Raw genomic sequence first — 72,089 nt, 5'->3', positions numbered from 1 at the left:
CACACTAGGAAGCCCCTTCCCGGGCGGAGACTGCAGGAGGCGGAGGGGGGAGCTTTGGAACCGTGGAGGAGAGCGCAGCAACAGGGGTGCGGGGGGCAAAGCGGAGAGATTCCCGCACAGAGGATCGGTGTCAACCAGCACTCACCAGCCCGAGGCTTGTCTGCTCACCCACTGGGGCGGGTGGGGGCTGGTAGCTGAGGCTCGGGCTTTGGAGGTCAGATCCCAGGGAGAGGACTGGGTTTGGCTGCGTGAACACAGCCTGAAGGGGCTAGTGCACCACGGCTAGCCGGGAGGGAGTCCGGGGAAAAGTCTGGACCTGCCAAAGAGGAAACAGACCATTGTTTCAGGGTGCGTGAGGAGAGGGGATTCAGAGCACCGCCTAAATCAGCTCCAGAGATGGACGTGAGCCGCGGCTATCAGCACGGACGCCAGAGACAGGCATGAAATGCTAAGGCTGCTACTGCAGCCACCAAGAAGCCTGTGTGTGAGCACAGGTCACTATCCACACCTCCCCTCCCAGGAGCCTGTGCAGCCCGCCAGTGCCAGGGTCCCCTGATCCAGGGACAACTTCCCTGGGAGAACACACAGCGTGCCTCAGGCTAGTGCAATGTCACGCTGGCCTCTGCGGCTGCAGGCTTGCCCTGCATTGCATAACCCTCCCTTCCCCCAGGCCTGAGTGAGCCAGAGCCCCCTAATCAGCTGCTCCTTTAACCCCATCCTGTCTGAGCGAAGAACAGATGCCCTCAGAAGACCTACACACAGACGCGGGGCCAAATCCAAAGGTGAGCCCCTGGGAGCTGTGAGAACAAAGAAGACAAAGGGCAATCTCTCCCAGCAGCCTCAGGAGCAGTGGATTAAAGCTCCACATTCAACTTGATGTACCCTGCATCTGTGGAATACATGAATAGACAATGAATCATCCCAAATTGAGGAGGTGAACTCTGTGAGCAAATGGAGACTTGGGGTTTGCATCTAATTTGTTGTTGGTTTCATGTTTATCTTAGTTTAGTATTTAGAGTTTATTACCATTGGTAGATTTGTTTATTGACTTGGTTGCCTTCTTCATTTTTTTTTAAGAGATATATATTTTTTTTCCTTTTTCTCTTTTTATGAGTATGTATGTGTATGCTTCTTTGTGTGATTTTGTCTCTAGAGCTTTGCTTTTACCATGTGTCCTAGGGTTCTGTCTGTCCGTTTTTCTGTTTTTTTTGTTTTAGTATAGTTTTTAGCACTGGTTATCATTGGTGGATTTGTTTCTTGGTTTTGTTGCTCTCTTCTTTCTTTCTTTCATTTTTTTTATTTTTAATAATTTTTTAAGTAACTTTATTTTATTATTTTTTCCTTCTTTCTTTCTTTCTTTTCTTCTCCCTTTTCTTCTCAGCCATGTGGCTGACAGGGTCTTGGTGCTCTGGCCCGGTGTCAGGCCTGTGCCTCTGAGGTGGGAGAGCTGAGTTCAGGACATAGGTCCACCAGAGACCTCTGCTCCATGTAATATCAAATGGCGAAAGCTCTCCCAGAGATCTCCATCTCAACGCTAAGACCCAGCTCCAGTCAATGACCAGCAAACTACAGTGCTGGACACCCTATGCCAAACAACTAGCAAGACAGGAACACAACCCCACACATTAGCAGAGAGGCTGCCTAAAACCATAATAAGGTCACAGACATCCCAAAACACACCATCAGACGTGGTCCTGCCCACTAGAGAGACAAGATCTAGCCTCATTCACCACAACTGAACCAACTGAACCAACCTTAGCCACAGGGGGCAGACACCAAAAACAACGGGAACTATGAACCTGGAGCCTGTGAAAAGCAGACCCCAAACACAGCGAGTTAAGCAAAATGAGAAGACAGAGAAACACACAGCTGATAAAGAAGCAAAGTAAAAGCCCACCAGACCAAACAAATGAAGAGGAAATAGGCAGTCTACCTGAAAAAGAATTCAGAGTAATGATAGTAAAGATGATCCACAATCTCGGAAATAGAATGGAGGAGATACAAGTAATTAACAAGGACCTAGAAGAACTAAAGAGCAAACAAACAATGATGAACAACACAATAAATGAAATTAAAAATTCTCTAGAAGGAATCAATAGCAGAATAACTGAGGCAGAAGAATGGATGAGTGAACTGGAAGATAAAATAGTGGAAATAACTACCACAGAGCAGAATAAAGAAAAAAGAATGAAAAGAATTGAGGACAGTCTCAGAGGCCTCTAGGACAACATTAAATGCACCAACATTCAAATTATAGGGGTCCCAGAAGAAGAAGAGAAAAAGAAAGGGACTGAGAAAATACTTGAAGAGATTATAGTTGAAAACTTGCCTAATATTGGAAAGGAAATAGTCAAGTCCAAGAAGCACAGAGAGTCCCATACAGGATAAATCCAAGGAGAAACACGCCAAGACCATATTAATCAAGGTATCAAAAATTAAATACAAAGAAAAAGTATCAAAAGCAGCAAGGGAAAAACAACAAAAAACATACAAGGGAATCCCCATAAGGTTAAAAGCTGATCTTTCAGCAGAAACTCTGCAAGCCAGAGGGACTGGCAGGACATATTTAAAGTGATGAAAGGGAAAAACCTACAACCAAGATTACCTGGCAAGGATCTCCTTCAGATTCAGTGGAGAAATTAAAACCTTTACAGACAAGCAAAAGCTAAGAGAATTCAGCACCACCAAACCAGCTTTACAACAAATGTTAAAGGAACTTCTCTAGGCAGGAAACACAAGAGAAGGAAAAGACCTACAATAACAAACCCAAAACAATTAAGAAAATGGTAATAGGAACATACATATCGATAACTACCTTAAATGTAAATGGATTAAGGGCTCCAACCAAAGACATAGACTGGCTGAATGGATACAAAAACAAGACCCATATATATGCTGTCTACAAGACACCCACTTCAGACCTAGGGACACATACAGACTGAAAGTGAGGGGATGGAAAAAGATATTCCATGCAAATGGAAATCAAAAGAAAGCTGGAAGAGCGATTCTCACATCAGAAAAAACAGACTTTAAAGTAAAGAATGTTGGGCTTCCCTGGTGGCGCAGTGGTTGAGAGTCCGCCTGCCGATGCAGGGGACGAGGGTTCGTGCCCCGGTCCGGGAGGATCCCACATGCCGTGGAGCGGCTGGGCCCGTGAGCCATGGCCGCTGAGCCTGCGCGTCCGGAGCCTGTGCTCCGCAACGGGAGAGGCCACAACAGTGAGAGGCCCGCGTACAGCATAAAAAAAAAAAAAAAAAAAAAGGGTAAAGTAAAGAATGTTAAAAGAGACAAAGAAGAACACTACATAATGATCAAGGGATCGATCCGAGAAGAAGGTATAACAATTGTAAATATTTATTCACCCAACACAGGAGCACAACACATAAGGCAAATGCTAACAGCCATAAAAGGGGAAATCGACAGTAACACAATCGTAGTAGGGGACTTTAACACCCCACTTTCACCAATGGACAGATCATCCAAAATGAAAATAAATAAGGAAACACAAGCTTTAAATGATACATTAAACAAGATGGGCTTAATTGATATTTATAAGACACTCCATCCAAAAACAACAGAATACACTTTCTTCTCAAGTGTTCATGGAACATTCTCCAGGATGGATCATATACTGGGTCTTAAATCAAGCCTTGGTAAATTTTAAGAAAACTGAAATCGTATCAAGTATCTTTTCCGACCACAACGCTATGAGACTAGATATCAATTACAGGAAAAAATCTGTAAAAAAACCAAACACATGGAGGCTAAACAGTACACTACTAAATAACCAAGAGATCACCAAAGAAATCAAAGAGGGAATCAGAAAATACCTAGAAACAAATGACAATGAAAACATGATGACCCAAATCCTATGGGATGCAGCAAAATCAGTTCTAAGAGGGAAGTTTATAGCAATACAATCCTACCTCAAGAAACAAGAAACATCTCAAATAAACAACCTAACCTTACACCTAAGGCAATTAGAGAAAGAAGAACAAAAAACCCAAAAGTTAGCAGAAGGAAAGAAATCATAAAGATCAGATCAGAAATAAATGAAAAAGAAATGAAGGAAATGATAGCAAAGATCAATAAAGCTAACAGCTGGTTCTTTGAGAAGATAAACAAAACTGATAAACCATCAGCCAGACTCATCAAGAAAGAAACGGAGAAGACTCAAATCAGTAGAATTAGAAATGACAAAGGAGAAGTAACAACTGACACTGCACAAATACAAAGGATCATGAAAGATTACTACAAGCAACTATATGCCAATAAAATGGACAACCTGGAAGAAATGGACAAATTCTTATAAAAGCACAACCTTCTGAGACTGAACCGGGAAGAAATAGAAAATATAAACAGACCAATCACAAGCACTGAAATTGAGACTGTGATTAAAAATCTTCCAACAAACAAAAACCCAGGACCAGATGGCTTCACAGGCAAATTCTATCAAACATTTAGAGAAAAGCTAACACCTATCCTTCTCAAACTCTTGCAAAATATAGCAGAGGGAGGAACACTCCCAAACTCACTCTGTGAGGCCACCATCACCCTGATATCAAAACCAAACAATGATGTCACAAAGAAAGAAAACTAAAGGTCAATATCACGGATGAACATCGATACAAAAATCCTCAACAAAATACTAGCAAACAGAATCCAACAGCACATTAAAAGGATCATACACCATGATCAAGTGGGGTTTATCCATGGAATGCAAGGATTCTTCAATATACGCTAATCAATGAATGTGATAAACATTATTAACAAATTGAAGAAGAAAAAACATGATCATCTCAATAAATGCAGAAAAAGCTTTGGACAAAATTCAACACCCATTTATGATAAAAAGCCTCCAGAAAGTAGGCACAGAGAGAACCTCAACATAATAAAGGCCATATATGACAAACCAACAGCCAACGTCGTTCTCAATGGTGAAAAACTGAAACCATTTCTTCTAAGACCAGGAACAAGACACGGTTGTCCACTCTCACCAGTATTATTCAACATAGTTTTGGAAGTTTAGACACAGCTATCAGAGAGGAAAAAGAAACAAAAGGAATCTAAATCGGAAAAGAAAAAGTAAAGCTGGCACTGTTTGCAGATGACATGAGACTATAAATAGAGAATCCTAAAGATGCTACCAGAAAACTACAAGAGTTAATCAGTGAATCTGGTAAAGTAGCAGGATACAAAATTAATGCAGAGAAATCTCTTGCATTACTATACACTAATGATGAAAAATCTGAAAGAGAAATTAAGGAAACATTCCCATTTACCACTGCAACAAAAAGAATTAAATACCTAGGAATAAGCCTACCTAAGGAGACAAAAGTTTTCTGTATGCAGAAAACTATGAGACACTGATGAAAGAAATTAAAGATGATACAAACAGATGGAGAGATATACCATGTTCTTGGATTGGAAGAATCAACATTGTGAAAAAGACTCTACTACCCAAAGCAATCTACAGATTCAATGCAATCCCTATCAAACTACCACGGGCATTTTTCACAGAACGAGAACAAAAAATTTCACAATTTGTATGGAAACACAAAAGACCCTGCATAGCCAAAGCAATCTTGAGAAAGAAAAACAGAGCTGGAGGAATCAGTCTCCTGGACTTCAGACTATACTACAATGCTACAGTAATCAAGATAGTATGGTACTGGCACAAAAACAGAAATATAGATCAATGGAACAGGATAGAAAGCCCAGAGATAAACCCACGCACATATGGTCACCTTATTTTTGATAAAGGAGGCAAGAGTATACAATGGAGAAAAGACAGCCTTTTCAATAAGTGGTGCTGGGAAAACTGGACAGCTACATGTAAAAGAATGAAATTAGACCACTCCCTACACCATACACAAAAATAAACTCAAAATGGATTAAAGACCTAAATGTAAGGCCAGACACTATAAAGCTCTTAGAGGAACTCATAGGCAGAACACTCTATGACATAAATCACAGCAAGATCCTTTTTGACCTGCCTCTTAGAGAAATGGAAATAATAACAAAAATAAACAAATGGGACCTAATGAAAGTTAAAAGCTTTTGCACAGCAAAGGAAACCATAAACTAGACGAAAAGACAACCCTCAGAATGGGAGAAAATATTTGCAAGTAAGGCAACTGACAAAGGATTAATCTCCAAAATTTACAAGCAGCTCAATATCAAAAAAAACCAACCCAATCCAAAAATAGGCAGAAGACCTAAATAAACATTTCTGCGAAGAAGATATACAGATTGCCAACAAACACATGAAAGGATGCTCAACATCACTAATCATTAGAGAAATGCAAATTAAAACTAAAATGAGGTATCACCTCACATGGGTCAGAATGGTCATTATCAAAAAATCCACAAACAATAAATGCCAGAGAGGGTGTGGAGAAAAGGGAACCCTCTTACACTGTTGGTGGGAATGTAAATTGATACAGCCACTATGGAGAACAGTGTGGAGATCCCTTAAAAAACTAAAAATAGAACTACTATACAACCCAGCAATCCCACTACTGGGCATATACCCTGAGAAAACCATAATTCAAAGTCATGTACGACAATGTTCATTGCAGCTCTATTTACAATAGCCAGGACATGGAAGCAACCTAAGTTTCCATCAACAGATGAATGGATAAAGAAGATGTGGCACATATATACAACGGAATATTACCCAGCCATAAAAAGAAACGAAATTGAGTTATTTGTAGTGAGGTGGATGGACCTAGAGTCTGTCATACAGAGTGAAGTAAGTCAGAAAGAGAAAAACAAATACCGTATGCTAACCCATATATATGGAATTTAAAACAAATGGTTCTGAAGAACCTAGGGGCAGGACAGGGATAAAGACGCAGACATAGAGAATGGACTTGAGGACACAGGGAGGGATAAGGGTAAGCTGGGACAAAGGGACAGAGTGGCATGGACATATATACACTACCAAATGAAAAATAGATACCTAGTGGGAAGAAGCCACATAGCACAGGGAGATCAGCTCAGTGCTTTGTGACCACCTAGAGGGGTGGGATAAGGAGGGTGGGAGGGAGACGTAAGAGGGAGGAGACATGGGGATATGTAAATGTATAGCTGATTCACTTTGTTATACAGCAGAAACTAACACACCATTGTAAAGCGATTATGTTAAAAAAAAATACAAAGTGGGTATTCAGGAAATGTACCTCCACAAAATATAGGTTACATAGGACAAGCCCACAGCTAACATCATATTCAATGGTGAAAAGCTGAAAGCATTTCCTCTAAGATTAGGAATAAGGCAAAGATACCACTCTTACCACTTTTATTCAACATAATACTGGAAGTCCTAGCCAGAGCAGCTGGGCAAGAAAAAGAAATGAAAGGCATCCAAATCAGAAAGGAAGAAGGAAAACTGTTAGTATTTGCATATAACATGATTTTATACCTACAAAACCCTATGAATTATATCACAAAACTATTAGAATAAACAAATTCAGTAAAGTTTCAAGATACAAAATCAATATACAAAAATAAGTTGTGACTCTGTAACTGATGACAAACTATCAGAAAGAGAAATTAAGAAAACAGTCCCATTTATGACTGCTTCAAAAAGAATAAGACCTACAAATAAATTTAACCAAGGAGGTGAAAGATCTGTACACTGAAAACTATGACATTGATGAAAGAAACTGAAAACACAAATAAATGCAAAGATATCATGTGTTCGTGAATTAGAAGAACTAATATTGTTAAAATTTCCATACTACCCAAAGCAACCTATGTATTCAGTGCAATACCTATAAAAATACCAACTGCATTTTTAGAGAACAAATAATCCTATAATTTGTATAGAACCACAAAGCACCACAAATACCTAATGTAATCTTGAGAAAGAACAGAGCTGGAGGCATCAAGGTCCATGGTTTCAAACTACATTACAAACGTACAGTAATCAAAACACTATGGTGTTGGCACAAATGCAGTCACATAGATCAATGGAACAGAATCAACACCTCAGAAAGAAACCCACATATATATGGTCAATTAATTTATCAGAAAGGAGCCAAGAACATACAGTGGAGTAAAGACAATCTCTTAAATAAATGGTGTTGGAAAAACTGGAAAGCCACATAAAATAGATTGAAACTGGCCTACTGTCTTACACTATATACAAAAACTAACTCCAAATGGATTAAACACTTGAATGTAAGACCTGAAATCATAAACCTCCTAGAAGAAAATATATACAGTAGTATCCTTGACATAGGTCCTGGCGATGAGCATTTGGATCTGACACCAAAAGCAAAGGTAACAAAAGCAAAAACAAACAAGTGGGAAATGCTTCTGCACAGCAAATGAAACCATCAACAAAACAAAAAGGAAAACTACTGAATGGGAGAAAATATTTGCAAATTTATATCTAATAAGGGATTAATATCCTAAATATATAAAGAACTCAAACAACTCAATAGCAAAAAAACAAAACAAACAAACAAAAAACCAAGGCAGAGTATCTGAATAGACCTTTTTCCACAGAAGATATTCAGAGAGCCACCAGGTACATGAAAAGGTGCTCCACGTCATTAATCATCATGGAAATGCAAATCAGAACTGCAATGATATATCACCCCACACCTCTTAGAATGGTTATTATTTAAAGACTAGAAAAAATAAGTGTTGGCAAAAGTGTGGAGAAAAGGGAACTCTTGTGCCCTGTTGGTATGAATGTAAATTGGTGCAGCCACCATGAAAAACAGTATGGAGACTCCTCAAAAAAATAAACACAGAACTACCATATGATCCAAAAGTTCCACTTCTGGGTATTTATTCAAAGAAAATGAAAACACTAACTCAAAAAGATATCCTCACCCCAAAGATATTCCATGCTCTTGGACTGAAAGAATTAATATTGTTATAATGGCCATACTGCCCAAAGCAATCTACAGACTTAATGTGATCGCTATCAAATTACCCATGACATTTTTCACAGAACTAAAATAATCCAAAAACTTATATGGAACTATAAAAGACCCAGAATTGTCAAAGTAATAGTTAGACAAAAACAAAGCAGGAGGCAAAACCCTCCCATACTTCAGACAATACTGCAAAGCTACAGTAATCAAAACAGCATGGTGTTGGCACAAAAACAGACATATGGATCAATGGAAAAGAATAGAGAGCCCAGAAATAAACCCACATGTCTACAGTCTATTAATCTTCAACAAAGGAAGCAAGAATATACAACAGGGAAAAGACAGTCGCTTCAGCAACTGGTGTTGGGAAAGCTGGACAACTGCATGTAAATCAATGAAGTTAAAACACTCCCTCACATCATGCAAAAAATAAACTCAAAATGACTCAAAGACAAATATAAAACGTGACACCATAAAACTCCCAAAAGAGATAATAGGCAAAACATTCTCTGACATAAATCGTACCAAGGTTTTCTTAGGTCTCCCAAGGCAAGAGAAATAAAAACAAAAATAAACAAATGGGACCTCATCAAACGTACAAGCTTTTCCACAGCAAAGAAAACCATAAACAAAATGAAAAGACAACCTATGGACTGGGAGAAAATATTTGCAAATGATGGAACTGGGACAGGGATTAATCTCCAAAATATACAAACAGCTCATGCAGGTCAATATAAAAAAAATAAACAACCCACTTGTAAAAAGGGCAGAAGACCTTAACAGACATTTCTCCAAAGAAGACATACAGATGGCCAAGAGGTACATGAAAAGATGCTCAACATCACTAATTATTAGAGAAATGCAGATCAAAACTACAATGAGGTACCACCTCACACCGGTCAGAATGCCCATCATCAAAAAGTCTACAAATAATAAATGCTGGAGAGGGTGTGGAGGAAAGGGAACCCTCCTACACTGTTGGTGGGAGGGTAAGTTAGTGCAGCCACACAGAAAACAGTATGGAAGTTCCTCAGAAAACTAAAAATAGAATTACCATATGATCTAGCAATCCCACTCCTGGGCATATATCCGGACAAAACTATAATTCAAAAAGATACATGCACCCCTATGTTCATAGCAGCACTATTTACAATGGCCAAGACATGGAACCAACCTAAATGCCCATGAACAGATGAATGGATAAAGAAGATGTGGTACATATATACAATGGAATACTACCAGCCATAAAAAAGAATGAAATAATACCATTTGCAGCAACATGGATGTAACTAGAGATTACCATACTAATTGAAGTAAGTCAGAAAGAGAAAGACAAGTACTATAAGATATCACTTATATGTGGAATCTAAAATATGGCACAAATGAACTTATCTATGAAACAGAAACAGACTCACAGCCATAGAGAACAGACTTGTGGTTGCCGAGTGGCAGGGGGGTTGGGGGAGGGACGGACTGGGAGTTTGGGATTAGCAGATGCAAAGTAGTATATATAGGATGGACAACAAGGTCCTACTGTATAGCACAGGGAACTATATCCAATCTCCTGTGATAACCCAAAATGGAGAAGAATATTAAAAAGAATGTATATAGGTGTATAACTGAATCACTTTGCTGGACAGCAGAAATTAACACAATATTGTAAATCAAGTATACTTCAATAAATAAATATATATCTATATATCTCCTCACCCCATGTTTATTGAGGCATTATTTCAATATTCCATGATATGGAAGCAACCTAAGTGTCCATTGATGAATACATGGATAAAGTGTGGTGTGTGTGTGTGTGTGTATATATATGTATAAACACACACACACACACACACACAAAATGGAATATTATTCAGCCATAAAAAGGAGGAAATGCTGCCATTTGTGACAACATGGATGGACATTGAGGGCATTATGCTGGTTGAAATATGTCAGACAGAGAGATGCAAATACCATATGATGTCACTTATATGTGAACTCTAAAATAAATAAATAAACATGCGAACCACGCTCAGAGAACAGGCTGGTGCTTGGCAGAGGTGAGGGGCGTGGGGCGGGCAAAATGGGTGACAGGGCAAAAAACACAAACTTGTGGTTACAAAATAAATAAGCCCTGGGATGTAGTGTGCAGCATGGTGACTATAGTTCACAATACTGTACTGCATATTTCAAAGTTGCTAAGCGAGTAGATCTTAGAAATTCTCTTCAAAAGAAAAGAAAAATTGTAACTATGTGAGGTGATGGCTGTGAGCTAGACGGATTTTGGTACGCAACATGTACCCATATCAAATCACATTTTACATGTGAAACTAACATAATGATATGTCAATTATATCTCAATAAAAAAGGAGAAAGAAATTAAATGTACACAACCATAAACATTATTATAAATCTTGCAGTAAAGAAATTGTTTAATCCAGTGTGTACCAAAGTTTTTGCCACAGGATGTATTTTTCGAGAAGCATCTCATAAAAGCCTTCTTTTAATTCAGTTCCCGTAAGACAAGTAGCATCCCGGCCGCACACTGGAGGAAGTGCCGCCATGCAGGACAGTTCTCCTCATAGCCCTTCTGATTCTCAGGCGAGGAGGGATCATTTCTTAGACTTCTTCATTCCGCTGCAAGTACCATCCACTGACGCTTCGCCAAGAAAGAGTGTTTCTATCACTGCAGGAAAGTCATTGCGGACGTGACAAGTAAAGAATAACAAAGCTGCCATGCTGTGTGGGCACCAGGTGGATACCTGGCGGGTTGCTGGCATCACTGTTGCGTGAGCGGACACCACAGCAGCCTTGAACGTTGGAGGATTCAAATTGGCACTTTGCCGGAAACGCAAATCACTACACGTCACGGACCTTGCAGGTGCCTTTTGAATAGTCTTTGGAAGGTAAATGCTGTAGAATTTTGGAATCACAGGCTAAAGGTGACAATTCAAGCAGCCCAATGAAAGCCTGCGTAGAACAGAGATTTTGCCACACAACTTTGAGAAAAATAGGAAACTTGGGAGAGGCAGTTTTTTTTGTTTTTTTGGCTGCACTGGGTCTTCACTGCGGTGTGTGGGTTTCTCTAGTTGTGGCGCAGGGACTTAAGTTTCCCTGCTACATGTGGGGTCTTAGTTCCCGGACCAGGAATCGAAACTGCATCCCCTGCATTGGAAGGTGAATTCTTAACCACTGGACCGCCAGGGAAGTCCCAGGAGAGGCAGACTGAAACCTCGGAACCACAGGAGGGAAGAAGGCAGAAAGTGGATGCTGGCCAGGTGTCAGGACCCTGCTCCGTCTGCTGGGCTCCTATACCCAGGATCTGAGAGAGAGAGAGAGACAGAGAGAGACAGAGAGAGAGAGAGAGAGAGAGAGAGAGAGGCAAACTGTACTTAATCTTGTTCTCTGGAAGGGACCTGGTGAAGCACAGCTTAAGTGCAGCAGGTCTCAAAAGGTCCCTCATAACCTTTTGATCCTAAGAATCAAGGTACGCTTGGAGGCAACAAGCCGCCCTAGCACTGGAGAGAAGCCAGACGTGCTGATGGGGACTGACAGCCAGACAGGTCTCGGGGAACGGAACGCTCCATGCCATTCCATGTTCCCACTTGAAAACCACTCTTTAATTTTTCAGGAAATAGAAGAATAGTTATAGGACCCTCACAGGCTCACTCTCAATCTTAGTCTCTCAACCTTCTTTTTTTCCCAAAAGATTGGAATTTCTTCAACCACAAGAGACAGTTTAATGATGAATTGGGACTCTATGTATGTTTTCATAAATTGTAATTATTCAAAAGAAAAAGACACTGAAGAATTTAATAGGACAAAAGTGTCAGGTGGAGATGATTCTTTTGGTGTTTATAAAATAAAGAACCAGACACGTTAGTGTTTAATGCCCCCGGGCCTCTCAAGCGCCGTCGGACATATGTGCATCCACGTGGACTCCTGTGTGGGGTCTGCTTATGACTCATACATGGAGGCTGTCAAACACGAAACCAGAAAAACCCATTATTAACCCATGCTGTTCAGAGCGTCTGACACATCCCGTTTCACCCACGGCATGTGACATTCTGCTTTATTCATACTCAGTGCTCTCTCCTCTATGTTAAAACTGTATCTAGTCAGGGAGTTTCCCTATGTCACGAGAAACAACTCCTTCTTAGACACGAACCCTGCTTCCACTGAATTCCTCCTTCCACTGAATTCCACCTTTCAATGGCCTGTTCACCCCTTAGAGCATCAGTTCTCCCAGTGAGACCCCCAGACCGTCAGACACTTGAGCTGCGAATCCCTGCACCCGACACCCGCCAAGGAATCAGGCTCTGGGCTTTGACAAGCCGTACATATGATTCCGATACACGAAACCTGGAGAATCCGTGTCTTTGGAGGATCAGGAGTCCTAGTTCCCTCCCTGCTGCGCTGGTTCTAAGGGCTGTATGTGTCTGCTGTGTTCTCACAGAGTCTCTGTAAAGTTAGTAAAGAAACCATCTTCCTGGAGACAGCGGTATTGCACAGGTTCTTTGCAGCATCTTGATGAGAACAGCAAACTGCAAGACAGTCTGTTCTCTGCCAGTGAGGCCGTCTTCCAGGGGCCCCGGAACCGGGTCTTCATTTGCTGACTCAGTGGAGGCAACCTCCCAGGATGTGTGCAGGCTCCCCGGGATGCTGGATCTTGTCCCGAGAATCCCTCCCAACGTCATCAGCGGTGTCAATCCTCTCCAAGAACGTGCATTCAGGTCATGAAAACAATGTTCCATCACAAAATGACATAAGTGGTAAGGAAACACGCACAGAAACAGCACGGGTGGATTTCCAACTGAAGACGGGGCCTGGGACACACGCACTTTTAGCCCCGCTATGTCCCCAGACAGCAGGGCATCGAGGTAGAGGGAAAGGAGAGGAGACACATGTAAGAGCGCTTTGACAGCTACACAGCAGTGGAAGTTGCTAACAAAGCTGGATTTTGGCGGAATGGGGAAAACTGAAATACAACCCAATTTCCATGACAGGCCCCCAGAACGACCCTAGAATTTAGAGTGTTTGGTACTTTGGGAAGTCGAGGTTGACGGCAGAGCTTAAAACAGCAGGACTGGTTGAAAATACGTTTTGGAAGGAATCGGATTCTCTGACCCCCTCAGACAGGTGGTACAGGAGACTGAGTGGGGAACAAGGGTCACGAAAGATGTGAGGACAGCATCTAACATGAGAAGGACCGAAAATAAGGCAGCCTGGAGAAACAGAGTACACGGAAAAAGAGCTTCTACTATCAATGAGCTCAGAGAAATAGATGAAAACACTGTACCCAGGAAACAAGCACAGGATGCTATGAAGACTCTTCACAAAATGAAAAGGAACGCTTGGAAATTAAAAATAAGTAGCTAAAATTAAAAACTCAAGTGTAGTTTGAAGATACAATCGGGGAACTCTCCCAGAAAGTAGTCAGGAAAAAAAAAAAAAAGAGAGAGAGATTGCAAGTGTCCACCAATGGATGAAAAAAGACTCACACCACAGAAAGCACGCCAGAATAAACTGTTGTAACACCAGGGGCACAGAGGAGGGCCTGAGGACTTCCAGAGGGAAATACGCACACCAAAAAAAGAAAAAAAAAAAAGAGGTTTTATTTAAAACTTCCAAATAGCAACACGGGAAGACTTAAGACAGTGGAGCAATTCCTCCAAAATTCTGAGGGAAAATGATTTCTAACCTAGCATTCTGTATGCAGCCAATTTAGTAAAGAGGAGGAATGGAAGACATTTTCAAACAATGAAGGTCTCAAAAATGTTATCCCCCACGTACTTTTTCTCAGGAAGTTGCTAAAAGAAGTGCTCTACCAGATGAGGTCACAAATCAAGAAAAGGGAGACATGAGGTCCATGGAACAGGGGACCCAATGGACAGGAGAGGCCAAGGGAAGCTACAAGGTGATCTTGAGGGCAGATCCCAGGATGACAGCTCTGTGGCGGATCTAGAGAACCAGTCAAGGTTGAAACAGATCAGATCTGGAGAGAGTTATGAAGTTGATGAATTTACGCAACGTTTCTGCAGACAGCAAGAGGACATTTACACAACTGGGAAGGCTTTGGGGTTAGTGAGTGCTGAGGACGCAGAGACTAAAAAAATGAACAAACAATATCATCAATTCCAGGGAAAACAAAGTGTTCCACAGGAAAGGAGAAGTAGTCATCATAGAGTATGGAGCTCAGCTGAGAATCGTGTTTATATAATGATCATGATGGAGTTGCTGATCGTGACCTCACTCTAGGGGGGGATGGGGAGTGTGCTCACAGGCCACAGTGTGGGGTGTAGGTCGGGAAGGGGGTAAATCCTCTTCTTCCTCAGTGGGGAGCCGATACAGAATGCCTAGTTCTGAAAATACAATAGATATGCTCACTAGAAATAAGGAGGCGAGGGCCACATGGATCAGAGACTAAAGTGTTTCCCTCTGAGGGACACGAAATGACTCCAAATGATGTATAAGCGATACAGATAAAGATGTGATTTACATACTGAACTATACAGGTGCTATTTCTGAAGCTTTGGACAGTAGATGCTCTTTCCACAAGAGCAGGATGTATTTACAGTGTTAGGGTCTCTCTCTGCTTGCTCTCAGGTTGTGTCTCTCACTCACGAGATGGATACACCGTGTTCCCAGGTGTGGAAACTGGAACGCAGAGCGTGGCCACTGTGGACGCCAGCGCTCGGAGGACCCGCGGGGATGTGCCCCAGCCCCACCGTCACTACGGGTCAAAGGTCAGAAGCAGGCTTGGAACTGACATCGCGTGTGTGTGTGTGTGGCTGCTTGAGGCACACCATGAACCAGAGCCAAGGCACAAAAGCTGCGGAACAGCAATGGCCACAGAATTAACCTAGGCTCAGCGCAACAGAGCCACAGGGAAAGGGACGAGTAAACCGAGTCAGACTCCGGGGAACTGTGGGGAAGTTGCCGGCTGGCGTGCCCGTCCCCTACTGGCCTAAAGGGACAAATATTTACTTCTCAATGACCCCTTAAGCAAGGGCAGTAGAGTGATGGAAAGAATGGAACCCACACAGCAGCACTGATTTCAGAACCAGCTCTCACACTCAGAGATGCAGATCAGGGTTAATATCTCGTGAGTAAACCAGAAACCATGCTGCTCATAACCCGTATGTTTCAGATCTACATGAACAGAGAAAGCTGAAAACAGGACCTGAAAAGGAAGGCTCAGAAAGTACCTCAATAAAAGTGAAAACACTGGAGCACAAAATATAAAGCTTGCAGCCCTGGGAGGACTCCACACACCACACCCCACAAGGAGCCTCAGAAGTCCTATAAGGAGTGGAAGTAGCATTTACTAAGCACCTACTACATGCCAGTCACTATACTGGTACTTGGATGCTATTTAATTTAACCCTTACAGCAACTCTAGGAATTGCTACTCTCTTTTACGGATGAGGAAACAGGCTCAAAGGAGGGATGGAGTTCATCCAAGTCAGTCAGTCAGTCGCAAAGTTCGGCTTGAAACCAGGACTTTCTGCCCCCAAAGGCCATGTCTTCTTTCCAATAAGCTTTACTGTGAGAGATGTGAAACCCTCTGCTGGGACCCGGGTTTGAGCATTTATGAAAAGGCACTAAAAATAGTGACATGATTAACTTCCACTGGACAAAAAGTTAGCATAAGAGGTCACTCAAATTCCAGTAAGATACACACAAACAAGGTTCCTACACACTCGTGGCAAGTGAAAAGGCTATTAAGTTCAAGTATATCCACAAACAGTTAGATGAATCTGTTAGCCAGCTGAAGTAACTGAAAGATAAGCCATAGATTTCTGTCACTCTCAGGAAGGAACCAAGGGCCCCTCCGGGATATATTCTGAAACCACATCAGCCCCGTTCACCCCAAAGCTTTCAGAGGAAGAAACGAAAACTAAACCTTTCTATGTAGTCTAAACTAAAAGTGATTCTATTTACTGTCGAAGACAACTTAGCGGCTTCTAATTAAAAGGCTAAGTAATGACTTTGGTTCTTTTGGCAAATGTTATAGAGATGACACATATGACATGTCACTTACAGGACCGTTAGTTACACAGACGTCCTGCCCCCTTGGCACAGGGAAGGAATTCTGTTCTCCAGATGGTGGGCCCAGGATGGAGTCTCACCAAGTTCACAAATCTACTACCACCTCCCTTTCCCTTTGATCCACTTTACTGAGGTATAACTCATATATTTAAAGTGTGTAACTGGATTAATTTTGAAGAAATATACATCACGATGAAGATACAAAACCTTCCCACCACCGTAAAAGGCTCCCAGGGCCCCCTGTGGTCCACCCTCCGTCTGCCCACAGGCCAGGCAACTACTCAAACGCTTCCTGCTGTTTAGATTGTTTGCACTTTCTAGGTTTTCTGTAACTGGAACTCCACAGCATGGACTCTTTCGAGCGGCTTCTTCCACTCGCTTATTTCACAATCCACCGTGCATGGCAGAACTTGGCTCTGCACTGCTGAGGAGTATTCCACTGTGGGGTGGCCTGTCCTTTATCCATGCTCTTATTAACGATCACATGGGTGCTCACCGTTTTGGCTATCATCAACCATCTACAAAGCTTTGTGGGGACGTACATTTTCTTTCTTTCTTTCTTTTTTTAATTTTGCGGTACGCGGGCCTCTCACTGCTGTGGCCTCTCCCGTTGCGGAGCACAGGCTCCGGACGCGCAGGCTCAGCAGCCATGGCTCACGGGCCCAGCCGCTCCGTGGCATGTGGGATCCTCCCGGACCGGGGCACGAACCCGTGTCCCCTGCATCGGCAGGCGGACTCTCAACCACTGCGCCACTAGGGAAGCCCCGTGCATTTAATTTTTGAAGCTACTACTAAACAGTTTTTCAAAGAGTTTTAACGGTTTACGTGCCCACTGGCAGCACAGGGGAGTCCTGGCCACTCCGTATCCTCAGCAACAATCTGTCTCATCAGTCTCTCTCATTTGGGCCATTCCAATGGGCATACAGTGGTGTCTCACTGCGGTTTTAATTTAGTGTCCCCTATCACTAAAGCTACTGAGCATCTCTTCATGTACTTACGGTCACTCATATTCTTTTTTGAAGTGTCTAGTCAATCCTTTCAGCCATTTTTGAAATTTGGTTGTCTTACTATTTTGGTTGTGACAACTTGTTATATTTTCTGGATACAAGTGCTTTATCACATATAGTATTGCAAATAGTTTCTCATAGTCTATGACTTGCCTTTTCATTTTCCTCACGGTGTCTTCCAAAGAGCAAAAATTCTTGATTTTGATAAAACCCAATTTACCAGGGTTTTTTTTTTGTCTATGATTTTTGCCTCCTGTGTCCCACCTAAGTCATTTCTATCTCAAAGTCACAAAGTCTTTTTCCTCTATGCTCTTCTAGAAGTTTTATAATTTTTGTTTTTATATTTACATCTTACGCATTTCAACTTAACTTTGGTGTGAAGTCAGGGTCACGGCTGGTTTTTCTAGATGACTGACTACACATACTTTCCTTTTTTCATTGAATTTCCTTGGCCCCTTTGACAAAAAACTATCACCTGTTCTTGAGTGGACCCCCTCCTGGGTTCCCACTTTGGTTGCATTAATCTATATGTCTATCCTTCACCAATACCGTATACCACACTGCCTAATAGCATTATATTTAGTCTTGATAGTAGGTTGTAATTTCTCTAATTTTGCTCACCTTACAGGAAATTGCTTTGACTAATCTAGGTTGTTCATATTTCCTTATAAATTTTAGAGTCGGCTTATCAATTTCTATGTTTAAGAAAAAGCTGCTCTAATTTTGATTGAAATCGTACTGAATCTATATATAGATCAATTTTTTAAAGACTAACATCCTCACAATACTGAGGCTTTCACAATCTAAGAACATAGTAAATTTCTCTATTCATTTAGATCTTTAGTTTCTCTCAGCAATCAATATTCTGTAGTTTTCAGTGTAGAGAGCTTATACTTCTGTTAAATTTATTTCTAAAATCTTGAGCACTGCGATGATAATTTACGTAGAACTTGCCCCCATTTTCCTCTTGTTTGCTGACATAACAGAACCCTCCCTTTCTTTCTCAGGCCATGTATTTGGTGGAAGAAGGGCGTCCCCGCAATGGAATCATTATCTTATAAACACATTCCAGTTTATTATATCAAACTCCAACCACTTTGGCTTCTGCTCCTGACGTAGTAAACATTTCCCCAGTGTCTGGTGTGTTGCGTGATCAAGCTGCCTGCCCTGCAGGCATGCGCACCTCTGGGGAAACGGCCTCTGAGCCACACAGCACACGCTCTGACCGTGGGCACCACGCGGCCCTTCCCCTCACATCTGTCCCGTGATGAGAACCCAGGATACTGTGGGAACAAGGGCTGAGTACACATACGTTCCCTTCACCCCAACTTGACTGTAGCCCTTTCCTAAGGTTTCCATTTGTTGTCATTAATGAGTTTTAAAGCAGGTGACTTGACATCTTATTTCACTCTCTAGAAAAACCTTCACTGATAGTAAGAGTTGTGGAATTTTGTTAATCTTTGATTGCTTTTTCTTCCAGGATATCAGTAACCTTAAATATCGAAAAGATTCCCAATACTCATCTAATCTAATTGTCACCCATCAAACTCAGTTTTGTCAAAGTCAATTTTCTTATGTCATGGTCCAGACGCAGGACAAGGCAATGAGAAGTAAAAAATAAAGACCCTCAATCTAAACACACAATCCAATGGAGACTAGTAAAGACTCAACTAACGCAAGGTATTTTTCCCCCTGCAAGCCAGAGGACTTTGTCTCTTTTATCAACTTTTCGTTGCAGGCAGTGCTAACAATGTCACAGAACAGTACACAGTGCTTTTCATATCAAAGCAACCCGGGCATTATAGCAACCACACAGAGACCACTATTATCCAAAAAATGGATATCAGCTCCCCAATTTAGGTATAAACATTAGTATAAGAAATAACGCTAATGGGGGAGGAGAGGAGACAAGGAAAACTTCTCGGAGGAAATGGAGAGCAGCCTTGAAGAGTCAAATTTCAATAAGCTGCAAAAACTGTCAAGAGATGAAGGGTTCCCAGCTGAGGAAACATACTGACTTAGAAAGTCAACAAATATTTCTTGTGCATCTGAGTCCATCACTGTGTTAAGCACTAGAGTTACAGTGAACAAGATACTGAGGCTTACATTTTATTGGTCAGAATTCAGTCACATGGCCACACCCAGCTGCAAGGCAGTTTGGGAAATGTAGTTTTTAATTTTAGACCTTCACGTGTCAAATGAAAAATGACTATCAAAGAAGGGGAAAATGGAGTTTGGAGAAGAACCAGCAATCTCTGCTACCTAGGAAAGAGGTCATCCAAGACACAAATAAATCGAAAGAACTTTCTAGGACAGTGATAAAGGTAAGTCCTAGTTTGAAAGTTGTGCAGGACACTAAAAAGCATACAGCCTAGAATGGAGCAGGTGGATGTGGGGGAGGGGCACTAGGAAAGGTATCGCAAACAAACAAAAATTGATGGACCACAGTATTGAGAGGAGTTTTAGAGTTCTGTTGAAGAGACGGGGGGGGGGGGGGGGGTACAGTCTTGATGGACACATTTCAAACTAAAAAAATATATAAAACAAGGCAACTATTAACTCCAGAAAGTCTCCAGAAATGAAAATTGGACGAAACATAATTATAGATACTATGTGCCTCAATGTTCGCATAGCTGGTCTTCAGAGATGGTCCTCAATACTATCTAGCAATGTTACTACCTTCCTCTGCTCACCTCACCTTCTCACCTCCATAATGACAAACTCACACCTCCTCACTCTCCTCAGACCCCAATGCCCCTCCCCCAGAAGGTAACTCCTCAAACTCTAAAGAGAAAATAAAGTCCCCATTTGAGGGTGATAGTCATATATTCAGTGTAGAACTAATTTGCCCTTTTATATGACTTACTAACACAGCCTTTAACTTTTTTGGTACAAGCACAGAGGAAACCCAAGAGTTGAGCATGTAAATTTGTGGTTTTGCCAGACTGATGTGATGAAGACACAAAGGGACAAGGGAGTATAGTGCGTTGTCCACTAGCACAGTAGCGTCAACAGAGGGGGTCATGACATCATGCTGAATGTTCAGAGCATCTAAATCCTTTGCACTGTATTGGGACAGAAGGAAGAAGAGTTGATTCAGTGCTAGGGCAAGACCATAAACGTGCACCTTCATCCATTCTAAGTGTATGTGAACTCCTTCTGATCCTCCTCATGACAGACACATAAAGAAGCCACTCTCCATTGTCGATAGCTGCATATAAGGTGTCACAGCCTGTGCTGATCTAATCCTATTGAGACATCGTATCTGATACAGCAGCTGTGGTAAGGAAGTTACTTGTTTCAATGTGTAATAGTTCACCATCCCCAACCACAGTGCACCAGTCCTTTGCAGGGGCAAGCTCACTAATTAAAAAGGGATAGGAGGAACTTCCCTGGTGGCACAGTGGTTAAGAATCCGCCTGCCAATGCAGGGGACACGGGTTTGAGACCTGGTCCAGGAAGACCTCACATGCCACGGAGCAACTAAGCCCGTGCGCCACAACTACTGAGCCTGTGCTCTAGATCCTGAGAGCCACAACTACTGAACCCATGCACCACAACCACTGAAGCCCATGCACCTAGAGCCCGTGCTCTGCAACAAAGACACCACAATGAGAAGCCCACGCACCGCAACAAATAGTAGCCCCCGCTCGCCACAACTAGAGAAAGCCCACACCCAGCAACAGAGACCAAACGGATATAGCACTGCTTCTGATTCACTGTCTTGTGCAGAAGTGTCAGTGGTTTCCCCTTGTCCTTTCCTATCATGATGACTCTTACTCCACAGGTCAAAGAACCAATGTGACGGTTCTGCCAATTATGGGTCAATGAAACGAAGAGCTTGTTTTTTGAGAAGATAAACAAAATAGACAAACTTTAGCTAGACTTGTCAAGGGAAAATAAAGGACTCAGAGAGGATTCATATAAATAAAATCAGAAACAAAAGAGATGTTACAACTGATACCACAGGATCATAACAGACTACTAGGAACAATTATACACCAACAAACTGGACAACCTAGAAGAAATGGATAAATTCCTAGAAACATACAACCTGTCAAGACTGAATCATGGAGAAACAGAAAATCTGAACAGACCAATCAATAAGGAGATTTAATCAGTAATCCAAAACCTCTCCCCAAAAAACGAAAGTCCAGGCCAGATGACTTCACTGGTCAATTTTGCCAAACATTTAAAGAAGAATTGCTACCAATCCTTCTCAAACTCTTCCAAAAAACAGAAGAGGAGGGAATACTTCCAAACTCATTTTACAATGCCCGCATTACCCTGATATTAAAACCAGACAAGGATGCCACAAGAAAATTATAGGCTAATATTTGTGATGTCCCTGATGAATACTGATGCAAAAATCCTCAAAAAAAATTAGCAAACCCAACTCAACAATATAGTTGATCCTTGAACAACACAGGGGATAGTAGGGGCAGTTGAAAACCCACATAAAACTTAACATTCAGCCCTTCTATCCACGACTCTGCATCCAAAGATTCAACCAACCTCAGATTGTGCAACACTGTACAATGTATTTGGTGAAAGAAATGTGTATATAAGTGGACCCATGCAGTTCAAACCTGTGTTCAAGGGCCAACTATACATTAAAAGGACTCTATACCATGATGAAATGGGATTAATCCAGGGATGCAAGGATGTGACACACCACATTAAAAAAACAAAGGATAAAAATCATATGACCATTTCAACAGATGAAGAAAAAGCATTCAACATCCACTTGTGATAAAAGCTCTCAACAAAGTCGATATAGAGGGAATGTATCTCAACATAATAAAGACCAAATACAAGAACACAGCTGACATCATGGTGATATCAAAAAAGCTGAAAGCCTTTCCTAGAAGATCAGTAACAAAACAAATACATCCACTCTCAGCACTTTATTCAATAAAGTATTGGAAATTCTAGCCAATGTAATTAGGGAAGAAAAAGAAATAAAAGGCATTCAAATTATAAAGGAAGAAGTAAAACTGTCACTCTTTGAAGATGACATGATATTGTATAGAGAAAACCCAAAATACTCAACCAAAAAAAAAAAAACCTGTTAGAGTAAACAAATTTAGTAAAGCTGCAGGGTAGAAAATTAATGTACAAAAATATGTTGCATTTCTGCACACTAATAATAAACTATCAGAAAGACGTTGTTCAGAAATTAAGAAAACAATCCCATTTACAACTGCATCAAAAGAATAAAATACCTAGGAATAAATTTAACCAAGGAAGTGAAAGACCTGAATATTTAAAACTACAAGACATTAATGAAAGAAACAGAAATCCATGCTCGAATGAACCAAGATGGCGGAGTGGCAGGACGTGCTCTCACTCCCTCTTGTGAGAACACCAGAATCACAACTAGCTGCTGGACAATCATTGACAGGAAGACACTGGAACTCACCAACAAAGATACCCCACATCCAAAGACAAAGGAGAAGCCACAATGAGACGGTAGGAGGGGTGCAATCCCAGTAAAATCAAATCCCATAACTGGTGTGTGGGTGACTCACAAACTGGAGAACACTTAGACCACAGAAGTCCATCCACTGGAGTGAAGGTGCTGAGCCCCACGTCAGGCTTCCCAACCTGGGGGTCCGGCAACAGGAGGAGGAATTCCTAAAGAATCGGACTTGGAAGGATAGTAGGATTTGATTCCAGGACTTTGACAGGACTGGAGGAAACAGAGACTCCACTCTTGGAGGGCACACACAAAGTAGTGTGTGCACAGGGACCCAGAGGAAGGAGGAGTGACCCCATAAGAGACTGAAACAGACCTACCTGCTAGTGTTTGAGGGTCTCCTGCAGAGGTGGGGGGTGGCTGTGGCTCACTGTGGGGACAAGGACACTAGCAGCAGAAGTTCTGGGAAGTACTCCTTGGCGTGAGCCCTCCCAAAGCCCACCATTAGCCCCACCAAACAGCCCAGGTAGGTTCCAGTGTTGGGTTGCCTAGGGCCAAACAACCAACAGGAAGGGACCCAGCCCCACCCATGAGCAGTCAAGCAGATTAAGGTTCTACTGAGCTCTGCCCACCAGAGCAACAGTCAGCTCTACTCACCACCAGCCCCTCCCATCAGGAAACCTGCACAAGCCTCTTAGATAGCAACATCCACCAGACGGCAGACAGCAGAAGCAAGAACGACAATACTGAAGCATGTGGAACAAAAACCACATTCACAGAAAGATAGACAAGATGAAAAGGCAGAGGGCTATGCACCAGATGAAGGAACGAGATAAACCCCCCAAAAAACAACAAAATGAAGTGGAGATAGGCAACCTTCCAGAAAAAGAACTCACAATAATGATAGTGAAGATGATCCAGGACCTTGGAAAAAGAATGGAGGCAAAGGTCGAGAAGATGCAAGAAATGTTATCAAAGACCTAGAAGAATTAAAGAACAAACAAACAGAGATGAACAATACAATAACTGAAATGAAAACTACACTAGACAGAATCAATAGCAGAATAACTGAGGCAGAAAAACAGATAAGTGACCTGGAAGACAGAATGGTGGAATTCACTGCTGCAGAACAGAATAAAGAAAAAAGAATGAAAAGAAATGAAGACAGTCTAAGAGACCTCTGGGACAACATTAAACACAACAACATTCACATTATAGGGGTCCCAGAAGGAGAAGAGAGAGAAAAAGGACCAGAGAAAATATTTGAAGAGATTATAGTCGAAAACTTCGCTAACACAGGAAAGGAAATAGCCACCCAAGTCCAGGAAGCGCAGAGAGTCCCATACAGGATAAACAAAAAGAGAAACACGCTGAGACACATAGTAATCAAATCGTCAAAAATTAAAGACAAAGAAAAATTATTGAAAGCAGCAAGGGAAAAATGAAAAATAACATACAAGGGAACTCCCATAAGGTTAAAAGATGATTTCTCAGCTGAAACTCTACAAGACAGAAGGGAGTGGCATGATATACTTAAAGTGATGAAAGGGAAGAAACTACAACCAAGATTACTCTACCAAGCAAGGATCTCATTCAGATTCTTTGGAGAAATCAAAAGCTTTACAGAAAAGCAAAAGTTAAGAGAATTCAGCACCACCAAACCAGCTCTACAACAAATGCTAAAGGAACTTCTCTAAGTGGGAAACACAAGAGAAGAAAAGGACCTAAGAAAACAAACCCAAAACAATTAAGAAAATGGTCATAGGAACATACATATCGATAATTACCTTAAATGTGAATGGATTAAATGCTCCAACGAAAACACACAGGCTTGCTGACTGGATACAAAAACAAGACCCATATATATGCTGTCTACAAGAGACCCACTTCATACCGAGGGACACATACAGACTGAAAGTGAGGGGATGGAAAAAGATATTCCATGCAAGTGGAAATCAAAGAAAGCTGGAGTAGCAATACTCATATCAGATAAAATAGACTTTAAAATAAAGAATGTTACAAGAGACAAGGAAGGATGTTACATAATGATGAAGGGATCAATCCAAAAAGAAGACATAACAATTATAAATATATATGCACCCAACACAGGAGCACCTCAATACATAAGGCAACTGCTAACAGTTATAAAAGAGGAAATCGACAGTAACACAATAATAGTGGGGGATTTTAACACCTCACTTACACCAACGGACAGATCATCCAGACAGAAAATTAATAAGGGAACACAAGCTTTAAATGACACAATAGACCAGACAGATTTAATTGATATTTATACGACATTCCACCCAAAAACAGCAGATTACACTTTCTTCTCAAGTGCGCACAGAACATTCTACAGGATAGATCACATCTTCAGTCACAAATCAACCCTCAGTGAATTTAAGAAAATTGACATCATGTCAAGTATCTTTTCCAACCACATGCTATGGGATTAGAAATGAAATACAGGGGAAAAAAAGTAAAAAACACAAACACATGGAGGCTAAACAACATGTTACTAAATAACCAAGACATCACTGAAGAAATCAGAGGAAATCAAAAAATACCTAGAGACAAATGACAATGAAAATACGATGATCCAAAACCTATGGGATGCAGCAAAAGCAGTTCTAAGAGGGAAGTTTATAGCTATACAAGCCTACCTCAAGAAACAAGAAATATCTCAAATAAACAATCTAACCTTACACCTAAAGGAACTAGACGAAGAAGAACAAACAAAACCCAAAGTTAGCAGAAGGAAAGAAATCATAAAGATCACAGCAGAAATAAGGGAAATAGAAACAAAGAAAACAATAGGAAAGATCAATAAAACTAAAAGCTGGTTCTTTGAGAAGATAAACAAAATTGATAAACCATTAGCCAGACTCATCAAGAAAAACAGGGAGAAGACTCAAATCAATAAAATTAGAAATGAAAAAGGAGAAGTTACAACACACAACGCAGAAATACAAAGCATCCTAAGAGACTACTACAAGCAACTCTATGCCAATAAAATGAACAACCTGGAAGAAATGGACAAATCCTTAGAAAAGTATAACCTTCCAAGACTGAATCAGGAAGAAACAGAAAATATGAACAGACCAATCACAAGGAATGAAATTGAAACTGTGATTAAAAATCTTCCAACAGCAGCTTCCCTGGTGGCGCAGTGGTTGAGAGTCGGCCTGCCGATGCAGAGGACACGGGTTCATGCCCCGGTCCGGGAAGACCCCACATGCGGCAGAATGGCTGGGCCCGTGAGCCATGGCCGCTGAGCCTGCGTGCCTGGAGCCTGTGCTCTGCAAAGGGAGAGGCCACAACAGTGAGAGGCCTGCATACCGCAAAAAAAAAAAAATCTTCCAACAAACAAAAGTCCAGGACCATATGGCTTCACAGGTGAATTCTATCAAACATTTAGAGAAGACCTAACACCCATTCTTCTCAAACTCTTCCAAAAAATTGCAGAGGAAGGAACACTCCCAAACTCATTCTATGAGGCCGCCATCACCCTGATACCAAAACCGGACAAAGATACTACAAAAAAAAGAAAATTACAGACCAATATCACTCATGAATAAAGATGCAAAAATCATCAACAAGATACTAGCAAACAGAATCCAACAATACATTAAAAGGATCATACACCATGATCAAGTGGGATTCATCCCAGGGATGCAAGCGTTCTTCAATATACGCAAATCAATCAATGTGATACACCATATTAACAAACTGAAGAAGAAAAACCATATGATCATCTCAATAGATGCAGAAATAGCTTCTGACAAAATTCAACACCTATTTATGGTAAAAACTCTCCAGAAAGTGGGCATAGAAGGAACCTACCTCAACATAATAAAGGCCGTATAGGACAAACCCACAGTAAACATCATTCTCAATGGTGAAAAACTGAAAGCATTTCCTCTAAGATCAGGAATAAGACAAGGATGTCCACTCTCACCACTATTATTCAACATAGTATTGGAAGTCCTAGCCATGGCAATCAGAGAAGAAAAAGAAATGAAAGGAATACAAATTGGAAAAGAAGTAAAGCTGTCACTGTTTGCAGATGACATAATACTATACATAGAGAATCCTAAAGATGCCACCAGAAAACTACTAGAGCTAATCAATGAATCTGGTAAAGTTGCAGCATACAAAATTAATGCACACAAATCTCTTGCATTCCTATCCACTAATGATGAAAAATCTGAAAGAGAAATTAAGGAAACCCTCCCATGTACCACTGCAACAAAAAGAATAAAATACCTAGCAATAAACCTACCTAGGGAGACAAAAGACCTGTATGCAGAAAACTATAAGACACTGATGAAAGAAATTAAAGATGATACCAACAGATGGAGAGATATACCATGTTCTTCGATTGGAAAAATCAACACTGTGAAAATGACTCTACTACTCAAAGCAATCTACAGATTCAATGCAATCCCTATCATTATTACCAATGGCATTTTTTACGGAACTAGAACAAAAAATCTTAAAATTTGTATGGAGACACACAAGACCCCGAATAGCCAAAGCAATCTTGAGGGAAGAAAACGGAGCTGGAGGAATCAGACTCCCTGACTTCAGACTATACTACAAATCTACAGTAATCAAGACAATACGGTACTGGCACAAAAACAGAAACAAAGATCAATGGAACAAGATAGAAAGCCCAGAGATAAACCCACACACCTATGGTCAACTAATCTATGACAAAGGAGGCAAGGATATACAATGGAGAAAAGACAGTCTCTTCAATAAGTGATGCTGGGAAAACTGGACAGCTACATGTAAAAGAATGAAATTAGGACACTCCCTAACACCATACACAAAAATAAACTCAAAATGGATTAGAGACTTAAATGTAAGACTGGACACTATAAAACTCTTAGAGGAAAACATAGGCAGAACACTCTTTGACACAAATCACAGCAAGATCTTTTTTGATCCACCTCGTAGAGTAATGGAAATAAAAAGAAAAATAAACAAATGGGACCTAATGAAACTTAAAAGCTTTTGCAAGGCAAAGGAAACCATAAACAAGACGAAAAGACAACCCTCAGAATGGGAGAAAATATTTGCAAACGAATCAACGGACAGAGGATTAATCTCCACAATATATAAACAGCACATGCAGCCCAATATTAAAAAAAACAAACACCCTAATCTAAAAATGGGCAGAAGACCTAAATAGACATTTCTCCAAAGAAGACATACAGATGGCCAAGAAGCACATGAAAAGCTGCTCAACATCACTAATTATTAGAGAAGTGCAAATCAAAACTACAATGAGGTACCACCTCACACCAGTTAGAATAGACGTCATCAGAAAATCTACAAACAACAAATACTGGAGAGGGTCTAGAGAAAAGGGAACCCTCTTGCACTGTTGGTGGGAATATAAATTGATACAGCCACTATGGAGAACAGTATGGAGGTTCCTTAAAAAACTAAAAATAAAATTACCATATGATCCAGCAATCCCACTCCTGGGCATATACCCAGAGAAAACCATAATTCAAAAAGACACATGCACCCCAATGTTCATTGCAGCACTATATACAGTAGCCAGGTCATGGAAGCAACCTAAATGCCCACAGACAGATGAATGGATAAAGAAGATGTGGTACATATATACAATGGAATATTACTCAGCCATAAAAAGGAACGAAATTGGGTCATTTGTTGAGACGTGGATGGATCTAGAGACTGTCATTCAGAGTGAAGTAATTCGGAAAGAGAAAAACAAATATCGTATATTAACGCACATATGTGGAACCTAGAAAAATGGTACAGATGAACCAGTTTGCAGGGCAGAAATTGAGACACAGATGTAGAGAATAAACGTGTGGACACCAAGGGGGGAAAGCAGTGGGGGGCTGGGGGTGGGGGTGTGATGAATTGGGCGATTGGGATTGACATGTATACTGTGATGTGTATAAAATCGATGACTAATAAGAACCTGCTGTATAAAAAAAATAAATTAAAATTTAAATTTTTTTAAATAAATAAATTTGACATCGCCACTTGGAGGTCTAATGAGTATCTCATACCTGTTTATTATGATCACATTTCCATGTAAATAAATATACATTTAGAATCCTTCTGCTGTTCGCTCTGCCCCATACTCTCTTCCCTCATCCTTTCCCTTTATTTCCTGCCCCTTCTCCTAAACCAGCCCTTAGTAGTTTAGATCCCTTGGTGATTCCATAGCACCCAGTAGTTTTCCTTTGTGGTAATTAGCACACTTATACTCAATTAGTCAAATTTATGATTATCTGTTTAATGTCAACCTTGCCCCTTTAGCCTTTAAGATTTCTGAGGCCAGAGATTTTCTGTGTTGATCACTATCTCCTTAGGTTCAACTTAGTGTCTTGCATATATTAGGACCACAATAAATATACTTATTTCTTATCTTTGTACATCTAGGTTGTTTCCTATTTTTCACCATTACAGGCAATTCTACAATGAACTTTCATGTAGCTAAATCTTTGACATGTCTTTACTCATGTGCTTAGAAAAATCCCCAGAAATAGAATCACTGGTTTTATAATGAGATGCACATTTTCAAGGCTTTTGTTAAGTGTGATAGTCTGCAAAATGACCATCATTAACTTCTCCCCTCCCTGTACAAGCAAGCCACTCATCCATCAAAAAGTGAAGTCTTTAAAGAACAGGTTTGTGTTGACAAGGGTGGGGGGTGGTGGGGGAGGGATGAAGTGGGAAGTTGGGGTTAGTAGATGCAAACTATTACATATAGAATGGATATACAACAAGGTCCTACTGTATAGCATAGGGAGCTATATTGAATAACCTGTGATAAACCATAATGGAATAGAATATAAAAAAGAATGTATGTATGTGTATAACTGAATCACTTTGCTTTATAGCAGAAATTAACACAACATTGTAGATCAACTGTACTTCAAAAAAATAAAAAAGAAACCCATGCTCACGGACTGCAAGAATTAATATGGTTAAAAATTACTACCCAAAGCAATCTACAGATTCAGTGCAATCTCTATTAAAATTTTAATGGCGGGGCTTCCCTGGTGGCGCAGTGGTTGAGAGTCCGCCTGCCGATGCAGGGGACACGGGTTCGTGCCCCGGTCTGGGAGGATCCCACATGCCGCGGAGCGGCTGGGCCCGTGAGCCATGGCCGCTGAGCCTGCGCGTCCGGAGCCTGTCCTCCGCAACGGGAGAGGCCACAACAGTGAGAGGCCCGCGTAACGCATAAAAAAAAAAAAAAAAAAATTTTAATGGCATTTTTCACAGAAACAAAACAAAACAATCCTATAATTTGTATGGAACCACAAAAGACCCTTAACAGCCAAGCAATCTTGAAAAAGAAGAACCAACCTAGAGGCATCACATGCCCTTATTATAAGCTATATTGCAAAGCTATAGTAATCAAAACAGTATAGTATCAGCATTAAAAAAACACACATGTAGTGCAATGGAACAGAAATAGAGAGTCCATAAATAAACCCACACATATATAGTTTATTTACAACAAAAGAGTCAAGAATATACTATGATGAAAGGACAGTCTCTTCAACAAACGGTGCTGGGAAAACTGGACAGCCACATGGAAAAAAAAAAGAGACTGGACTATTATCTTTGACCACTAACAACAACTAATCCCAAATGGATTAAAGACTTGAAAATAAGAACTGAAATCGTAAAACTCCTAAAAGAAAATATAGGCGGTAAACTCCTTGATATTGGTCTTGGCAATGATCACAAGAAAAAAAAATTTTTTTTTAACTATGGTGAAGAATGTTAACTAGACTCATTGTAGTGATCTTTGCAATATATACAAATCACTATGCTGTACACCTGAAACTAATATAATGTTACATATCAATCTTGTCTCAAAAAACCCACAGTATACTTAGGATAGAATTAACAAATATGTGAAACATGTGTATGCTGAAACTACAAAAACTTGCTTAAAAAACCCCTCAGTAGAGAGGTATACCATGTTAAAAAAAGAAAGAAAGAAAGAAAAGAAAAGAAAAAGTATATCCAGGGAACACCAGTAACAGAGTGGGGAAGTAGAACCAGGGAACAAGGAAGCCCAAGTAAGGCTGTGATATGAAGCAAAGTCCTACAGAAGGTAACTGTGGTTGAATCCGATGTGGGAACCTTGGAGAGAGTCATAACTCAGAGCTGCCCCACCAGGGGACAAGGGTTCTGGTGTATTAATGCCCACCCCCAACACCAGTCAGTCACTGGCTTCCTCCCCACCTGCCGGGGGACAAGAATTCCCAGGCACATCTAGTTTTCTGTGCAGGCAGGCACAGCCCTAGGGCAGCCGGTCAAAAAAGAGACAAAGGTGATTGGCTACTGGGAGTGAAAGCACAGCAACACCAAGACCAATAAGCAAAAAAATGGCAAGGGTTCCGAGGAGATCTGGTTAGAGACCTGACAGTTTCTGCTATGTTTCCGGGTACACGGGTACAAGAAGTGACTTGGGTTAATAGTAGGGTTAGACGTGTGTGCTCAACTTTACAAGTTACCTACCCATTTTCCAAACTGTCTACCAATTTATACTCCCAACAGCAATGTCACATTTAACAGACCCTGTTGGTCTGCACCCTTCACAACCTTGCAACCGAAATTGTGGTCCAGAGACCATCAGCATCAACTCAGAAAGTTGTTAGAAAAGCAGCATCTCAGGGCCCACTCCAAATCTGCTAAATCAGAAGTTGCAGTTTTAAAAGATCTTTAAGGGATTCATGTTAAAGTTTGAGAAGCCCTGCTCTGTATCACTTGGAATTATCAAACTTGTTCATTTTCGCCACTTGAACGTCAAATGAAATCTCACTATGGTCTTGATTTGCATTCCCCTAATTAGTTTCAACATATGTTCAACACCTGTTGGCTATGTTTCCTTTTCTGTAACATTCCTGTTTTGTATCTTTTGCCCATTTTCCCATTGGCTTATTATTGATTTGTTCATTACATATTTTAAAAATTTATTTTATTTTTGGCTTCACTGGGTCTTTGTTGCCATGCGTGGGTTTTTCTCTAGTTTCAGCTAGCGGGGGCTACTCTTTGTTGTGGTGCGCGGTCTTATTGTGGCGGCTTCTCTTGTTGCGGAGCACGGGCTCTAGGCGTGCAGGCTCAGCAGCTGTGGCTCATGAGCTTAGTTGCTCCGCGGCATGTGGGATCTTCCCAGACCAGGGCTCGAACCCGTGTCCCCTGCACTGGCAGGCGGATTCTTAACCACTGCACCACCAGGGAAGCCCTCGGTACATATTTTTGATACTCAACTGTTTATTACTTATCTATGTTGCATAAAACCTTCCATCAGTTTGTAATCAGCCTTTTTGATAATTTTAAGGTGTTTTCTGATGAACACAAGGTCTTAATTTTAACGTAATCTGTTTAACCAGTCTTTTCTTTCCATGTTTAAGAACGCTTGCCACATACCGGGGTCTGAAAAATATCCACTTGTATACACTTGACCCTTGAGCAGCACAGGTTTGAGCTTCGCGGCTCCACTTGCACGCAGATGCTTGTCAGTAGTAAACGCTAAAGTTACCACACGGCCCGTGGTCGGAGGAGCTGGGAATACAGTTATACGCAGATTAACACCCGCGTTGTTCAGGGGTCAGCTGTATTTTCTGCTAAGCATTTTGACACTTAAAGCTTTTTTCCTTGCCGAACTGATCTTTGTAATGTGAAGTAAAGCCCCAAATTAATTTCTTCCCCCACAAGCTTCTGCCTTCTGTCCCCACCAATCCGCAAATTCATTCTTGCTCACGTAACCAAAGATCCCCTAGTCACTAGAGCCCCTTTTTACTCGCGACTCACCGAGTCCAGCAGAGCCGACACTCAGGACGCCTTCCTTCCAGAAAACCTGGCGGCGGCGGCGGCGGCGGCCGCCGCCGGCGGCATGAGGACCGGCGTCTCCTGCTTCCCACCCACCGCCGACCAGCGCGTCTCAGGCTCTTTCCCGGGCCCACCTGTCTCCCCCGGGCGCCCCTCCCTCCCTCCCTCCCTCCCTGAGGACTGTACGCGGCACCTGTCAGGTGCCACACGGATCTACAATTGCCAGCGTCAGCTCCTCACTCCGCGATCTCACCTGGGCACGCTCTTCACTCCTTAATTACCGTTCACGCGGAGGCGAGTCACCGTGCGCCCTTTGCCCCCACGCCCCCAACCCCGGGAGGTCCTTACGCATGCGTATTTGAGGTTTCCTCTTAGGTTTCGGCAAGACACCTCAACTCAGCCTGGTTAAAATCGAACTCGGCATCTTCCCTCTCCCCAGAGTAGCACTACGCGCTGCTCCCTCTGAACGAAGGCTTCACTTTTAGTTCAACTATCCTGCCCCAGAGAAGCCCCTCCTGACCTTCCAGGGCAGCTCAAACCCCCAGCAAGAGCAAGAGGGTTCAGTGGCAACAAGAACTCCCCGCTCTTCCCGTGCTCACCTCAGCTGTAATCCGACGTTTGGTGATGGTTTAAGGTCCGCTTGCGCAAACCAATTAGCCTGTGGGCTCCAGGGAACCAGCGTTCGTTTCCACTATGCCTCCCATGACTAGCAGTGTCTGGTGTGCAGTAGGAACGAATGAATAAATACTTATTTAATGAAGTAACGAACATTGTGCATCACTGAAAACTTCTCCTAAAAGCACCTCCACATTTTCCTCACCCCGCCCTACCCACAGCAAAATTCCCAGGGACAGGGCTCCTGACTTGTGTTTAAATTTAGGGGGAAAAAATATTCTCCAGGTGATACCAATAGCACCCCCATTTGGATTATTAGTCCAAGGGTTCCAAATTAAACTGGTGGTAATTCCTCCAAGTCAGTCATGTTGCCTAAGAGAAAATAGTTGATTGGCTTAGCATTTCAAATTCAGTTATAAATTGAAAGTAAGCATCAAAGTCAGAGATAAAAGGCCAAAAATAAGAGTCACAGAATATTCCAGGATGTGTACTGAGGGAACAGATGTATTAATATTTCAATGACCCACCCCTCCCTCCACTATAGCACAATGTAATTAATGACTGTTGACCTTGAATCAAAACATAAAAGGATTTATCAGTGTAGTTCTGGGATGTACCAGATGTTCTCAGAGCTGAGTGGGTAAGGTGGAGGGATCAAAAGATGTACAGACACTTAGTATTCAACCAACATTTACGGAGTTATTTAACTAAAATGAAAAGAATGAAAACACCGTATGGTTTCTACCCTCAGGAGCTTGCAATGTAATTGAAAGATAAAATTAATATAAAAGAAACTTTAAAATTATTAAATACTTTGTAGTATGTTTGTCAAGTTAGGGCAGTGGTAGGACCTTTCAACTTACACATACTTCCATCTAAAAAGCTTGGAAAAATGTTTCAGCAATGTAAGGCATAACTCTTGAATGTCCAGAGTAATCTTCTCCCTTTATTCCAGATAACAGAAGCATACACATTAAATCATCTTCTTCACATAAATTATTGTCCTGAAATTTACAACATATATTTCTCTCTTAGAAAGCAGTTTAAAACCCTCTTATAAACTGAACATGGGGGCTTCCCTGGTGGCGCAGTGGTTGGGAATCCGCCTGTCAATGCAGGGGACACGGGTTCGAGCCCTGGTCCAGGAAGATCCCACATGCCACGGAGGAACTAAGCCCGTGCACCACAACTACTGAGCCTGCGCTCTAGAGCCCGCGAGCCACAACTACTGAGCCCTCGTGCCACAACTACTGAAGCCCAGACGCCTAGAGCCCGTGCTCTGCAACGGGAAGCCACTGCAATGAGAAGCCCACGCACCACAACGAAGAGTAGCCCCCCGCTTGCTACAACTAGAGAAAGCCCGCGAATAACAACAAAGACCCAATGCAGCCAAAAATAAATAAATTTATTTTTTAAAAAACGGAATATGAAAAAAATATGAAAAGCACAAATTTAAAAACGTCCCATGCAAACATGTTAACACTGGCTTTAACCATAAACCACTTCCTAACAAGCACTCAACACAGACTGGATTGCAGGCTCCTAAGAGCCACGTAACAGCTGCAGCGGCGTTATCTTGTTAAGAATTCGCTGAAGTTCTTGAATCTCTGAATACGAGCAACAGCTGGCAACCCATTTCAGCGCCAGGATGAGAGCACGAAACACGTCCCACCCAGGCGGTGGGAGCTGATGGAGACGTCACCTGCGGGGCGGGGACGGCTGGCTGCACCTGTTTAAGGCCTCGCTCCACCTTACATAAGTTCGATGTGGGCGGGAGCGGGTGGACGCTTCAAAAGGGGTCATGTCTTGACGTGTGAATATACACACTTGAAGGTTAAATCCATCCATAAGCCACACCTCAGTGCCATTCGTTCCAGTGACACCTGCTTCCTTGCCGACCACCAGCCGAGGAGGCCCCACGGGGTCTGGAGCACGGGAGTCTGAGAAGGGCGCTGGCCCGTGGCCGCCCAGCAACGCCTGCGGGCAGGCGGCGCTGGAGAAGCGCGTGCTCTGTGCGCAGGACGCCGGACACCGCCCCGACCGCTGCTTCCCTGCGAGCGCCGGGCACTGTGCACGCCTGAGTGCGGTCTGTGCACCGCCGTGTCTGCGGTGAGCAGACCGTCCGGTTACAATAGTAACTTACACCTAACTGGCTTGCTCACGTCCTAAACAGACTTCTCGAAGTAAAGAAGGCTATTTTGAAGATCAGCGCAAAATAATTTTTGAGGAATCAGGAATCTTGATTTGGAACACAGATTTGACTTTGTTATTTTACTTTTATTACTCTGCATTTATTTAATATATCCTATTAATACGTTTGCACTGACTTTCAATACAAAATTAAATCTGCTTACATAAAATCATTTCGGCTCCAATAAAATTGTAAAAAGATTGCTGTTTAAGGTGCAATAAATATTTAAAACATTTTAAAATGACAAATTATAAAAATCAACATGAATCCAGTGACATTTAAAATGATCACAGTATTCCCCACAAAACAGTTCAACGCAAAGTAGACGTCATCTGATGTTTTCACTCAGTTTGCGTCTTCATCTCTAATCTCAGGCAAACGTCTTCTTTTAAGACTAATGCTTAACCTGTTCCTTGTAAAGACATTTAACCCACTGTTACTGCATATTTACTTATTTATGGTTGTTCATAATTATTAGTTTTCTAAAATGTCAGGCAAGAATATTATTATTGCTGTTTTTAAGTAGCCTGCTAAACTGTCTTTGTGGATTTAAAAAAACAAAACAAAAAACAAAACACTTCCACTTCCTAAGTTGATGAGATCTATGCAGCTCACACCTGTACCGGGTATTACAACAGTAAGGGTTAACTCTCACTATCTTTGAGCATTTCCACAGGATGGGTCAACCGTCCACACCTGCACTTGCAGTTTGTTGTGCCCAGTGGCTCAAGAAGGTGCGATGCCACGCAAAGAAACCAAACTCCACATTCGTTTTCAACCTGTAAATCAAATGACTGTCCGAGGGGAAAAAGGGATACAATGTTTAACTCTAGCAGGGCTGCTAAGGTATTGACACCTACCCACGCCCTGTAAATACTCTTACTTTGGCAATGGCCTCCAGGGTTAACTTCTGGAGTATTCAGCCTGATACAACGAAACAACTAATGACAATTAGACCATATAATTTTTCCCACTTTTGCCACAAAATGTATAAATTAAGATAACACCTGTTTATATCACTTGCAAAATGCCTATACAGTCAGCCCTCTGCATCCATGACTTCCACATCCATATTCAACCAATCACGGATAGGAAATATTTTTTTTTTAAAATTTCACAAATTCCAAAAATACACTGCATTTCCACTGTACTTCAATTATTTACACAGCATTGACACTGTGTTAGGTATTATGCATAATCTAAAGATGATTTAAAGTATACGTAGGTTATATGCAAATACTATGCAGGCTGTGGTATGTAAGGGACCGGAGCATCTGAAGACTCTGGGGCTCCTAGGGCAGATCCCTGTGGGTACCGAGGGGCGACTACACAGTAACACTGCTGCAGCCTGGAAGGTACGTGTCATTTAGAAAGCACAGCTGGTCACATACTGTCCTCTACAGACATATTCACATAAAGATGGAAATCAACATTTGTAGAATCAGTAGGTTTGATTAGCGGATGCAGGTATAACAGTGTGTGCCCTTGACTCTAATAATAGCTGTATCAGTCGGCTACATGGTGAGCTGCAAGCCTCCGTCCACCACCAGGACGTGCCCTGTAATGTACGGAGACTCTAAAAGAAACACGACTGCATGGGCCACATCAAGGGGGTCTCCAAACCTCCCAAGAGGGATGTTTTTCTTTAAGTGTTCTTCTTTCAAGTCTTTCGTCATATCTGTATGAACAAATCCTGAAAGAGAAATGTTTGCTCATTCAGTCGAAAAGGGCAGACACTAAGACACTTGCTCAATTTCAAAAAAAAAATAAATTCGCTGCTGAAAATTTGAGATGATTAATAAACCTTGTTTAGGAAATACAGAGTTTTGCTAGCAATCAGTACCCAAGTACTCAATTTTTATTCAATTTAACCCAATGAACATTTACTGAACACTAAAATATTTGACCCAACTCGTAGCACAATATGATTGGATAGATATAAACATGAATAAAAATTCCATTCCTTAAGGAACCTGTAACCTAGGGAGGAAACACTCACTTGCACCCCTAATTATAACAAAAGGAACTTGGGTGAATATCCTGATAGAGGTGAACACAAAGAACCACACAAGTGATTAATTTTCACTTGATTAGGGGTGGAGTGGGGGAGTAGAGGGAAGAAAAGCATCACAAACATGGTCACATGACCTGATTTGGCAGGTCTGACAAAAATTAGTTTCATGTGCTATATCTAAGCTAGCTGATGATTAGAAAGACCAGTATTTCCAATGTTCCTATAAGAAAAAAAATCTAATGGAATTATCCAATCCTGATGCAAGTATACACAGAAAATTTTTAAATTTTAAAGTTAACACGGCAGTGCTGCGTGCAATAAGGTTTGCAGAGAACATGTTCTCAAGTGGCAAGAGCTGTAGTTAAAGTGACATAATATATGGAGTACCAGTTCTAAATGGTTCATAGCACAGAAGAACTGCATATCTATTACGGAAATCTTGTGAGATTAGTCTGATACATATTAATACATATTACCAATAACTTCTATAATCAGTATTCTGTACGCTACTCATCATTTAGACTTAAAAAAAGAAGGCAAAGTACAACTGTGATGAAACCGCGTCATGGGTGCGCTGTGAGCGGAGCTCCACCTACAGGAAGATCCCAGTACTGCACAGGCTGCGGCTACCCAACAAGCAGGGTCGCAGGGCTCCTGGATCCGAAGCCTCTGGACACACTTCAGGGTCAAAGGTGCCTCAGAAAGTGAATCAGGAAGAGAACGCACTTCACATGCCTACAACGTCGACTGAATAAATCACGAATCTAACATTTAAATATCCAGGTCATCTTCTCAAAGAGTTCATGATACAATTATTTACTCTAAGGTTGTTTTGAATTCTAGCAAAATTGGCATAAAATATTTCCCCACTAACTCTCAACCCTTGGCAGAAAATCAATGATGCATTTTAATCTTAAAAAACAAAACAGACCTTAATAAGCTACAGTAAAAACGCGCTGCAAGAAAGACCTCGTGACTACCGGTTAGCTCAACTTCTAGGTGGCTCCGCTGACGTCTTCTCAGAGGTGGCATTTCGTGGCAAGCAGGGCATTGGGTGAGGACACCCCCCACTAGCTTCCGTCCCCCGCTCCGCTGTACTCTGCAAGCTAACAGCTGGGCAGCATGCACCATCTAAACTGCAGCCTGCTCCTGTCTCGTAAAACAGGGGCAGTAGACTGAGAATGACAGACTTCAGCTCTACATAGCTACGACTCCAGGATGAAGGTATGCCTCGTCATGGGTCGTCGTATTTCCCCTCAAAGACCCCCAGTTCTTACACTGCAGCCGCGTGGCTGGAAGAGCTCCTGTTCAGCAAGCACCAGTGGATGCTCATCCGGGTTGTTACTCAGGCTGTGCCGAAGGGAACTGAGGTGCCCAGCTTCTGGGGGAATGTAAGGCCACACGGTCTGTGAGAGGCCACCAGAAGTGTTTTCACCCTGGGAAAAAGGCAGATCTGGAACAGGGCGCGAGGTGCGGAAAGGCAGACTGCAGACAGGAAGGGAGATTCAGGCAGTGAAACGGCGAGAAGGCAGGCCTCTGCCACAGAGATGCGGCCGTGGGATCGACCCGGTCCTCCAGAGCCAGCCACGGGAGCCAGCCACCGAAGCAGACAGACTGACATACGCGTGCTTCTGACAGGAGACAGGCCTCGTCCGACGCCACGGCCTGGACTCATGTCCGTGAGGGCTCAGATCTGTCGGGGAGAGAGCGGAGCCCGCGGGTCCAGCACAGCCTCAGGCTGCTCGGGCCCCCGCCCCGCGGGCCGGCTCTCCCTCGACTGCTCCCACCAAGTGGAGGATCAGGGCGTCATTTCACAGGGGGAGTTCCAGGGCCTCTCCCACTGCGAACGGACAGCTGGACGGACAGGCCTCACAGCACAGCTGCCGGCCAGCGCTGGACTCTGCGCTGAAAGCCTAAAAGTGCAGTGGGAGGGGGAGGCCAGGCTGAGAGGGAGAGAAGCCGTCCCCAACGCTGGCTTCTCCTCCTGGACCATGATGTCGGATACAGAGAGCAGGAACCTGTCCCAAACGCAAGCACCGTCCTCTCACTGCCAGCAGCTTTTTTTTTTTCTTCTTCTTAAATTAATAGACTTTATTTTTTAGAGCAGCTTTAGGTTTACAAAAAAACTGATCAGAAAGTGGAGGGAGTCCCCACATACCTCATAAAACACTGCCTTCCCCCTGCACCCCCCCAATTATTAACACCCTGCCTTAGCACACTGCATCTGGTGAACCAACACTCACACGCTATTAAGTGAAGTCATGGTTTACCCCAGGGGAAGCCCTTTGGGTTGGATAGGTCTATGTTCCGACAAATGCATCTCATCATGTATCCACCACTAGTCTCACGCACAGCGGTTTTACTAAAACTAAAACTCTATCTGCAGCTTCTTCAAATTCATATATATCGTCCCCTAATTTATCAGAAATCCAAAAAAAACATGAAGCTAGTCTCTAGTGATAAAGTAGTCCAGGCTCTACCAAATTTCACTATCATTTTATGCTACAGCTCATAAATTACATGATCCTGAATTATAAATATATCCACAACCAGGGCACTGCATATAACATCTCCTAGACTCTCTATCAAATCTCGTGGGACCTGAGCAGAGATATTAGTCGTTTGTAAACACTGCACACACCCGTTTTGTGCTTGTGTTGTTTCCCAATTTATGATCTCTCCTTGGCCCCAGAAGATGCTCTCCCATAGCATTCTCCCACTTTATTTATAAAGCTCTGGAAATTTCACTTTACTACTCACTTTACTACATATATATTTACAACACCTTTCAAGCTGGGTTATAAAAATTACAAACTCCCAGTTGGTGCCACTGTCCACAGATGGCGTCACTGTGGATCACCTATGGGAGTTAGAGGCTTCGGCGGGCTGCAAAGCTGTCACTCCTTAAGCCAGAGAGATAACTGAGCAACAGGCGCTCGGCCAACAGAACAGGACACCGCTGCTGCAGTTCCACATCGGTGATGGCACGCTCAGTACACTTCTGAGAGATAGGAGCTCTTTAGGAACAGGATACCCTTTCTCAGAAAAGCAAGTGTGTGGCTCTCGTCCAGTGAGAGCTCATATTTGGTCAGCTCCCAAGGAAATGTACTTCCTTGACCCATTTTTGGCTACCTATAGAGTATAAATAAACAGCATCTCACTTCCATATGACTTGGTCACTGTTTTAGTTTTAAATATTTTGACATACAGCAGAGAGCTTATATCTAAATAAGACGCCAGGACTTTAGCCAGTTTTAGACACCAGTACTACCAATTGTGGGATGTGCACTGTCTAATATAGCTCTCTGCTTACATGTCCATTCTCTGATATAAGTTCCTAGGACCTAGAAGGAATTAAAATAATCCAAGACACTTTTTTAGGGAGATAAAACAAGGCTGTTGCCAAAATCTAGACCAAGATTTTAACCAGAACAAATGTGTATGTTCTAATATTACGCTTGTAAAAGTGTACAGGGAAGCAGTGTAAAAAATCAACACCACACTGAACAGCACACAACAGCACCTAAAGCAATATCTGTTTTAAGTAGCTGCAAGCTTCTGCAAGCACCTGCCGGCAAGACTTTGTCCCAGGAGTAAACATAAAAGCTCTGCAACTAAAACAAGGGAGGAGAGGGAGCAAAACACTTAGGGTGCCCTGTAGAAATACATGACTGCTGTACCATCTGTCCAGACGTTAAGGGCACGTACCCTTTGAGCCCTGGCAGGTTCAGTCCCAAGATGACACTCATATATATACTCACACATGTGCAAAATAAATCACTTACAAGTACTGTCACTGCATTACTAGTCAGACCAGCAAAAGATCAGAAACAACCGAAGTGCCCAATGAGAGGCACAGGTTGAATGAATTACAGCGCACCCATAAAACAGGCATTATTGTCTTTTAACTCAGCCATTAAAAACAGCGAAGCAGTCACAAAAGACCACACTTCGTATGACAGGGACAGAAAGTAGATGAGTGGGTGCTAAAGGCTGGGGAGACTGGAGGGAAACGGGGAGTGAATGCTCACGGCTACAGGGTTTCTTTTGGCATGATGAAAATACGATGTTCTCAAATGTATCAGGGTGATGATGGAACAATTCTGTGACTACACTAAACCCACTGAATTGGACATTTTACATGGGTGAATTATGAGGTACGTGAGTTATATTTCCATAGAGCTGTTATTTTAAAAAGTGAAGCAGTTCTCTATATGGAATCAACTCCAGAATAGATTGTTCTATGAGTAAAGCGAGGTACAGAACATTGTGAATAGTATGATCAATTTGTGTTTTCTTAAAAATATGTATTGTGAATGAAAAACGTTGCCTGTCATATCAGTAAACAAAGTGGTGGTCCAGTGGTTAGGACTCTGTGCTTCCACTGCAGGGGGCATGGGTTCAATCCCTGGTCTGGGGACTGAGACCCCACAAGCCTCGGCGCCAAAAAAAAAAGTAAACAAAGGCTGTTGCAGCCATCAAGCCACTACAGCTGCCCCCAACGGTGAGCCCTGAGGGGACTCAGGATGGGACAGATAGGAAAGCAAACGACACTGGCCCCAGAGAGCTGAGGTGCAGATCAAAGGAATGATTGCAGTGAGCCCAGACTCTTGCATCTTCCCATACACAGAAAAGTGCTAAACTCCTTAACTTGAGATGTCTGGTTTTCTTTAATTAACAGTCATCTTTTGAAGTTCCGATTACCTGGCCTTTGTTGCAACAACTCCTCTACATCCTGGCTCCCCCTTACCTCTTGGGAGCAGCCCCTCGGAGCTGTCTGAGAGGCTGCCTCCCAGGCTTAAGCCCTCAGAAAGTCTGCCAAATAAAACCTAATTCTCAATTTTTAGGTTGTGCTTTTTTTTTCAGTCGACAGTATATATATATATATATATGCTCTACTGACTTATATATGAAATACAGAGAGAACTAGCTGACCGTGGTTGGTTGCCTCTGAGGAAGGAACTGAATGGCTAGAGAAGACTCACTTTGCACTCTATGCCTTTTTGTACTTTTGAATTTTGTGCATGTTTGTGTTATCTATTGAAAACACATTTTTAAAAGCAATGTATCGGGCTTCCCTGGTGGCGAAGTGGTTGAGAGTCCGCCTGCCGATGCAGGGGACATGGGTTCGTGCCCCGGTCCGGGAGGATCCCACACGCCGCGGAGCGGCTGGGCCCGTGAGCCATGGCCGCTGAGCCTGTGCGTCCAGAGCCTGTGCTCCGCAACGGGAGAGGCCACAACAGTGAGAGGCCCGCGTACAGCCAAAAAACAAAGAAAAAAAAGCACTGTATCCAATATAGTTTCAATTTATCAAATATTCTGTTTCTCATATTCAATATTTTCCAATCAGTAACATTTATCCATGATGAGAAATTTATAGTTAATGTAATACCAAAACTTAGCAACTAATTCATCTTTAAAAAGTTAAAAATATTAGGCAGCAAATGATAGCCTAATTTATTATTGTGCTTGTCCCTTGTTTTTCCTATTATGATTTGCTTTTTAACTGTTTTTAACTTAATTGGAAACTCCATTTGCAGATGACGAGGAAAACTAACATTAAAAATAAACATATCAATTCTGATGTTTATCAACTCCGTTAAAGGATCTGAAGAATCTAGTAGAAATTACTATCTAAAATAAAGTTAATAGTCCATAGACTCGATTTAACGCTACCATTTCAACTTGTACTTTGCTTCTAATTAGTGAAGCATGTTCATACCATGCTTATAGCGCAGCCAATATAATATATTACACTACAGCCAAGATAATAAAGGTCACCCTGCTCAGTGTCCACATTTTTTAGCAACAGGATTTTTCTTTCCTTCAGTGTAAACTGCACTACAAAGTAAGATCTTTAGGAAAGGCTATACAAACACACATCCCTAACACTCATAAAACTTCCCTTTATATACAAACTGGATTTGAACTATTTAGCCTGTTGCCTTGACAACTAATTAACCCTGACAAAATTAAGCATTCCTTCTCCAGCGTTTCCATAGCATCACAGGGGTACCTGCTTGGCACTCATCACATGGCACTGTAATTATTCGTCTATACACCTGTCTTTCCCACTGTACTTCTTCCTTGTGGCAGAACTAGCTTACTCGTGTCTGATTTTGGAGCGTTGCCAGCGCTCACATACAGGAGACACCCGGGAAGTCTGCTGAATGAATGAGTAGAATCGGGATCAGGAACACCTGCACTACCCTGACACCATCCAGCTTCGAGATCACCGTGACCTAGAGTTAACTCTTCATCACCCACACTACTGCAATCCCTAAAAAAGAGAGAAGCACACACATGCTGCCCCAAACCATAAATCATCTACTCTATACATGGTTAAACTCAGCTAACACGAAAATCAATCGGGTTGCACAAAGCACACACACACAGAAAGCAGGGCCAAGACCACAATGCAGCTTTGAGATTTTCTTTTTTTCCTTTTTTCCCCCCCAAAAATGAATGTATCTAAATCGAGTCATTTATCAAATGTTCATGGATTTGGAATGCTTGAACTCAGCTGGTCTCTGACTAAACAATGAATTGGGACGATGGAACGCTGTAGACCAAGAGGCCTGCCAGGACATTCCAACAATTCCCTGGTCCCTGCTGGTTCAGCACTGGTGCCAAACGCAACACCAGCTCTAGGGCCCACGGAGCAGAGCGGCCAGGGTGGTCTTACGAGCCCCCAGCGGGCCAGCTCCAGTGCCCACAGCAAGCTGGGTCAAAGGTCCCACGGCGACTGGCAGAGACACAGGAGAACACTCACTGTCCTCAACAATCCACTAACCAACCTTCTATCACACCAGCTAATGAATGATGATGCAGATTTGAGTTTTAGCACCTTTTTACTAGTCTCTTAACTAATCCAGGCTATTTTTATCAACTAGTAATTTGTCAAAAGGCAAATAATGTAGAGGTAAAAGTTATAAAATTGGAAGATTCCAGATATTTTAGACAGAACATAATAGCAAAAGAAAAGACCTAAATCTTTTAATGATATAAAACAAATTTAAGGGGCCATAATTTTTAAGGCTTATTAGCTGACAATCAAAAGATAAAGCTTTTGGGCTTCCCTGGTGGCGCAGTGGTTGGGAGTCTGCCTGCCGATGCAGGGGACGCGGGTTCGTGCCCCGGTCTGGGAGGATCCCACGTGCCGCGGAGCGGCTGGGCCCGTGGGCCATGGCCGCTGGGCCTGCGCGTCCGGAGCCTGTCCTCCGCAACGGGAGGGGCCACAGCAGTGAGAGGCCCGCGTAACGCATAAAAAAAAAAAAAAAAAAAAAAAAAAAAGATAAAGCTTTTGTAACAGTTCCACCAAAAACTAGCTGTGGAACCTTGGGCAACGCACTCTGTCTCTTGGGGCCCAGTCTTCTAAACAGTTAAGATGACTAGAATAAATCATCACTAAGATCCTGTCCATCTAACATTATCCCATAATCAGTGCAAAATTTTAAAATAAAGATCTCATATACAATATAAGGTACAAGAAATTTTTTTCTAGGCACCAGTTCATTACTTGATTTTTTTCGCAATCATTTTAGAACTACTCATTTTAGAACTTTTCCTAATCATTTTAGAATTACTTCTAATCATTTTGTAAGTATTCAGGTTCTAAACTACTCTTATCTATGAGTATCAATTCACAGGCTAATTAACGGCTTCCTTCTCCATAAAGCAAAAGGCATAATCAGTAGTTATTTTAATAAGTTTTAGATAAACGCACAAACGTGTGTCTGACAAATATGTAACCGTGTGTGCGCACGCACGTGCGCGCTGGCATGCATCTGGGCTGGGCGAAGCGCACACTTTCTCACGCTGCCACGCTCTCGTCTCCCCCGTGCTCTGTGAGCCACCCTAGCTCTGCCTACACCTCCAGGGAGCAGCTTGGGACCGGCTCCACTGCCACACACTCACACGAGAACGAACAGCCCGATATCAACCTGCTCAATTCGTGGACTTGTCAACTCTTTTGGAAAAAAAAACAGACTAAACGTCAGCCTTGGACAGGTCTTCTGTACTTTTTTGTTTATTTTGTTATCTGCAAATTTGTACAAACATACAAATGGTTCTACTCTCCAGAGACGTGATTTCTGAGGTTACCGCTGGGACCGGAGACTGTGTTTGGAATACTGAACTGCAATGTTTTCTTAAAACCAGAGTCTACTTTGTTACACAGGTCTGCTTGTAAATTTGTGGAACCGCAGATATTTGAGGCAGCTTCCATAATTTTCATTTTGTATTTCTAACTGGACCAGTACTAACTTTATATGTGCTTAACTGGTTTATACACCTTGGGACGCTACCTGGTACGTTTCTGACTCATCTTAGAAGCACCGTACTTAGCACTCACACTCTCAATGGTCCTGGCCTATTCCGACAGGAGTGACAGGACAGTCCCGGAGACTCTGCCTTTCAGGTTTGGGAGCGCCTGATACGTTTTCACGTACATACTCTGAAGCGCTCGCACCTGCCCCCACCATCCTGTGGACTCCGCGCACCCACAGTGCTGTCTTTTGGCGCCTGCGTGCTCGCTGGCTGTTTCAGTTACTCCCGGGAGCCTCAAAATGTGTGGACATCAGAAAGGGAGACGTGTGTTTAAAACTGGAGATTTGGGGCAATTTAACCTTGTTGAACTGCGCTTCAGCAGAAGCTTTTCCTCCTAATCCTGCGCCTGTTCTGGCCCAGGCGGAGGCGGGTTCTGCAGCTCTGCCTTGAAGGAGCGCGCCCAGTCACTCCACCCCCTCTCCCTTCTGCCCTGAAGGTCACTCGGCACACAGTGGAAATCCAGGTTTAAAATGGGACTTCAGTCACTTGTAGAATGCTTTGTGTTCATGGGTGCAGATGGCTACCAAATGGAATAAACTTGGTTACAAACTGGGGCAACTAATTTGAAAAGCAACAAACCAGCTCTAAGTTGTACATTTGAATTTATTTAAAAAGTCTTAGCACAAGTTGGAGAATTTCTTTAGCCTTTAGCAACTTAAACTATAATTCCCATCATTCTGTTTCAATATTTTCCAATTACCTGTAACAGACCAACCAGGCTAAACTGGCTTTGCGTCCTATTTAATCCATCAATATTTTCAACTCGTGTGGAGTGCCTCAAGTCAGCACAGTGAAAGGAACAGGTGCACTTTATAAAACGCCCCCCTCGCCTTCTCCAGGAGGCTCTGACTGCTGCGGTACTGAGCCCACATCACATTTGCTTTGTCTTCCAGGTGACCTGCGCCCTATTGGCTTGGTCTTCCTACAGGCTTCACAAGAACACCAGTGTTCCTGATGGATTCTCCACAGGCGGCCCGCTCTATTGCGAGCCCACCACCGTGCACCCCCCACCCCACCCCCACCTCACGCCCCATGACTTCTACTCCTGAAGATTCCTTAAATTCCCACCTCTCTAACCACGTTCATTGTCGGCCACTCCCAAACAGGTCGGATTTTAGCAGCCTGAGTTCCTCTGAGGAATACCTCCCACACACGGGCTAGAACCTGCGGTGGCCGGCGTGCGTGCCCTCACTTCTGTTACCACGTGCCACCACTGCTCCCCGCACCATCACACAGCAGGCCTCAGAGTGCCCCCTTCGCTCACTAAAGAGGCAACCACAGCTAAAATCACTGTTACAACCTACTACTTCCCAGAGTGACTTTTCAAGAGATGTTTCTTCCTCCTGAGTCTGCGTAAAATATATTTTCTCCTTCAAATTTTTCTTTGTGTTGAAATTCTAACGTGAATACGGGGTAGCTCTCTGGGGCCCAGTGACACCAGTGAAAGGTGTCTTCTCCATTTTGGAAGCAAACACATGTGACCTCCGATCATTCTTGCTCTGTACAAACACTGGCTTTCTGCGGTACAGGCAGACCTCCTTTTATTGCGCTTTGCAGACACTGCGTTTTTTTACAAGTTGAAGGTTTTGGGCAACCTTGGATCAAGCAAGTCCACTGGTGCCATTTTTCCAATAGCATTTGCTCACTTCATGTCTCTGTGTCACATTTTGGTAATTCTCAAAATATTTCAAACTTTTTCATTATTACTGTACTTGCTGTGGTATCTGTAATCAGTGGTCTTTGATGTCCGCACGACAACCTGACTTGAAGGCTCAGATGATGGTTAGCATTTTTTAGCAATATTTTTCAATTAAGGTATGAACACTGTCTTTACAGATATAGTGTTACTGCACACTTAATAGACTACAGCATAGTGTAAACACAGCTTATATGTGCACTGGGAAACCAAAAGGTTTGTTGACCCGCTTTATTGTGACATGCACTCTACTGCAGTGCCTGGAACCGAACCAGCAGTGTCTCTGAGGTCACCAGTACGTCAGTTATTGTAGGGGATTACCGCATGAAACGTGCAAACGACATCATCTACACAGCCCTGTTGGATTATCTCCTCTGGTTCACACTGTTATTAAAAGCACACTGTATTATAGAGCTATTCAGATATTTTAGATATAAAGATGTGTTATTTCTTTAATCTAGACATATGGAATACATTAGGTAATAGATGCATTACTTGGAAAGTTCTGCTTTGACAAACTGACAAAGTCTAAATTAACAAATGCTGTAGCCCAGCGAGCAGCCAATCAATGAAACATCCCAAGAAAAGGAGAAAGATAATTAAAATGGAAACAGTTCTCCAAAGGGACACAACTTGGACCCGTTCACCTGCAGGGTGTATGCTACCAGCACTCCCCAGCCCACTTACTTGAAATTCTTACATTCAGCTCTTGCGAGTTCTTAACTTAAATACAACTGACTTTAAATGAGAAGTTTCTCTTGTGGTTTTAGTACAGATGCAGCATCCCGGCCCCCTGAGTCCCATCAGACCAAGGTCATGTCCTCCCGGGCAGCACTGCTCGAGGACTGAGTAACAATGCAGGTCCCCTGCTCCTGTCCCAGCACCTCTGAGAAGTGCCTGATGATGATGACGTACTTACAGACACAAAAACAGTCTTTACTGTTGTCGTAAAAAGCCATAGATGCATATACATTAAGAGAAAAAAGAAGTTCCCACTTACCTGGCGCAACTACATTCACTCTAATTTTCTTTCTTGCTACTTCTTTCGCAAGAGCGCGCGAGAACGCAACTAGCCCGCCTTTACTGGCGCTGTACACGGACTGGCCAGAACTGCCTTTTACACCTACAACGCTTCCTGGAAAAAGAAATGAGAGCAAATTCAAACCAATTAATGGGGCTACTATTCTGAATGTTCAGATGCTCTACAGTAAACAAAGTACAAACTATTCTACCCTGTCCTTGGCTAAAATTAGGAATCCTAACCATTGTCATTTGAGTAGTAAGACTTAGGGTCTGAGTCTGCTCAGATACATAGAGAAAACAGGATCCAAAAGAAGCTCACGGGAAACCCTGAGTGCCAGGCAGGGGTTGAGAACGGATCCATTAAGTGACAGGAACCCATTCTCATCTCTGAGGAGGACAAACATGACGAAAATCCTACAGTACTTACAAAGGCTTCCAACAGGAAAAGGTTAAAACCAGAAAAAAAAAAAAAGTCAGATAAAGGCTCATTTCATGATTCTACCACACATATAAGTATTTATTTCCACCTAAAAAAAATAGTTCATCTGAGGATAAATCTTACTAAATTTCAACTACTATCAATCTAAATTAGCAAAGTTTCAATCGCACACTATCTGTAAAATTGCAATTTAGTTACCTTCAGTGATGTACTAACCTGTACTGCCTACTATAAAGATTCTTGGTGGCTTCATTTATATGAATATGAAAGAATAATTTATAATTCAAGTATCAACTGTATGGAAATAAATTCTTGCAGAAGAGAAATTGGGGAAATAATCTTCTCCACCAGTGACCTATACTTATGATATAAAAATTAATCAAGAGCCTCAGAAAATTTTTGAGAAAGTAATTTAATTTTAGATAAAGAGAACATTCCAAATACTTCTCAAATTATAATCAACAAGTCCAATATTAAAATATTTAACCACGTCAGATGTCCCATGCCAGTTAATGACAAAGGAAGAGAAATATGAAGCACAGAAAGAGAGAAAAGACACATCAGACACAGGAAACGCAAGTGGAGAGAGAAAGGGGTTTGGGGAGAAAGAAAAACAAGGAGAGACACAAAAAACTAAGAACAATGCAGGCTTAAGAGGAAAGGCCAAGCATGAGGCTGGAGCAGCTTTATTTCACGCCATAGGCTACAGTTCACCTGTCAGAGTGATAACTTCTGAAATACAATGGACTTTCTCGCAGTTTAAAGTAGTCCCCTCTGTGATAAGAGTCCCCTAGCTTATTTTCAATACTCTATTTTTATTTACTTTCAGCATGAGTCTAAAAGTTTGCATGTAAACAAAGGACAGATATGGGCTTTTTATATATATCTAAAAGGGGGATATTTTAGAGTTAAACAAATACACCCCACTTTACCAGGTGAAACATACAGGCCAGTGTACCAGCTTACAAGAACCCAAGTCATATCTGGCTGTGTTAGAAGGCAAAGGTCAACTCATTTACTAAGCTTTTATAAGAAAACTGACCTCTCACATTTTTAAGGGTAAATGTCAAAAATGTTCTACTTCTTATTAGCACAGTATTCTTTCCTTTCCTCATTTTTAAAAAAGAAAACCCCTATATTCTGGCTTTAAAAACCCTTATATTCTGTTTTAAACCCTATATATAAACCCTATATTCTGGCTTGGAAAGACAGCTCCTGCATTAGAAAGAACAGGGTCACTGACTTTAACAGAGCAGCAACCCCCTTCTGTGGCCTTCTACGGTATCGCCACTTAAAAGGCAGATGGCATGCTGCTATTTTCAAACTGTCAGACTGAAATACAACCTCAAGCCACTTTGCATTTTAAGGTCTATAGGCACATTCTACAGTCTGTCTGCCCTGCGGGTAGGTGAACTGAAGTCCAGGAGTTACTTACATCACCCTAAAAAACTGAAAAGGTTGTTCTCTTAAGTAAACCTCCTCTTAGACCTCTGAACTAGATTTATTAGTGACCCATGTAAGCAGTGTAGAAATCACTTTTTAGCCCCCACTATCAAAAAGTTTTTAATTTCTTGCCCAGTTTGAAAATTCGGTTTCACATAGAAATCAGGATGTTCGGACTTCCCTGGTGGCACAGTGGTTAAGAATCCGCCTGTCAATGCAGGGGACATGGGTTCAAGCCCTGGTCCGGGAAGATCCCACATGCCGCAGAGCAACTAAGCCCGTGCGCCACAACTACCGAAGCCCGTGTGCCTAGAGCCCGTGAGCCACAACTACTGAGCCCGTGCGCCACAACTACTGAGCCTGCGCTCTAGAGCCCGTGACCCACAACTACTGAGCCCGTGTACCACAACTACTGAAGCCTGCGCACCTAGAGCCCGCGAGCCACAACAAGAGAAGCCACCACAGTGAGAAGCCCGTGCGCTACAATGAAGAGTAGCCCCCACTCACCACAACGAAAGCCTGCGTGCAGCAACAAAGACCCAACACAGCCAAATATAAATAAATAAATAAATATTTTTAAAAGTTAAAAAAAAACACAACAGGATGTCCAATTTCTCTTAAAAAATCCAAATAGCTGGCCAAACTGCACCATGTTTGTGCACAGCAACCACCTGCTGGATCTGAGCCATTCCCCACTGGGCACCTTTTGTCATGTATCACCTGGCTCGTGCTGTCACTTTCCCAATACCTGGTGGTGTCACTCATATAACACCTGCTTGACCACTAGAAGGATGTAAATGGGTGATTCCTGTTTTACCGATTAATCAGTTAATCTAATCCTTTTTCTACAGATAATAAAGATACATTCCGTCCAAGTTTCACAAGTAAATATGTTCCAAATTACTTGATAACTTTCTTATGGTACATGAGATAATAATAAACCCACAGAGGTCAGACTCACCCACATTCACAATGGACCCTGTCTGCTGTTTAATCATTGTCTTCACGGCAGCTCTACAGGTCAGCATGGAGCCCAAGAGGTTAGTATGAAGCTGAGATAGCATATCTTCGACATTTGTCCTTACTAAGAGGTTATCCCTACCGAAAAAACAAAAACCATGTAATTTAAAATTGGGATAAAACAAAACAAATTAAAAAGTCAAGAAATATGTAACATTTTCCCTGAATGCAGAATACAAGAAGTGCTTTATATTTGAGCTAGAACACTTAGACAGCACATTTTAAACTTGGTTTGAGGCACTAAAATAACAACTGATAAGCCAGAAAGGACCCCTTGGAGGACAGGCCCTGGCCCCACTCAAGTAGAGGGGCACATACCCCTAACTGCTCAAAGTAGGGCCATGTGGTCAAAATAGCTTGAATGAAGTAACTGCCTCACTACGCCTTGCTTAGAAAGTAAATTTTTATATTATTCTAAATATTCTGTCCTAAATTCATTAAAAAAAAAATACCCACTCTGATTCCATTAATATTAACTGAGAAAACATATATGGTGGCAGAGGTCAGGACCATGGTTACCTATAAGGAAGTAATAATTGGGAAGAAACTGAGAGAGCCTGCTGGGGTTCTGGAAAAGTTCTGCAGCTCAATATGGGTGGTGATTACAATGTTAAAACCGAAATGTACCCTTACTATAATCTCAATATAAAAGAATGAAAAGAGTGTGTGGACTGACAGATCAAGTTTCAAAATACATAGTTTTTCTTCCAATGAGAAGTAAAACAAGTTAATTAATATGTTAATTCATATTATTCAAAGACATAGAAGGAAAAAAAGACATATAGAAATGTACTTAACTTTGTGACCAACCTGTTAATTCCAGCTGCATTTACCAAGAAATTAACTCGACCTAAGTTCTTCTCTATCTCTTCAAATGTATTTTGAACTTCATGTTCTTTGGCAACATCACAGCTCAACGCCAGATGATCTCCTATACAACAAAATTAGATCAGAATTACTAATAAAGTATAACTTAAAAATGATTCAATACACATTTGTCAAGCATCTACTACGAGCTAGATCTGATCTATCCAGAACATGAGATAAAACATGATTATGTCCCCGATTCCTGATTTTGTGGAGATCAGTCTAATAAACTGGATGGGGGCAGGTGGGTAACAAGAAATAAAGTACTTTGTATGATCATCTAACAATATTTATAGCTTTGACACTGACCCCATGCTATGCAATTCAACAGTTTTCTCTGTTTTATATTCCTTTTTTTTGAAACTTAACGTCTAATTCGGTTAGGTTTTTGATGAATTGGTTTCCTGGCCCTGAAATAAACTCTAGGATTTTTCTGTTTGTTTAACTATGTCACATATATTATAATGACTATTGTTCAAGCCTGACCATTAGGAGAGATAAGACAAAGCAGGAAGCTGTTAAAAAAAAAATGCTAAAACTTTTTTACTAAAAACAACTCTTGCCTGCTTTGTAAACATATCCACTTTTTTTGAAGTGTTTAAATACCAAAAAAATTACACTTCAAAGAAAGCATTCTTTATTTAATAATACACCTCTTTAACATTCTAAACTGTAGATTTTTTAAAAAACTAAACAATTGTTTATGTTCTGGCTAACCTCGCCTAATACATTAACATTAAAATTATCTCCTTAAACATTCGAAGACAGTAGGTCATCCGGGAAGTGATACTCTCTGGGTGAAAACCAGTCCGTCACTCATGGACGACGTAATTCAAGGAAATGCAAGGCCCCAGAGCATCTGCCTCTCTCTCGGCTCTTACCTGAAGACAGGCTGGACCCACAACCCCTGAAACCCAACCAGCAGATTTCATCCTGTCCAGCCAACACTTATGGTGTGGGGTGACCCAGAAGGACCCCCACGTTCTCGCCCCTTTGAATCTGAGCAAGAAGCATGGCTGAGATGCTCTCTGGTCCATAACGTACAAGCGGCCCACGTAATCACTTCGGTGAAGCCGTCGGTGACGTTCCTGTAAAGGTGCCCCCCACCCCCCCCCCCGGCCCCCGACGGTGAACCCGGTGCCCCTGCTCCCGGCCCGCCTACAACCTCAACAACAGCTGCGAGCTCGGACCGTCACAGCACCCAGTCTCCCTACCCCCCAGAAACTGAAATTCGCAGATAAACTGACAATCCATTCCTAATAAACGGGGGTAAATGGAGTTTAAGTGCAATGACAAGGAATCTGGCGGAACAAATCTCATCGTCCCTTGGTGATGGTCACCAAAGCACCGTAGTGACGTCAGTGCTTTGGGCACAGGAAAGCAGACCGGGTACAACCAGGACTGGAAGGGCCGCAAACGTCCGGGGCCGGCACTGCCCGCGCATGCGCACACGTACCGACGCGCAAGACCACGCAGGCGCACTGGGAAACCTCGCCAGACCGCGCCGCACCTGCGGCACGCACCGCCCCGCGCCCCACATGGTGAGCCTGACCGGCCCGGGGAGGAGGGCGCCCACGACGGCTTCTCGGACCCGCATCGGCCACGGTTCACATTCGCCGCGCGGAGGCGGGGCGCCCCCGGTCGGTACCCACCGCCCAGGTCCCCGGCCGCGGCTCTGGCCCCCTGCAGATTCCGGGCGACGATGGCCAGTCGGTAGCCTCTCTGGGCCATCAAGCGGGCCACCGCCTTGCCGATGCCCCGGGAGCCTCCGAACACGGCGCACACCCTGTCCATCTGGGACGGGGAGCCGCAGACCCGGAGGAGGAGACTACAAGGCCCGGCCCTTCCCACCGGCCTCGCGCCTTCACATCACGGCAGCTCTCACAAACCGAAGCGCCGCCCCAGGCCTCACGCCGCCGGACTGGAGGGCGGAGGCGCCCGGAGCGCCGCGTCAGCACGTCACGTCGGCGCGCCGACGTCAGTGCGCAGAGGCCACGGGCGCCACGCCCTCCGCGGACGCGAGCGTGGGCGGGAGAGACCTGGGGCGAGAGAGACTGGGAACGAGAGCCAGCTGGAAGGGGCCGCGCTGCATGCTGGGACTTGTAGTCTCGGTGCCGGCGAAAGGGCGCGGTAGCGGTGCGGTGGGTGGGGTGGGGCTTGCCCTGCAGTCGGGGGGCCCTGGGCTCCGGCTTTGCCAACACCCTGGACGCTGGATGTTCCGTCGTAAGATCAGGACCGTGCCGGGTTGGGACGCGGGGATCACAGCGTTAGAACCCGGGATGGACTCTACAGGTTGTGTTTGGCTGAGACCTGAGGTCCTCCCGTGAAGGAGTGGACACCGGAGTCAGCGTCACAACAGACCTTGGTCTTCCTGTTGTCCAGCTTGGCTCATGTGCCCCACGCAGGGTGAGGCCTAACAAACCAAACCGTGGGCGCGTCTGGAGCAGAGAAATGTTTCGTATAGGGCTGTAAGAGGGAAGAACAAGCCTGACTCCATAGTGGGTCTGTTTCTTCCACTTTAACGTTTGTATTCTGTTGCTTTCACTTTGATTTAAGAATGTTGCCTGCAGCCTGAAATATACAGGAGAGCCAGTGCTCAAGGCTCTGACCTTTAAGGGGACACCACTTTTCCATTCACACAGAGATAAAAAGTTGCAGAACAAAGAATAACGTTGTTCTAGTTGGAGGTTTACAGGAACATCGTGACCTGACCTTTGTGGAGAAACTGCAAGAACAAGGGATTCCTACGCAAAATGTGCAACAACCAGCCACACCCCCTCCCTCACTTGGCCTTTAAAAATGCTTTGGCGGTTTTTGCGGCACAAGACACCCATCTCCTTGCATGGCCCTGCCATAAACCCTTCTCTGCTCCAGAGTCCGATGTGTCAGTACTGTTGACCTCACTGTGTGTCCACGGCACATGAACTTGGTTCGGTAAGTTTCAGGGAAGGAGTTTTTATGGGCACAGTTTGCTAGGAGGTCTGCGGAGTGTGTACCCCTCTTCTGATTGGTTGGTGGTGAGGTAACAGGGTGGTGTTCCAGCAATCTCAGTCATCAGCCTCTGGTTCCAAACAGTCTGGGTCCCCGTGCTTGTGCTCAGCCTGAAGTCACCATCCTCCACCGGGTGGGGCCTTAGTTCCTGCAGAAGAGCTCAGAGACATGTATGAGGCTGTTATGCAGGTCCCCTGAGGAGAAGCCAGGATTCTGCTCCATCTTGCGCTATTGCTTCTTTCTGCACCCCTCCGCTAATAAGTAACTGTTTGAATCTGCCCTTTGGAACTCAGGAAAGGTCTAGGAAGCGGAAAGCCTTTTTCCTACGAACAAGAAATAGGTGACATGGAAAAGCTTTTATACCCGGGAGGGTCCCACACGGTCCTGCTCAGTTTCAGTCCCCCCCCCCTTTGATTCTCCTGCATCTTCAGGGGAACAGGTGTTAGACAAGAAAAGGAATAACATTTTGGACAGAGGGGTTAATCATAAACGCAGTTTTAGAGGGACTCGGTTTCACCCGCCTGAAGGAGTGGGACACGAGGGTCAGACTCAGCCCAGACCCCGCCCTCCCTCCCCCTGCCCCACCCGGACACACTGTTCTCAAAGGGAGCTGTTGTTGAGGCAGGTGCCCAGTCAAGAACATACAGGAGGAGCTCAAGAAAGGCTAACTGAACGGTCCTGCCTCCGCATCCTCGGCTGCTGCAAACAAACAAAAATACTTCCTGCAGTTCTGAAGAGGATGTGCTCAGTGCTCTCTGGGTTAAGAAGCTGAAAGTTGAGCATTTGATACAATTTTACTTGATACAATCTTTATATTAAATGTTTCAGAAAAGTAAACCGTGGTCCCTACTACTAAAAAGTAGACCATCTGCGGGCAACAGGACAACTACACATGAAACACAAAGGAGGAACACACAATCATGAAGTGCAAAGTTATCTTAACAGGACAGCTCAGAGGAGAGGGAGGTCAGTGAAGGACGAAGAAATGCATGGGGAAGCTGGATTTGAGGGCTGGATGCAGACTGAATGAAGGCAGGGGAAGAGCCCCAACAAAACAAAAGTCCTAAGCAAACTGAGCATCATTTTTGTCCTACCTAGCTCCTGGAGGGATTTGAAGTGGCTTGCAAAAATATACAGTAAAACCTCACATCCATTAGGATGGCTACTATTAAAAAAATGACTAATAATAACAAGCATTGGCGAGGATGTAGAGAAATTGAAACTCTTGTGCACTGTTGATGGGAATGTAAACTGGTACAGTTGCTCTGGAAAACGGTATCGTGGTTCCTCAGAAAAATTAAAGATAGTCTTACCATATAGTCCAGCAATCCCACTTCTGGGTAATTCCACTTCTCAAAAGAATTGAAAGCAGGGTCTTGAAGCAATATTTGTAAACGCATGTTCATAACAGCATTATTCATAATACCTAAAACATAGAAGCAACCTAAGTGACCATTGATGGATGGTGGACAAGCAAAATGTAGTACACACATGCACACACACTGGAACATTAGTCACCCTTAGAAAGGAATTCTGCAAGATGCTACAACATGGATGAACCTTGAGGACATTACACTAAATGAAATAAGGCAGTCACAAAACAACAAATGCTGTATGATTCCACCTATACGAGGCACTCAGAGCAGTCAGAATGATACAGAAAGTAGGATGGAAATTGCCAGAGGCTGGGGAGGAGAAGGAAAGGAGAGTTGGTGTTTAACAGGTGTAATGTTTTTGCAAGATGAAAAGCGTTCAGGAGAGGCATGGTGGTGACGGAGGTTACCACATGGGTGTTACTTAATACTATTGAGCTGTACGCTTAAAAATGGTTAAGAAAGTAAATTCTATGTGTATTTTACGACAATTTTTAAAATTGGGGAAGAAAACAACCACATCAATAAAAATTTTTTTTTTTTTTTTTTTTTTTTTTTTTTTGCGGTATGCAGGCCTCTCACTGTTGTGGCCTCTCCCGTTGCGGAGCACAGGCTCCGGATGCGCAGGCTCTGGACATGCAGGCTCAGCGGCCATGGCTCACGGGCCCATCTGCTCAACGGCATGTGGAATCCTCCCGGACCGGGGCACGAACCCGTGTCCCCTGCATCGGCAGGCGGACTCTCAACCACTGCGCCACTAGGGAAGCCCTGCCATACAAATATTAACATTTACAACAAGAACACTGAATGCAGTTTAAAGTTTCTTAATGGGGTTGTCTTTTGTCCCTAAAGCATATAGCAATCCTGTCAAAATACTGTGATTTAAGAGCACTTTAAATATTACTTCTCTGAGGAGTTATAGCACAAACTTGATACTGGGTTGTTTTCAATATTTAGAAATTATTTTATGATTTTTAAATTTTGTCTTTTAATTATATAAAACATTTGCATGGTTCTTAAGTGTAAACCACAAAGCAGGTACATTCAGAGAAGCACAGCTTTCATCTGTGCCTCTGTTTCCTGTTCTCTTCCTACCCGTATAAAATGTTAAATTTTTATTTATCCTTCCATTCTTTCTTTTTGAAAATATTAGAAAATGCATGTCTCTTTCCTGTTTTACCCTCTTTCTTATACAAAGGTCAGACACTACAACAATTGTTCCACACATTGCTCTTTTCAGGATGATAATATATCTTGGAGATCATGCCATGTTTCTTTTCACACTTGCACAGTCCTCCATAGGGATTGTGATTGGCAGAATCCTAAAGACGACCCTCCCCTTCCCACCCCAGCTATTCAATCCAACACTAGCCTAGGAACCACTGGGAAGAGAATTTGAAGACATAATTAAATCCCAATTCAATAACCTTAAAATATGTAGATGATCTGGGTGAGCCTAGTCTAATCAGCTGATGCTCTTAAAGCAGACCATTTTCTCTGGCTGGTGGCAGAGGAGAAGTGAAAGACACTGAAGCCTGCTCAACAACAAAAACCAAGCAATCCAATCGAAAAATGGGCAGAAGACCTTAACAGGCACTTCTCCAGAGAAGATGTACAGATGGCCAGTAGGCACATGAAAAGATGCTCAACATCACTAATTAGAGAGATGCAAATCAAAACTACAATGAGGTATCACCTCACACCGGTCAGAATGGCCATCATTAAAAAGTCTACAAATAGCCAATGCTGGAAAGGGTGTGGAGGAAAGGGAACCCTCCTACACTGTTGGTGGGAATGTAAGTTGGTGCAGCCACTATGGAGAACAGTATGGAGGTTCCTCAGAAAACTAAAAATAGAATTACCATATGATTCAGCAATCCCACTCCTGGGAATACACCCAGACAAAACTATAACTCAAAAAGATACATGCACCCCTATGGTCATAGCAGCACTATTCACAATAGCCAAAAGATGGAAACAGCCTAAATATCTATCAACAGATGAATGGATAAAGAAGATGTGGTACGTGTATACAATAGAATACTACTCAGCCATAAAGAAGAATGAAATAATGCCATTTGTAGCAACGTGGATGCAACTAGAGATTATCATATTAAGTCAGAAAGAGAAAGAAAAATACCATATGACATCACTTATATGTGGAATCTAAAATATGGATTCTAATACACTTGCACTGCTTACATATTTACATATAAAGTTACTGTATATATAAAAAAATATTTTCAAGGACTCACGGGTTTGGTAATATTCAAAAGACATTATTGCTACATTTCAATATTTACCCAAAAAAGCCACAAGGTAATTTCAAACATTAAGCCACTGCAAAGACCCATCTACAAAACAGACTCATAGACATAGAGAACAGACTTGTGGTTGCCAAGGGGAAGAGGGAGGGAGAGACAGGGGGAGGGATGGACCGGGAGTTTGGGGTTAGTAGATGCAAACTATTACATTTAGAATGGATAAACAACAAGGTCCTACTGTACAGCTCAGGGAACTATATTCAATATCCTGTGATAAACCATATGGAAAAGAATATAAAAAAAGAATGTCTATAATGTAATGTGTATAACTGAGTCACTTTGCTAGACAGCAGAGATAGGCACAACATTGTAAATCAACTAGACTGCAATAAAAAAAACTGTTTTTGAAAAAAAAAAAAAAGACAAAGACACTGAAGCCTGAGGGGGATTCAGGGCCTGAGACATGTTCCTTGCTGCCTCCAGGAAGGAAGCAAACAGCCATGCTGGGAACTGCTCATTGGAGGCTGAGAGCAAGCCCCAGCTAAAAACCATCAAGAAAATAAGGACTCCAGTTCCACCGAGACAAGGAGGTGTGTTCTGCCAACCAACAGTGAGATAGGAAGAGGACCCAAGCCTCGGATGAGAATTCGGCACCAGCCATACCTGGACCCCAAGTATGTGAGGCGTGGCGCCAGGACTGCTGACCCACAGGAGCTGTCAGATTAACAAATGTGTGTTCCCTTAAAAAAAAAAATACATGGGTAAATTTTAAAAGGCAAAGGAGACCACCTTCACCCCTCAAGGCGAGGAAAATAACATGGGATCAGTGGAAAGGTTATAAAAATCAAGCCGTGCTGTAAGAATCTCTGCAGTACTAAAGAAGAGATGCATATGTGATTCCGAGTTTCCTAGTGGTCAAAGCAAATAAGGACACACGACTCATTACAAGTTGTAATTTCTGTAAGAAGTGAATACACTGGTTGTACAGCAAAGAGGTCTGAGTGATGGTTCCTCCTTGTGGGTCTCATAAAAAGCATTACAGTGGGCTTTGCTTGTCATGAAAAAACTATACTGTAAGATCATTTTATAGCATCTATTTTTATTAGAGGACAAAACACCAAAACAGACTTTATTAAAAGTGAGTGCAATAGGAATGTAAACAATATAAGCAAACATCCAGACACAAGAATGGGTCTTTGGGTACTTGAAACATTGAGAAGATAAGCCTGGTTACAGGAAAGCTGGGATAGTGCTGGGTTACAGAGGCTTTAAAACCAGATGCAGGCATTAAACAGGGAGGCGCTTTAACCCCAGAAGTCACAAGATAAAAGCTGAATTTAAGAACATGGTGTATATCAGGGTGGGTTAGACCAAATTTGTCTAAGCCTCTGTGCGACTACACCCTCATATGCAACCTTGGAAAACCTGTCTTAGACAAATTACCGGTATATGGGTCAGTCTAAGCGCCAATTATCAGGACATTCCTGGCATCCAGCGTCACGGGGCAAAGCAGAGAGGTTCAATCCTTGTGACAAGTTCTGTCTATTTCAATAGGAAAAGGTTATATTTCAATAGGAAGGCTAATTTCAATAGGAAATAGGTTATACTTTTTTCTGCGTGTTGCTTTAGCAAACACCCTGGTTTTTAGATGTACTGCATCTACCATGAAGATTATGAACCGAGGAGACAAGGGGACATTCAAATTCTCAGAGCTTTCCGATGCTGCTCTCTGTGTACACACACCAATTGTTAGGAGGAGCTGCTCTTTTGCCACTTACTTCGGTTTAAACCCCAAGGCAATTTCCCCCCCTTAGTGCAATGTCACTACCATCCCAGCTTAGGACACTCATCACAACAAATCAGCCATCAGGCAGGAGGGCTGCAGCAGGGGAGGGTCTCCCAGATCCCTTGAGAGCAGAATGAGGGTCTGTAAATTAATCTGGGTCTCCTTCCCCAGCAGGACAGTGAAGAAAGCCATGAGGATGGGTCACCTCTGGTCTTTCCTTCTCACACCACATGTCACTTTTGTGATAACATGTTGACTGTATTTTACACTTTAATCTAAACCAACCTAAGAATATTTTTTCTCTTGACTCCAATAACTGGAGTAACACGAGAAAATTCCTTACGTATAAAGACTATTGTACACAGTTTTAAATGTACATACTTTGTATTCTTTTTTCTTATTACAAACAATACCATTTAACTGCAAGAAGAATTTTAGAAAAAACTATATTTTTAAGGTAAACAAAAACTAATTGAAAGTGTTGTACACTTTAAATGGATGAATTATATGGTATGTGAATTATATCTCAATAAAACTGTTATTAAAAAAATTAATTGAAAGCCCACTGTCCTTGTATATGAAGTTTAAAACGGCAGCTAACTGTAAGTGGGTTTCTTTCATGGGTATTCTTATAAGCCAAAATTTACAACACCCGAGATTCCTAATCTACAGAAATTAATAAGAAATTCATAATTATGGTTTGATATTTGGGGGAAAATCTCTACATAACACGCTGTACTAAGCATCCCCAACTTAGCAGGCCCACGACTCCTCCCGGCCGTCTAGGCCGTGGGGACCCGTAGCGCCCAGACGGCACATGGACAGCCCAGCTCCTCAGTACAGCCCGTGCTCTTATTCCCAAGAGGGAGATTAGAAAGCTGCCTTAGATACAACTTTGGTGATGAAAAAGCAACATCGGTTTTCTCTCGACATTCTTCTAGCCAGTCTGCCAGGTCATCTAAGTTGTAAGGAACGTCCTTTTCACGATTTACAGAAGATTATTTCATCTTGAATGGGGAAAATGTGTCCTTGAGCGCTCTTATTCTGCTGAGTTGGCATCCATGCCACAGAGAAGGGCATTTGTGCCCAAGGACACCTTCTGAACCTACCCCGCCGAGCGCTCAACTGCTTAAGGCGAAAACCTGGAGTTTATCCCTACCCTCCGGCACCCAGGCCACCTCCAAGCAGTCCTACTGCTGCTCCAGCCTGCACCCTCTCCAAAAGCAGAGCCGGGCCCGCGTCCGGACCCTGGGCCTGAATGACTGGAACAGCTGGGCGCCGGTCCCCCGGGATCACGCCCTCATCTGCCCTCCCCTGCACAGAGGGCTCCCCCTGAAGTCACGTCCGCTCCTCTGACCCCACGACGAAGGCTCTGTAGCAGCTCCCCACCCTGCGCACGACAAGGTTGCGCCCTCCCGCTCTGGTCCACGCTCCTGCCTAATCGCCCACGCCCACCGCACTCTTCCCATCACCGCTCTTCTCATCACTGCTCCTGTGGGACAGGGCTTTGCAATTCCCTGAGCGACACGTCCCTTCCCACCTCCGTGCTGTTCCAAACGTGAGGCAGGAGGGAAGGGGGCAGGGCACAACCTCTCAAAGAAGGACACAGCCCTTGAGGATAGGACATAAACTGGTTAGAACCGACTAGGCTCAAGATCGAAGAAGGTTCCACTTCCAGTGGACCTTGAGCCTCCGTATATATATATACGTTCATTGTAACACATCAGCTAAGTGACAGACCCACCAATGCCGTGACAGTTCCGAGGCCAACCATAAAAGGCCAAAAAGTGGGCAGGGGCCCAATTCCTGGTAATCCCCACCCTTTCCCCCAAATAGTTAGAATAATCCTCCCACTCATTAGCCTATGAAATTACCCAGCCTAAAAAACTAACCACCCCATATTTTGGGGCCTCTCACCTTCTGAAATGGTCCACACTCTGTCTATGGAATGTGTGCCTCTCTAAAAATACCCCTATCGCTTTCTCTCTCACTGAATTCTTTCTGCATTGAGACATAAAGGACCTGAGCTTCATGAAGTCCTGAGACCAGGTGTGTGAGCTCAATTAAAAGGCAGTGGGTTCAAGTCCCACTCTGGGTTGTGTGGCTTCAAATGCCGTCTGCCCCACCCGCAGGGCGCCCCCTTCTTCTCCTGGTGGCATCAGGTTTATCACTCAAGACACGGCCCAAGCATCTCTTCCAGGGAAGCCTTTCCCGATCCAGCAGGACACGCTGACGCCCTCCCTTCCTCCCTCTCCTTAACTTGTGTGTGTGTCTTTAGGTCTGTGTTTCGTGGAAGGATCCTGACCTCTGAATTCAGGAAATTTTAGGAAAACACTGAATAGACTTCCGGGGATCTGTGAACACCGCAAGTCACAGATAAAATCTTGCATCCATTTCAAACAAGTAGCTTCCGGGAAGAGGGACCACTTCTTTCACCAGGTTCTCAGGGGGAACTTTACCTTCACGGGTTAAGAACTCTGCACTAAATTGTGAGCTCTCTGAACGCAGACACGATCACATTACGTTGTGTTTCCCTGTTTGCAGCTTAGTTCCTAGGGCTTGTGAACACTAAATGCATTAGCTAATGGTTGAATAAATGAGGGAATGAAATAACTCATTTAAAAAGAATGTATTACTATGGGTAAGAACCAGTGTTGCCTGTAGCTATGATTAAAATAGACCTGGTTGCTGCTTTCATTGGGAAAATAATCTGGCAAGGGAGACAGGCATGAAACAATTAATCATGCGATTGCTATTTCACTGCAATAGTGGGAAGGCCTGTAAGGCAGAAGGACAGGGTGCTAGCAGAGGGCTTTGATCCAGTCTGCTAGTGGGGGTCTGAGGGCAGAGAAGGCTCCTCTGAGGTCTTAATGCGCATATAGTAAAAGAATAATAACTAAGGAGTATTACCAACAGCGATAACTACAGTTACTATCCATCAGTATGTTACAGGGTTAGCTAGGAGACAGCATTATTTATACATAAAGAATACATATCTTGACTTAAGAGATCCCTTTGATTGATGAAGGAGATTTGCTAGTGAAGGCAAATGTTCCTCCTTGATGAGATCACTTGGCTTGGACATTTCACCAGGAAGTACCATGGAAGAGAGTAACCCGGAAATTTTATGAAACTCCTTTTTAAAAAAAATCTGCCCCCAGTTTTCTAATAGTGTAAGGCCAGCTCTGGATACTTAATGTCAAGCCCCTAGGGCAGCATGTCTGCCAGGCTCAGTGTCCCAGAAGGGGTTCTGAGTCTGGCCTCAGTCCTCTGACCACCCCCCGCCCCACTGCCCCCAGCATCCCATTTCTACCTCTGCCCTCTGGTTGGAGGGTCAGCTCACCTGCTGCATCTCCCAGACTCACGGGAGCTTCCCCATCCCAGCCCCCCATCCGACAGGTCTGTGTCAGAGGCCCTGGCCGGCTCAGGCCCCTCCTTGGTGCCCTGACTCACTGGGACTCTGCACGGTCCCACCCCTCCAGGTTCTCCTGGGGAAGCCAGACTCCACACCATGTGTCAGCATCTGAGATGGGCCTGAATCCACGGCTCCTGCATCTCCAGGTCCTGCCGTGTGGCTGCAGGTCTTGTTGGAATGATCACAGCCTGCTGTTCCTCATCCACAGCTGCGGAGACCCATCCCCTGAGTTATGCCGAGCAGAAAACTGGGGCTTCTCAGACACACACAAAACTTCTAACTAAAATAGGCCTCAGTGCTGGGGCCTGAACTGTCCCCGTCCCCCGCCAACAACACTCATCTGTTGATGCCCTCACCCACAATGGGACTGTATTTGGAATAGGGCCTTTCAGGAGGTAATTAAGGGCTGCCTTAGTCTGTCTGGGTGGCTTATGAAGAACAGACATTTATTTCTCACAGTTCTGGACACTGGAAGTCAGAGATCAAGGCGCAGGCATTTTCAGCGTCTGCTGAGAACCATCTTCTGGTTCACGGCCAGCCATCTGTCACCATGTCCTCACTGGCAGTGAGGCAGGGACCTCTCTGCAGTCTCTGTTGTAAGGGCACTGACCCTGTAACAGGGAAGAACCAAATTAGACTACATGTTGGATCTGTTTCTTTTACTTTAACCTTTGCATTCTGCTGTTTTTGTTCACTAAAAGGATACTGTCTATACATAATGACCTGCCTCAGGGAACCCTGTCCCTCTGCCTGAATGTTAACCCAAAGTGCCTTTGTTCAGGGAAACATCCGGACCCTGCCCACCTGCGGATGGCTGTGAGAAAGAAGAAATTAACACATCACCTCCCCAAGGCTGGCCACTCCAGGTGATATTTGCAAAACTTATGGTCTTTTACTTTACTTCCTCATCTCCCTCTCTCTGTGCTATAAAAGAAACTGGCATCCAAACCCTGAGAAGATGGTTATTTTGAGACTTTAGTCTGCCATCTGCTCAGTCTGCCGCCTTTCTGAATAAAGTCGTATTCACTGCCTCAACACCTTGTCTCCGATTTATTTGTTGTGAGGTGAGCAGAGCAGCATGGACTTGGTAACAAATTTGGCGAGCCAGCCAGGAACCTGGCTGCTTGTGGATAGCTGGCCCCAGTGAGGAAACATTGGGGCAAGGCCCTAGCAGCTGCCAGGACCATTTGTCCTGAGGATCTTCCCTTCAAAATTCCCTGAAGCAGCACCGGCTACTCCAGCGCTTGGCAGTTGAGGCAAGGAACCGACCAACTTTTGCAAGTCCTCGGACTCGATTTTGTAGGGTAAGTCTACCCAATTTGGTAACCGGTTCGTTTGTTTTGGTCTTGGTCTTGTTTTGGTTTTGTGTATCCTTTTGTGTTGTGAGTTGACGGACTCAACTTTGTAGGGTAAGTCACTCTGGCGTGCATACTGGGAACATATTCCCCTCTCAATTTGGGCTTTTTCTTTACGGGAGAAGCCAGTTTGTTTGATTGGGGTACACTGTTCCAACAGGTACCAGGTACAATTCCTCCAGGGGGGAACTGTTGTTGGACTCTATCTGATTTGGAGCCGGTTCGTTGGGATCTAGTTCGTTGGTTTTGTAGGGTAAGTCTACCCAGTTCGGGAACCGGCTTGTTGGCTTTCATCTTGGTTTTGTGTGCATCAATGCCAGAGTTTGTTTGGACCTTTTGTGTTGGAATTTGTTTGCGCCTTTTGTGTTTTGGTGTTATCAAACTTATAAAAATGGGAAATACTCCATCTATCCTGAAGGAGAGCCCTTTGGGACGTATATTAGATAAATGGATGAAACATAGCCATGAGCCTATGACTAAGAAAGACGTGATGTACTACTGTAATAGGGTGTGGACTCAATATTTATGATCATAAGAGCAACGGCCTCTGAATGGCTCACTCAATTATTACATGATCTCACAGAAGTGTTTGGCAAAAGAGCAGGCTGCACTGGCAGTTGTTCCAACTGCCCCCCCACCCCATGCTGCCGTCATATTCACCGCCTCCTGCTTCCCCTACCCATGGGGATCAAATAGAAGTTTCTATGTTAACCTCCAGAGCACAGGAGCCTGATTTAGTATCACCATCTAAGACCCGACAGGACACACAATTTGTACCGAGAGCCACTTCTGCAGCAGGGCAATTTCCCTCGTGCCAACATCCTATAAGAGGCCAGGGGGCTCCCTTGGACTTGAGGCATCCGATTCTAATTTCCCCACAGGAGCCCCAGGTAACTTTGACAGTGGGGAACAAGTTGATTGACTACCTTCCCTATTTGTCTTAAGAGGCTTGTAAATATTAAACAAAGGGGAAACAAAGTCATGCTAGGAAACACTTGCCTGTAACTTTGAGATGCAAATGTCCTACCTGGTCTTCTCAGGAACTCTCATCTCTTCCATCTTTTTAAAATGCAATCTTTAAAAAGAGAGTAAGGTAATTTAGAAATTGACTTGTCAAGGATAAATAAAAACCCTAAGTGTCTTTTCTGTAAAACTTCAGCCATCTAGACAAGTGAGCTTGATTTGTTCCATCTGCCAGAAACCTAATCTTAATTCAACCTCTTTCTGTAAACTGATGGGCTTTACACTGCTGTACCTGACTCAGGGCTGACATTTTGCAATGAAAACTATGATGTCTCTGTTTGTCTCCTTGTACGAGTCTTGGTATTTGTATAACATTGCTGAGGTTGATTTGTGGATTAACTCTATTTAACTGGCTTAAAGAAAAGTAAGCACTCACAAACTAAACAATTCTAAATATAAGAAAAATTAAGCTAAATGAGTTTCAGGTTCACATGAACTGAGAAATATTCAGTATTACTGTTTGTTAATCTAATTAATATAGACATGTCATTAGAGTCATCAGCATTAAGTATAATACTTTTATTGTGCCTAGGTTTTATATAAGCTAAACAAAATCTTGTTATGTCTCTTGCAAATTTGTCAGCAGGGAAAGTAACTTGATGTGAAGAAACTTTTAAGGAAAGAAAATGCAAATGAAATAAGAGCTTTAGGTGAACTTTTAAAAATAATTATCTTTTAGGAATGTTTAACTAAAATTAATCTCTCCAGGTATTCAACAACGTGAAAGTTAGAATAGTGCTAAAATAAGTTAAGTGATGGAAGGTTTATGGAAAGTGAACCCCAAGAAAAGAGTTTTGTACATGGTCAGGATTCACTACATTTAAAATAAGTTTAACTGAGTAAATAAATTTTAAAAGCAAGTTGGTGCAAAACTTGAATTTGGCTTTTCTCTCTGTTAAGATGACAAGGTTTCTTAAGATTGTGAACTGCCTTTGATAACAAATTTTAAGTTTCTCTACCTTTTAAGTGATCTGGTTCTGTATTTGCCTTTGAAATCTTTTATTGTTACTTCGGCTAAGTGAATAACTATTGTTTCACAGTGACCCTATCTGACTGTTTTAGACCTTTTTGATATTTTTTTGACAAAACTTCCCAAATCAAATTATAATAAAGTTCCTTTGACCTCTGGCTAACTCTGGGATGCTTCAAAGGGCCCCTGAAACACCCTAAAGAGAGATATTAACTAATTAGGTTCACTTGGTATGTTAAATTACATGGGAAGTGTTGTCAAATAAGTAATAAGTCTTCTTAGGTTATATTTTATGGCAAATGATACACGTACTCTAGAGATTATATGGAGTTCCTAAAATTTGGTATGTCCTGGTAAAATGTATCAGTCATAATTCTAGTTGTTATCTGAAAGTGTTACATGTCACAGCAGTAACCAAATTACTTTGTCAATTGCATGGTAATCAGATTTAAATGTGCCTTCTTAAGTCTTTTGTCATTATAGACAGTTATGGTTTCACTCTGATGCCTTGGCAAAAATGCTTCCAAGAAGATTTATAGAAAGGACCTTTGGATAAATACAAGTTTCTGGCTTTCAGACCATAATGCTGAACTGGGTAAGAAACTGAAGAATTCTAATAGGAAACCTGATGGCTTCATAAAGCTGTTAACAAGAACGATTAGTTACATAGAACTGAGTAAAGTGGTGAATATGGTTATAATTTTTATGGTTTCTATCTGAAAAATGACTGGTTAAATCTGTGTTTTCCAGGTGTAAGGAAAACCTTCCCCTTAAACTAATTATGGCTTACAATAATTTGGTAAATTATACCTTTGTAAGCCAAATTGTTTGTACTTTGTATCTCCCTGCTGCACTATGTCTTTGTCAATGTTACTAGCTGCATTACTTATACCCTATTTTATAAGACTGTTGTCTCTTACAGTACCCAGTGTGTAACCAGGCTTCCAACAAAACTTCTATGGCTAAACACCTTGAGGAAGTAGATCACATTTATAACATAAGATAATTGTAATAGTGTGATCCTAGCTATGGGAAGAAGCAACAAGGGAAAATGTCTCCTGGATCATAATTAGATAGAGGATCCAGAGAATGTTTAATTATCAGTAGGGCCTAATCCAAAATCTAGCACCTGGAGTGACATATCAAGAATTTTCGCCTGACCTGGGGTGAGCCTCCCAGCGCTATGGGACAAAATTTGATCCTGAAATGTCTCCCAAATATTGGTCAAAATGCTGACCAAGAGGAGAGGATATGAGAAATGGAATATTTCCTGCCACATCAGTCATTAGTGATTTCAGCCCTCCAACGTGGGCCTGTGAGCCCTGAGGAAACTCAGGAGATGAGAATACAGGATACAGGCCCCAGATAGCTGAGGTGAGTATCAAGAGGGTGATTTCAGTGAGCCCAGACTCCTGCGTTTTCCCATACAGAGAAAAATGCTCAATTCCTTAACTTGAGATGCTGCCTTCCGGGCTTGAAGCCCTCAAAATTCCCACTGAATAGATCATAACTCTCAACTTGTAGGTTGTGAGGTTTTTTTTGTTTTTTTTTTAAGGTTACAGGTGTAAAGGAGATACTTTCCAGAGAGGAACAGAAGAGCCAACGTTTGTTACAATGGCACCAATGGCGGACACTCCCACCGATGGCGGACACTCCCAGAAAGATCCATCTGATGAAGCAATTAGAATGGTCCTCACCCCTTTTTCCACAAGACTGTGGAATGGACATTGACAGTGGGGAACTGTCACAGGGAAGAGCGAAATCTGACTCCATGTTGGATCTGTTTCTTTTACTTTAACCTTTGCTTTCCCCCTGCTTTTGTTCACTAAAAGGATACTGTCTCTACATAATGGCCTGCCTCAGGGAACCCTGTCCCTCTGCCTGAATGTTAACCCAAAGTGCCTTTGTTCAGGGAAACATCCGGACCCTGCCCACCTGCGGATGGCTGCAAGAAAGAAGAAATTAACACACATCCTCCCAGAGGCTGGCCATTCCAGGTGATATTTGCAAAATGTATGGCCTTTTTACTTTACTTCCCCATCTCCCCCTCTCTGTGCTATAAAAGAAATTGGCATCCAAACCCTGAGAAGATGGTTATTTTGAGACTTTAGTCTGCCATCTTCAAGGTCTGCCGGCTTTCCCAATAAAGTCATATTCGCGCCTCAATACCTCGTCTCCGATTTATTGGCCTGTTGTGAGGTGAGCAGAGTGAGCTTGGACTCGGTAACAACCCCATTCCCCAGGGCTCTACCCTCTAGACCTCATCACCTCCAAAGCTGCCCCCCCGCCCCCCGCCGTCATACCATCATACTGGGGGTTAGGATTTCAACATATGAATCTGGGGGGAGACAAACACCCAGTGTATAGCAAAGGTGGGGCCCTAATCCTACAGGTCTGGTGTCGTTGTAAAAAGAGGAAGAGACACCAGTGATCTCTCTCTCTCTCTTTTCCTCTGTCCCTCTGTGTGCACACAGGGGGAAGGTCATGTGAGGACAGAAAGAAGGCTGCCATCCACAAGCCAGGACTAGCTCTCACCAGAAACCAACCTGACGGCACCCGGGTCTTGGATCCCTAGGCTCCAGAACTGCTAGATTTTGTTCCGGCCGCCCCCCGTAGACTAGCACAATAGGACTATCACTTTCTTCTTCCTACAACCGAGCCACAAAGCGACATCTTTGCTGGATAATACCACACAGCCCGCTGAACACGCGAGTTGAGTTGGGAAGAGAAATGTCACCATGAGATCAAAAGCATAGAGACCATGGACCTCACTCTCGTCACTCGCCGTCACTCGCAGACATCCAGACCCCTAAGACCTCTCCCGTCTGCTGGCCAAAGCTCACTTTCAGGGAGGACTTTGAAATCCCTTCCCTCTAACTGTCATAAATAATATAATAGCACGGGGCACGAAGTTGCTTAGAGACATGAGAATTTAACCGAGAGCCCAGTGTTAAGCTAAAGGAATGACAATCTAACCGTGAAGTAATATCTGGCATCCACCTTTCCAACAACATAACTCCGTTGTGAGCTCAGGGTTACTCTCGGCAGCAGCACAAAACTCTGGGATGAGAGGATGGACAAGCAGCCACCTCAACCGTGGGAACCCCAGGTGATGAGAGATGGTACACAGTAGGTGATGATGTCACGTGACGAAGGCACTAATATAACTGTGGACCAGGTGCTGTGGGAGCACAGGGCTTCCGACTTGGGCCAGGGAGTGAAGGTGTGCGTGCTTGTGCATGTGCGTGTACTTCTATATGTATGCACACATACACACAAAAAACAGATAACATCATTATAGGTACTATTATATTAGAGACACATGTACATTATCGTATTTGTGCATTGTGTATACATGTGTATATGTATACATACATATACACGTAAAACAGATGTTACTATAGACATGTATTTTAGGCATGTGTACATATGTATGAATGTGTGTACAAGTGTATATGTGAGTGTGTGTACATCTATTATATGTACAAATGCACACACATACCCACACATAAAATAGATAACGTTTTATTATACGTATTATATTATAGGCATGTGTACATTATCATTTATGTATTGTGTATATGTGAGCGTGTATATCTATTACATACACATAAAATAGATATTATAGGCATGTATTATTATAGGCGTGTGTACATCACATGTATGAATATGTGTACACATGGGTATACGTGTGTGTACATCTATTATATGTACAAATGCACACACATACCCACACATAAAATAGATAACATTTTATTATAGGTATTATTATTATAGGCATGTGTACACCATTATATGTATGTATATGTGTACATATATGTGTATATGTTTGTGAGTGTGTACGTCTGTAAAAGCCATTACTAAAAAAACAGCTAATGCTCCCTGGATACTTAAATACCACATGCCAAGTCCACTGCACAGCGGCGAGTGGCAGAACTGGGGTTTCTCCCCAGGAGCCCGAACATGGACCACGTGCACATGTGAGCCCAGTGATGGGTTCAGGGGCCATCACTGCCACACGCACCCAGCAGGGCTGGGCCCGGGGCCTGTGTGAGGGGGCGGGCTGGGCT

General features: G+C 42.9%; 1 protein-coding gene across 2 annotated transcripts; it reads right to left on the bottom strand.

The window, feature by feature from the left end:
- Positions 1-35,205: 35,205 nt before the first annotated feature.
- On the bottom strand, positions 35,206-57,721 carry CBR4 (carbonyl reductase 4). 2 transcript variants are annotated; one of them, XM_032634915.1, is made up of 5 exons: positions 54,495-57,714; positions 52,786-52,906; positions 51,917-52,053; positions 49,051-49,185; positions 35,206-37,705 (listed from the first exon to the last, which is right to left on the bottom strand). In XM_032634915.1, exons 1-5 carry the CDS (start codon positions 54,634-54,636, stop codon positions 37,527-37,529), a joined length of 714 nt encoding a protein of 237 aa, XP_032490806.1. In that variant the 5' UTR covers positions 54,637-57,714; the 3' UTR covers positions 35,206-37,526. The 2 variants fall into 2 exon arrangements, with proteins under 2 accessions (XP_032490806.1, XP_032490805.1); XM_032634914.1 differs by lacking the exon at positions 35,206-37,705 and having other exon boundaries at positions 45,327-49,185; positions 54,495-57,721.
- Between the last annotated feature and the right edge of the window lie 14,368 nt (positions 57,722-72,089).

The sequence above is a fragment of the Phocoena sinus genome, chromosome 6 (genome assembly GCF_008692025.1).
Source record: "Phocoena sinus isolate mPhoSin1 chromosome 6, mPhoSin1.pri, whole genome shotgun sequence".
In the NCBI taxonomy this organism is placed as follows: domain Eukaryota; kingdom Metazoa; phylum Chordata; class Mammalia; order Artiodactyla; family Phocoenidae; genus Phocoena; species Phocoena sinus.
Note: the sequence above shows the minus strand (reverse complement) of the source record. Positions and strands in the feature narration are given on the sequence as shown.

What these genes read in the sequence shown, in the direction of transcription:
- CBR4 (XM_032634914.1), bottom strand. Translation starts at nt 54,636, where the DNA reads ATGGACAGGGTGTGCGCCGTGTTCGGAGGCTCCCGGGGCATCGGCAAG. An exon ending in CGCGGCCGGGGACCTGGGCG is followed by an intron (nt 52,907 to 54,494) that starts GTGGGTACCGAC and finishes TTTGTTGTATAG; the next exon opens with GAGATCATCTGGCGTTGAGC. An exon ending in AGGGTCCATTGTGAATGTGG is followed by an intron (nt 49,186 to 51,916) that starts GTGAGTCTGACC and finishes TTCTTTTTCCAG; the next exon opens with GAAGCGTTGTAGGTGTAAAA.